This window comes from Papaver somniferum, unplaced genomic scaffold (assembly GCF_003573695.1).
Source record: "Papaver somniferum cultivar HN1 unplaced genomic scaffold, ASM357369v1 unplaced-scaffold_154, whole genome shotgun sequence".
Taxonomy (NCBI): domain Eukaryota; kingdom Viridiplantae; phylum Streptophyta; class Magnoliopsida; order Ranunculales; family Papaveraceae; genus Papaver; species Papaver somniferum.
Window position 1 is genome coordinate 12,562 of NW_020624820.1, and position 72,089 is coordinate 84,650.

Sequence of the window (72,089 nt, forward strand, 5' to 3'; positions counted from 1 at the left end):
GGAGACATTGATTTTGTTTAGGTAAAACATGGAATATTTGTGCTCCTTCACAATGTTGTATTTATTTTTGTGGGTCAATGTGTGGTTGATTAATGAGGGTTATCTGCAGGTACGTTACTCTCTGCTATTTAGTCTTAGGTTTTCGCTACTTCTTTTCCCTGATTATACTTCTAACTTGCACTGATGTTGTTTGTTTTGGTATTTATTCGTAGTGTCTTTTGGAAATGAGCTCAGAGCAGACTGTGGAGGTATCCAAGATAGGATGACTATACTGCCACATTAAAGATGAAAATAAATGGCAGCATACAATGAGAGTACCTGCTTGGCGATGGATATGGACTTAAAAAAGCGAAAGAATTTCTCTATGCAATTTCTGTTATCTTTTAAAGCCGTGTGTCTGTAGTAATTGATATAAATATCAACTGTTTGCAATATTTTAACTGATGTCAGACCTTTGGATGTGTGAAAGGAACATGGTTGATTTTCTTTTGTGTTCCTTTTCACTTGGACTAGAAAATTATCAGAAATAAAAAGTTTAAAGTTTTGCTTTTAATGGATTGGAAGGTGCATCGCGCGTGCATGTTATACTAGTAAAACCTACATAAACCAGAGTTCATTTCTGGAATGAACTCCTCATAAAACATATGCAAACCAGAGTTCATTTATGGAATGAACTCCTGATAAAAACCTATATAAACCAGAGTTCATTTATGGAATGAACTCCTAATAAAAGCCTATATAAATGATTATGTTCATCAACAGCATATTTCATTCCAAAAATGAAGTTCATTTCATTAATGAAGTTCATTCCAGGAATGAAGTTCATCTTAAGTAGCAGCAGCAGATTTCTAGGGTTTGACGATTTCATCATCATTTCCAATCGCAGCAACATCAAGAAAACCAAAAAACCTAATTAAATCTTCAACAATAACATATCTATCTTGAGTTCATCTTCATCATCATTACAAATCGCAGCAAACATCAAGAAAAACAATAACCTAATTAAATCTTCAACAACAACAGATCTATCTTTGACAACAACAACAACAGTAGCAGAAGATGAGTTAGTCTTCATCTTCATCGTCTTCATTATCATCACCAACATCAACAACAAAAGCTTCGTCGTTCATCATCTTCTTCATGTGATACATCGTCTTCATCATCATCTCTAATCGCAGCAACATCAACAACAAAACGTCGTCTTTATCATTTAATCAACAACATCAGTTTATTTATTCTTCATCTTCTTTATAGTAAGAGAAAAAAGAAAAAGAAAAAAATGTAGAGAGAAGAGAAACTAGATATGAAATAGAGAGGAGACATAACGTAAATCTGAGAATGAGATATTTTCTATTAAATTTTTGTATATATATGGTCACCGTAGGACCAAACCATTATTTTCTAGGACCAAACAATAATATAAGAGTATTTCTGTCACTACAAGATGACATTTACATCATCCATGATATCATCCTAGGACCAAACTATGATATATTTTTCTAAAAATGACCAAATAGACAGTTGACTGAGTCAATTGGACCGGACTCTCTCTAATATATTATTCCTAGGACTAAAAGGTATTTCCTACATTAAAAAATAGTCAAAATAAATGAATATCGGGGAAAAAGATTAAGGTACTTAAAGTAGTAATCTTCAAAAAGATTCGTAGTTAAAAACGAATGAAACATTGTTAATTTAAGCAATATTATCAACTGACTGATATTTCTTCTAAAGTTTCTGTAAAGTCTGCCAGTCCCTTCTTTCCATATTTTCCACCAAATTTAAGCAATGTTTATATGTACTAGACAACGTATTTGTGCTACTTCGGACTGCCAATGTTTTAATCTATTTAGTTAATTCAAACTTATGATGGTTGCAGGTATGTGTAGGGCAATATGTTGTATGGAATTACTCATTCAGGCCATCTCCTAAAAACGAACTTGGTTTTCAGGTTGGTTTCCCATTTCTCCTGTATGCATTAACTTTTTTATGTGGCATATAATCATTATAAAGGATTTTGTAAAGCTGGCCGCAGAAGTGCACCATGCCTTTACGCATTAGTAACAGTGCGTCAATTTTTAGTCAACTTGCTTAAAATCTCTATATGCACATTGACAATATGTTATTATTGGCTTAATTCTGTAGAGAAACCTCGGAATAGAGCATATTTGAGTTTTGTTCCTTCCATTGTGGTTGTTATGGCATGCATACGTGATTTGATTCTCGAGAATGTGGTAGTGGTCAACTGAAAGAACTTGATTTCGACCCTTCGTATATAAATAAATGATAAAAAAATTCCAAATATTACCCTAAGCAAGTATGTGGTGATGTGAACCGAGGATGCCGAATAGTTTTACTGTTAGCCAAGGGCCAGAAATACATTTGAGAAACAATGGCTTGCATGGATTTCGAACTTTGTTTCATTTTCATGTTTTCTCGACACTGAAGTGTCCTAATCTTGATATATGTTGAATTGCAAATCGGTGAAACTTGATGTAAAGGTTGACTCTATAGTCAATACCGGACCCACGGTGTAAGAACAAATGTTTTGGTGATTAATATCAACATAGATGTGGAGGTTTATGTATGTGCTCCCGCCATGAAAACAAGAGTAAGACAACAAACTGACGTATGTAACGTAGGACATTGTAGTTTTCAGATTAAACTAGGTAGGAAGGTACCTCATTAATGGTTTCCTGTTATCGACTTGAAGTTTTGTGTGCAATTTGGCAGCTTCAATGTCAAATTGAGCTAGCACTGACCAAATAATTTTAATAAACACGGATCATTAATTTCATGACAAATTCTGTAATTGATGAAGTTAAGTTGGTTGTAAATTTTGGAGGTACAGGTTAGGTACTTTACTGTCGGTAAATTCTTTGCCCTAAGCTGTGATGGAAAAATCAAATCCAATTCTTATCTCTTTCTTCTTCTCAAATTAAACTTGACTAGGTATGTATTTAGATTCAATTTTGATTGTTCATCTTCAGTTTTCAATATTATTTTTGTGCCAACTGTTTAAAGAATTAACCAAAAGACTTTTTTTCTTTTTCAGTTACATGAATTACAACAAATAACATAGGAGTATTGTTACAAAAGCTCAGCTTCTAATACAAATGGAGGTTCGTCATAGTCCTAGAATACAAGCGCGGCTAGAGATAGAAGCTGAGAAGAAACGACAGCAACAAAGAGATATTCGTGTCCCTTACCTCGGCAAAAACTTTACTGCATCCTGAGATCCAAGTTGCTCTAGAAAACTGTTGGGTGAAGAAAGGAGGTGGTTTTACTTCTGTACGGGAGTCCAGGATGCGTGCCAAGTTGAACGTGTAGTCAACTGTCCATATCTGCCTTCACTACAAGGTAGAACTAAAGTTTCAGTTAAGGGAGACATTGATTTTTTTTAGATAAAACATGGAATATTTGTTCTCCTTCGCAATTTTGTATTTATTTTTGTAGGTCAATGTGTGGTTGATTAATAAGGGTTATCTGCAGGTACGTTACTCTCTACTATTTAGTCTTAGGTTTTCACTACTTCTTTTCCCTGATTATACTTCTAACTTGCACTGATGTTGTTTGTTTTGGTATTTATTCGTAGTGTCTTTTGAAAATGAGCTCAGAGCAGACTGTGGAGGTATCCAAGATAGGATTACTATACTGCCACATTCAAGATGAAAATAAATGGCAGCATACAATGAGAGTACCAACTTGGAGATGGATATGGACTTAAAAAAGCGAAAGAATTTCTCTATGCAATTTCTGTTATATTTTAAAGCCGTGTGTCTGTAGTAATTGATATAAATATCAACTGTTTGCAATATTTTAACTGATGTCAGACCTTTGGGTGTGTGAAAGGAACATGGTTGATTTTCTTTTGTGTTCCTTTTCACTTGGACTAGAAAATTATCAGAAATAAAAAGTTTGAAGTTCTGCTTTTATTGGATTGGCAGGTGCATCGCGCGTGCATGTTATACTAGTAAAACCTACATAAACCAGAGTTCATTTCTGGAATGAACTCCTCATAAAACATATGCAAACCAGGGTTCATTTATGGAATGAACTCCTGATAAAAACCTATATAAACCAAAGTTCATTTATGGAATGAACTCCTAATAAAAGCCTATATAAACGATTATGTTCATCAACAGCAGAGTTCATTCCAAAAAATGAAGTTCATTTCAGTAATGAAGTTCATTCCAGGAATGAAGTTCATCTTAAGCAGCAGCAACAACAACAACAAAACGCATAAATCTTCATCTTCAACAGCAGCAACAAATTTCCAGGGTTTGACGAGTTCATCTTCATCATCATTTCCAATCGCAGCAACATCAAGAAAAACAAAAAAACCTAATTAAATCTTAAACAATAGCATATCTATCTTGAGTTCGTCTTCATCTTCATCATCATCACCAATCGCAGCAAACCTCAAGAAAAACAAAAACCTAATTAAATCTTCAACAACAATAGATCTATCTTTGACAGCAACAATAGTAGCAGAAGATGAGTTCATCTTCATCTTCATCGTCTTCATTATCATCACCAACATCAAAAGCTTCGTCATTCATCATCTTCTTCATGTGATTCATCGTCTTCATCATCATCTCTAATCGCAGCAACATCAACATCAAAACGTCGTCTTCATCATTTAATCAACTACATCAGTTTATTTCTTCTTCATCTCTTTACAGTAGCAGAAAAAAGAAAAAGAAAAAAATATAGAGAGAAGAGAAACTAGATCTGAAATAGAGAGGAGAGAGAACATAAATCTGAGAATGCGATATTTTCTATTAAATTTTTGTACATATATGGTCACCATAGGACCAAACCATTATTTTTTAGGACCAAACAATAAGATAAGGGTATTTCTGCCATTTCAAGATGACATTTACATCATCCATGATATCACCCTAGGACCAAACTATAATATATTTTTCTAAAAAGGACCAAACAGACAGTTGACTGGGTCAATTGGACTATACTCTCTCTAATATATTATTCCTGGGGCTAAAAGGTATTTCCTACATTAAAAAAATAGTCAAAATAAATGAATATCAGGGGAAAAGATTAAGGTACTTAAGTAGTGATCTTCAAAAAGATCCATAGTTAAAAACGAATGAAACAATGTTAATTTAATTAATATTATCAACTGACTGATATTTCTACTAAAGTTTTTGTAAAGTCTGCCAATCCGTTCCTACCTTATTTTCCACCAAATTGTGAAAAGAAGAAGTCTCCAAATCCTCTTCACCATGCGACTAATATTCTTATTGTACCACTCTTAAATGCTAGCTTTAATGTTTACTTCGAAAACCCATGTCACACCAAAGTTGTCCAACCAGTCACGTCAGATCTTCCTAGTTTCCGAGCAATGAAGAAAAGACGGATGTTTGATTCTTGTTCAGTCGTACACAACAGACATTGGCTTGAGTTCACCTTCCCTTCTTTGAATAAACAATCTAGAGTTAGAGGTTAGGAGCATCATTGAGACACAAAGTCTAAACCAAAAGACACCTTGAGTGGTGTTATCGGGTTCCAAACTCGTTTGTAAGGAAAATAAGAAATCCATCTAAATCCAGGAAGGAGTAGAACACAAGAACATAAAAATTTGAACCAACGTTTCATTTCTTTGCATCATCCAATGTTGAATTAATAATTGAATTAGTGAAATCCCTAGTTGCAGAAAAAAGTCAACAACTTCCTCGACTTCATTCTTATTTAATCTTTTCTTAAAGTTAAAATTCCAGGCTCCTTCATTTGAAATCATGTCCCTAACAGTAGTTTTTTTGGTTCAAGAGATTCTATAAAAGAGCACGATATCTCTTTTTAAACTAACATCTCCAATCCATGAATACTCATCCCATTATGCAGAATGAGTGTAATGTTTACAATGACATAATGTTTGGATTTAAGGACGCCTTACCAAAAGGCTATGACCAATAATTTTTGACTAAGAATTAGTAAAAGAGAGAGTTTTGAGTACCTTCAAATTTCAAATTGAGGATGAAAAATTATAAAGACTAAATACCTACCTAAAGATCGGAGACAGACCTAATTTGTGAAGAGGGAGATACAGATCGAAGAGGAAAGAGAAAAGTGGGTTTATCTGAGATATTTTGTTACGTCGCAAAAATAAAACGAGGGGAAGTGAAAGGGAAATTTCGGTCGTTTTGGCGGGAAGGTGGAGAAGCTCTCATTCTTTTCTTGGGTGAATTTTGGAAAATTTGAATTCAAAATTTGGTTAAACTTATTCGTATATCTTTGAAAGATATTTAAGTCCATTCTAAAGTTTTGAAAATACAAAAATAAAATAAAAATATAACCATTATTTTATTTTATTTGTTTTGAAGGAAAAAAGGCAAATCAAATTATAATTTAGTCATAATTAAAAAAGATGAACACCAAGGAAAAAATTAAGGTACTTAAGCAGTAATCTTTAAAGAGATTCATAGTTAAAAATCAATGAAAACAATATAAATTTATGCAATATTATCAACTGACTGATATTTCTTCTAAAGCTTTTGTAAAGTCTGCCAATACGTTCCTTCCATATGTTCCACCAAATTGCGAAATGAGGAATTTTCCAAATTGTCTTCACCATGCCACTATTATTCTTATTATACTCCTAAACGCTAGATTTAATACCGCGAAATCCGTCTCAAACTAAAGTTATCCAAGAAGTCATATAATATCTTCCTAGTTTCCGAGCAACGCAAAAAAGACGGATGTTTGATTCTTGTGCAGTCATACACAACAGACATTGTCTTGAGTTCACCTTCTCTTCTCTGAATAAATAGTCTAGAGACGGAGGCTCAAAGAACCATTGTAACACATAGTCTAAACCAAAAAGATATCTTGAATGGTGTTATCGGGTTCCAAACTTGTTTGTAAGGAAAATGAGAAATCAATCCAAATCCATAGAGGAGTAGCAACAAGAAACATAAAAAATAGAACCAAAGTTCCATTTCTTTGTATCATCCATTGTTGAATCTAGAAATGAATTTGAGAAATCTCCTAGTTGCAGGAGCAAGTCAACAACTTCCCCGACTTCATTTTCATTTAATCTTCTCTTAAAAATAAAATCTCCAGGCTCCTTCATTTGATATCATGTCCCTAATAGTAGGTTTTTTTTCTTCTAGAGATTCTATAAAAGAGTATGATCTCTCTTTTTTAAACTAACGTCTCCAAAAGAAAAGAAAAAATCGGTGTCGTTGTAGTACAGCGGTAAAGTTACTGGGTGATGATACCAGTGACCTGAGTTCGAAACTCGGCAACACAAAATTCTTTACAGATCAAAAAAAAAAACATCTCCAATCCATTTATCGTTAATACTCATCCCCATTTTTCATAATGAGTTTAATGTTTACAATGACATAATGTTTGGATTTGAGGAGGCATGCCCAAAGGCTATGACCAACAGTTTTTGAGTAAAAATCAGGAAAAGAGAGAGTTTTGAGTACCTCCAAATTTCTCACGAATAATACGCCTCCAAAATGCCACTTTTTCACTGCCATATCTCCAAACCCATTTTCAATGTCGCGCCTTGTTAACTTGTTCATCCTTTTGATTGTAATGCCTTCTTCTATTTTGGTAAGAATCGATCTTGACCATGACACCCAACTTATTTTCTTATTTGCATCAAAAGAGACCCACAAAAATTTCCTCGTAATCTTTTCAATTGGATTTACTACATAAACTGACATCTTGAACATTTAAAGGTAGTAAATTATCAAACTTGCAATGAAATTATTGATGAGAATAGACATTTGTCCCTTGTATAACTATTTTATTTTCCAAGTGCTCCGCTTTTGTTGACACTTCTGATTTATAAAATCCAAAATGTCCCTGTTTTTTAACTTGCTCCAAAGTGGAATACCCTGGGAATATTTTTGATTGGCATCCAAATGCAGCTGCACACCTATCTCCATTATGATTATCTCCCATCCCTGCAATTGCACTCTTCCTAAATTTCACCTTCAAGACGACCGTCAACTCAAAAGTGAACATGATACTCTTAAGTTTTTAAATGTGTTCTTCAGAATTATCTAGGAAAATAATCAAGTCATGTGCAAATACCAAGTGATTTATAATAGTATCATAATGAGCAAAAGAAAATCTAGAAATAAGGTCATTACCAACAAATTTTTTAATCATCATAGAGAGAATTTCAATCACCATTATTGTTAGAGTATTGCTCGGTCGAACTCAAAAGCATTGCTATCTCAAGCTTGTTTGTCAAGTTTAGTTGATCAAAACTGTATACTTGATTTCTAGTATACTTATAGTTATTTATCGGATTAGGATAAAATGTGTAGTTGATCTTTAGCCTTCATGGCGTTCACCGATTGAAGAAGAAGATCTACTGAAGAACTTGGAGGAACATCAACAAAAGCTATGTGGGGACTAAAACTTATCTATCATTCAAAAGTATTTTATAGGTATATTTCATTTGTGTGTATACACGTTTAGGTACGGTTCACCTATATCTAAATATAGGTATATTTCATTTGACTTTGGGTCGTATAAACTCTTAGTTGTGGGTGAGACCAGCTAAGGGAATCAAGTGTGCAGAGTCCTGCTGGGATTTAAGAAGCATAAGGACACGACTGTACTTTAATCGCTGTCATACTTGGTTAGGGCTCAAGTACATTCCAGTCTGAAGTTAACTTGTAGTAGGCTAGAGTCTACAGCGGCTTAATAGAATGTGGAGTTCAAGTCTGGACTAGGTTCCGGGGTTTTTCTGCATTTGCGGTTTCCTCGTTAACAAAATTTCTGGTATCTGTGTTATTACTTTTCCGCATTATATTTTGTTTATATAATTGAAATATCACAGGTTGTGCGTAGTTCAATAAAAGTTGATAAATCCAACCTTTGTTTGTTGGATATGACTTGATTGACACTCGGATATTATTCTTTGGTACCATCGAATTATTCTCATAACAATTAGGTTCACATATTTCTATTTGTTTGATTTACTGATTGTGTTGAGAAAGAGATAAATCTCTTTGATATATTTCCTGATTGAGCTCAGTAACTTGGTACTCTCAGAATTGTATTAGAGTTTAGTCCATACAGATTGCCGAACGAAATAGTTGGGTTTGGTTGTTGTACCCTCGCGTTTTCACTTCTGATTAATTTAATTGTTGTTGTAGGAGTGGAATGGTGATATTTTGTTAGGATTTTTGATGAATTAAAACAAGATGAATAATGAAAATGAAGGAGCTAATCGGACACTGATAAAGTGATAGGTGGGACTTGCGAACTAAATTTTGACATATATCTTTTATGTCTTCAATTGCTCTTATTTCTATCCATCTCTCAATTTTTGAGATTTCGTTAGGGTTTTAAGAAATTAAACAATTTTATAATTCAGCGGTTTCCCCTAATCTTTTCTTCGCATGTTAAATAGTGATGAAACACTTGCTTGTTTGAGGGGTAATTTGAATGTAGTGACGCTAATTTGGCTGCTAAATTAAACAAAAAGTGTTGCAGATTACACAAAAACGATGTCCATTCTTTAACATTGTTTATCTTTCCAGATATATATCTCGCACTCCAACTAGTAGTGAGAGAAAATCAACTTTTCGTTGTTTGATTCAACACATTATTTTTTTATCCGACGACTGAGATGGTTGCACTGTTCCATTCAGCGTAGCCACGGAGAACGATTCAGCGCATCTAGATATTAGATTAGAATTGTTATAAGACTTAGGAGATTATTTTGGCTTCCAATCTAGATGTTATTTTTAGAAGAACATATGATATGAATAAAGGATGTCTCCCTTAGACGTGTCTTGAGTGGGGCCGGTACATTCCCGTGGAACGTGATACCCCCTTTAGCAGTCCTGTTTGAACGCGGTTTAACACTTTCCTTTTTTGTTTTCGGAAACGAGGACGGAACCTATAGAAACCTGTATTGGTTTAGTTCTCGCTTGTTTAACACTTTCCTAACTTCAGTAATTTGGTATAGATCTGAGAAATAGAAATTCGAAAGGATATAAATGGAGGAAGAACTAAGATGAGATGATGGTTGTGAGAGCCAAGCGAGATGATAGCAAAACGCGCTCGAAGTTTGGAAGAGAGTGAAGCAGCAGACGAGTGCAAGAGACAGAGGATGGAGATTACTAGTATTGAACAACAATCAGGAGAACCTAATTTTCCTCCCGAAATGGTGTTGGAGATAATCAACAGAGTTCCAGTCAAGTCAGTGATCAGATTTGGTAGCGCAAGTAAATACTGGTACAACTCAATCCATCAAGATCCAAAATTTATGTCTAATTACTTTCTTCAATCTCTAAAAAACCCTAATTTTATTGTTTGTGTACTCAATGTTAATCTGAAAGATTCAATTTTTATGAATCATATGTTGTATATTGAAGATAATCATAACCATAAGCATGCTGGTGATGGGAAAATTGTTCATAAATCTTTAACATCACGTAGCAATGGTAAAAAACAAGTAGTGGGTTATTGTAATGGTTTTGTTTGTCTATCAAAGATGATTAAACATCCTAGTACTTATGATATCTATAGCTTAAGCATGCCCGAAGTACTTTCCATCTTCACGCCAACAGTTGCAGATGGATATGTTAAGTTTCATGGATTTGGATTTGATTCAATTACAAAGGAATATAAGTTGGTCATTATTCTAAACAGCAGTGCTTCTATTGATCTCTTCAAATGCATCATGGTGTTTACTCTGGGTACCAGTCTTTGGAGAAAAATTGAAATCCCCAACCCTCCTCTTAAATTGTTTGGTAATGATGTTTACAAAGCAGCCATCTCTTGTAGCGATGTTCTATATTGGGGAACTACTGTAGGTTCTCGTGATATGATTTCGTTTGACCTCCACAGCGAGAAATTTATGAAGACTAAATATGTTTGAACCATGAAACACATATGTTCTAAAACTTTCATTACGAAATGAAGATTATCTTATCTCCTCTTGTTTGGTAGAAAACTTTTTTTTTATATACTATTAATATATTCTGTGATTAAGGAGAGTCCTTGAGATATCTACCCCTATCTTAGATTAACAATTCTGACGGATGATCAACAAAAAGAAGTTGATATGATTCACATCATCTCTGGTTCTTTCTTTTGTTATGAAGGATATGACCTTGTTTTGCTCAAAGAGAAGGAGACATAACACAAACACTGAAGAAAGAATGCTAATGTTTCTTTGCTTGCAAAATGGGTGTGAATGTGGAAGGATGGCACAGAAGTTTCTTCCAGGTAAGCCACTCAAAATCTTTTCATTTATGCTTCTTTCCCTTGTTAAGCACTAGTCGGTAACCTTTTTCCTTGTAGTTAGACACTCAATCACCTCATTTGTCCACTAATTTCCGGACGGTACCATTTCTCACCCATAAATCTCTCCTGCTTCACTCGTTCACCAAATTGCAAAGTGGACCACACCTCACACCTTATCTGATGATCAAGAAGAAATTGGCGTGGATCAATGAGGATTTTTAGTGCTATTTTAAAAAACATTTCTGTGTTTATAATTTTATTTCCTCGGAGTACTTACTGACAATTAGGTACTGTTTGCAAAAGTGTGAGAGGGTTAGAAAGCTAACCAGAAATTACTTTGCTGTAGAGATTTGGGTCGAGGAGCTTCTGAGAAAGCTGATGAGACCGTTTTGGTTTGAGTTCGAATAGCCAGTATTTGGGATGCTATTGAAGATAGGCCAACAAGCTCGAAGTTTTGTGCTGGTAATTATTCTTATCATTCATGAAGTTCTCTTCAGTTTTGCGTAGGTGCACTTTCTGGAGGGAATTTTAAGGTATGGAGGGTTCTTTTCTACTTTGTCGATGCTTACCTGAATCTGATTCATTCCGTGGAACCGTCACTTCCATTTGTTGAATGAGATTCTAACAGTAACAGGTTAGTGTTCAGCTCTCTGCCAATATCTGGTGCAGAGTTCCTGATTCCTTTGATCCAAATCCGAAGCTCGACTGCAGTTCATGATGTGACCTTTACAAACTTGATGTTATGAGAGATGATTGTTCTTTTTTCTAGGTATGTACTTACAGGTGGATGGGCCATAGATGTTACTAATGCAGTTACCAAGAAAATAATGGAAACTTGGAAATTAAAATTTCCTCCTCAATAGGAACGATTGGTGACTACTTTCACAAACAATCTCGTGAGTGGGAATTCAATCTATTGAAAATTCTGCAGGAGTAGAAGATGGTTTTTAGCAGTGATTAAGAGTTGCCCTGTATTCAGTATTGTTATGATGTACACAGTTCTTCATGAAAGTCGCATTTTGAGGCTTGTTATGGTTTTGTTCCAAACTAGCCTTTTGACATTGTGCTTTCAGGAAGTGCAGTAGGTAATAATTTGAAGTTCAAAGAAGTTACTGCAGAGAAGTTTGTTCATCGTATACAACAGATTCACGAGACGGTTCATGAGAATTTGAAAAAATCCCATGCCAAGTACAAGGAGCGACATGACATTTCAGGTTGGAGATTCGGTGAGGTTTGATCTGCCTGAATGGGTTCCCATATAACACCCAAGTTCAGTCATATTTGGTTAGATAGTTAACCACCCTTCTTATCTTTAATTTGTTCCTGGCAGTTGGGAAGAAAAGGGAGAATAAAAGGAAACAAATCTATCAGAAATAGGATTGTATTATTATGAGTGAATGTAACTCAAGTAAGAAGAATGGAGTTTTTCTCCCGTCTAATTAATACAATAAGATTGAGACACCGTTTTCAGTACTTATGTACAATAAGATTGTCATTGTTGTGTTGGTGTTATGCTTTTCATTAAGTGAATTTTCGGTGTAACTGCAAGGGCCGACTGTAAAGAGTGAATTGCTTGTCTGTGGATTAGACTCGGCACAACCAAAAATAAGTTGTTGTACTGGAAATTAGAGACTGGAACACTGCATAGGGTGCAGCACAGTGACACTATTCCCCAGGGGTCTTTAGGATCTATGGCTATCCATAGGCCACCAGTTTTCATGGACTAATAAAAATGTAATTCGAAATCCTAATATTACTTCCATGCTACTCTTGCTTCAATGGTCAATATTGGCACAGTATTGTAATTTGGAACTTGGCCTGTGCATCCTGTATAAGCCTGGGTGATAAATTTTCCACACCTTATTGCCACATTTGTATTTTACGATTAATCAAATGTTGTACAGCTATAAGATCCTATTCCAGCTAGTCTTTCTACTGCTTTGTTTCGTGTTTTCGATTTTTCAGAAGAAATAGGAGTTTCAACTCTTGGCTGCGAATCTAAATCCCTGCAAGAGTTTAGCTTAATTAAGCTATATATAATTTATGTACTTCATTTTGGTTTAAAGAAGGAACTTACTTTTCTGGCTCTAACAGAATTATGATTCAGATAATTAGTTGACAGAAAACAAACAACCCCACCTGATTGCTGTAGGATTTAAAACCACTGTGATGTAAAAAAACACAGGTATATAAATCAACTGCAGAAATAACAACCTCAGTTACTCTTTAAGGAACTACCACATGTAGAATAATGGATCTGTATCATAGTGACTATCGAATTCGTATTATAAAAGAGGGAAAATTCTTATAATAACAGGCAATGTATAACTAGGCTTGTCACTGTATATGTCCGTATATGTCATAAGCTGTACTATCCTCATTACTTAGTTCAGTATTTCTTATAAACGTGAATATCACCTTCCTTGCGCGTGTTCCAGCACTGCATCAACCTTGCAAGAGTAACTTGTTACCGCATCATTTAACATGGCCATAATATCCAAGACACGCTGCCGATCCATAAGCATCTCCACCATTTTAGATTGCATTGCGGGATCTACACTGGTATTATCCATGGTGTTGCTAAAGCTACTGGAGACTGCACCACTGCCGCCTCGCTTGATACACTGAAGTAGATACGTCTTGCCCCTCAAAAAGAATTTATTGGTGATCAACCATTCATCAGGGCTCAAAGTTCTATTGAATCCCTGCAAACAGAACATGAAGTTAGGTTGGAATATTAGAGACACTACAGGCAGCAGAAACACAAAACAAAAAGTAGCAAACAGACAACTTACATAATTTCGAAGCTTAGTCCAAAAACCTTTAAATTTTCCTTTATAACAATCCCCAAACTCTACATGTTCATCTCTAGAAAACCGTGATGTGTGGAAAATTACGCCGTCTCCCTCTTGATTCCACATCATTGTATTGCCGGTACTCTCAACAAACTGGTACAGCTTTCCAGGAAATCGCTTCGATTGTTGAAGCGACATTAGCTCCCCTGGAAAGAAAATTATATTATAAATCAAGTCACCACATAAGTTGACCTTTCACAAATCATAAACGAGTACAGTGATCATTGTGTTTGAATATCAAAGATACAAGACTTACACGAACCGTAAATATAAAGAAGAGGCCAAATGAAATCTACAAACACAAACAAATTTGTATATAGTGATGCAACTACACTTACACATATTGCATTTGAAATGCACTCATTATAACATGCTTAATTCTTCATTTCAGGAATCAGAGGCTGAGTTAAGGGGGAGAAGTCGCCCTTCTTACATGGTGGTTTTCAAATATGGATCACCAGTAATGTTTAATATGCTTGATCACCAACTTAATGCCCATCTGAAGATTATTAAGAAAGATTCTTCAGGAATGCTACCTGAAACTACCAGGACAGAGAGACTCTCCACAGAAATGCATCCCGTTCTTTAGTGTCGATCATTTTACGACTCATTCTAGTCATCTCGGGATAGGGGTAGAATATGTTAAGATTGGGAGATGTCGATCAATTTAAGTCGATCAATGTAAGATTGACTCATAACCATGTCCAGAATTACAAAATACAAACTAAACTATCTGAGACCGAGAGAGGATTTCGAATCAGACCCATGTATGCAAAACAGAAACTGACACTTTAGCCACTTAATATTACATTTTTCTCCGCTTCATTCTTTACCTAAATTCTGCTGGCTATTTTTCAGTATGACTTCTCTCTTAGCTAGTAATTGTACTATGTGCTCAGTGATGGGCTTTAGAATTGTGTTTCTAACTTTCCAAATTCACGTTTAGAGAAGGGAACCGGCTCATAGTTTTTTCCATAACGTCTTCACTTTCTCCTTGCCCTCTCATGACTTAAAAAACTAATGTGGTTTGTCTAGCACAGATAGATGTCCTCGGCACTTCCACTTAAAAGCTCATGTAACAAGGACTGGTTGGAAGGGAAATCAAACCTTTACAACGATTGTGCAACCAGTCCTCATTGACTTGATCCTTTATTCAAAATGCCTAAATACCTCCTTCATATTTGTTGTAAAATGGCTTAAAACTCTTGTTTCTTTTGTTTTTTTATCCTCATCAGTTATGTGTTAATAGCCTCAAATAGACAACAGATGAAAACCTAAACATGAAACATGTACCCTAAGTGTTATATATCAATATCACCACGACACTAAGCAGAGAAATAAGGTCATCCCCAACTCACAGGTGATATTAGCCACAGATCAGATGAATGAGTAAAAAATATGGATAGTGCTATTTTGAGGTGTTTATCATAGTATGTAGATTAGTTTGATTGAGAAACTCACCAGTAGGAAGAGACTCCTCGGCTTCTTCATTTCCGTTCATGTGGTTGGCACCCAATTGAGAAGGTTGACCTCCGACAAAATCAGATGAGGGGTCAGGAGAGTCTTCCAAAGGTGTTGGTATCTCGTTGTGTCCTGCCATTCCTGCATCCAAAAACGGATGCCTATTCTCAGAATAGTTAAAGTTAATACTGAAAGAGTTTGGTTTGCCTTTACCCCTATTGGACAAATGGAGAGACAATACTGCTTTTAAACAAGCACATCCAAGAGCTTATAAAAGAGGAAGTTACAATGAGATTGGATGGCTCAGGTACTTAATCCTGCCAAATGCAACGACTTCGAGAATATAAAGATAACAGGAAAACTGAAAGCTCACACAACCATGGTTTCCTTTTTCATAATCAGAACGTAGCATCGTTACGAGACAACTCAAGCTTCGTGATAGATTGTTGTCTTTAAAAGGTATTTGCTGATAAATACCTAGACATGAAACATGTACCCTGAACGTTCTATATCACCAGTAACTATGCAGAGAAATAAGGCCATCCTCAAGTCGCAAGCTATATTAAGTAAAGGTCGGATGAACTGAAAAACATGGATAAGACAATTTCGAGATGTCTATCGGTTAGTATGTAGATCAGCTTGATTGAAAAAACTCACCAGTGAGAACAGATTCACCAACAACTTCGACACCCGGAGCACCATTTGGGTTGGTCTGGTGGTCACTTGTACTGGTGTCCTGAACGGGGACTTCCTCATTCACTGGAGCGGGTTGACCTCCAACATCTGTTACCTCCCTAGGCACCTCGGTATGGAATAATTCATCTGGCAATGAACCAACATTGTCAATGTTTTCTTGCATGCGGCCAAAATCCAGGTTATCCTCCTCATTAAACAATACTGAAAAGTCGTATGACAGGTCAAAGTTGTTCTCAGAAGGTGTTAGTATGTCGCTGTATCCTGCCATTCCTGCATCCAAAAACGTATGCCTCTGTTATAAGCTCTCAGAATAGTTAAAGCTAATACTGAAAGAGTTTGGTTTGTCTTTACCCCCATTGGAAAAATGGAGAGACAATACTGCTTTTAAACAAGCATATCCAAGAGCTTATAAAAGAGGAAGTTACAATGAGAATGGATGGCTCAGGTACTTAATCCTGCCAAATACAACGACTTCGAGAATATAAAAAGAAAACAGGAAAACTGAAAGGTCCCACAACCATGGTTTCCTTTTTCATAATCAGAACGTAGAGTCGTTACGAGACAACTCAAGCTTCATGATAGATTGTTGTCTTTAAAAGGTAACTACTGATAAATACCTAGACATGAAACATATACCGTGAACGTTCTATATCATGACACTAACTATGCAGAGAAATAAGGCCATCCTCAAGTCACAAGCTATATTAAGTAAAGATCAAATGAACTAAAAAACATGGATAATACAATTTCGAGATGTTTAATCGGTTAGTACGTAGATTAGCTTGATTGAGAAAACTCACCAGTGAGAACAGATTCACCGACAACTTCGACACCCGGAATGCCATTTGGGTTGGTCTGGTTGTCACATGTACTGGTGTCCTGAGAGGGTTGACCTCCAACATTTGTCCCCTCTCGCACCTCCAGGTTGCTGTCCTCATTAAACAAAGATGAAAAGTCGTAAGATAGGTCAAGAGTGTCTTCTGAAGGTGTTGACACAGCATTGCACTGTGGAACGCCACCAAAATCCAAGGTGTCCTCATAGCTAATAAAGGTGGAGAAGTCGAAAGACTGGTCGGGAATGTCTGAAAGGTCTCCCAAAGGAAGAGGGACCTCATCATTGTCCGCCATTCCTATTTCCTGCATCAAAAAATGTACCTCTTTATTATGAACTCTCAGAATAAACAAAAGTTACAACTGGAATAGTTGGGTAATGGTACTGGGTTAGGGTGGGGGTCAGATATAACAATATGTGGAATTGCGCACATACTTAATTCTGATATTGAGAAGTTACCACTGCAGTATTTGTGTATGGTCAACTCAGGTGTCGGACAAGGGGTTTCCGGAAAGGATCCAGAAGGCAAAACATGTTATTCAAGCCACTTCCACTGTAAAAATTGGGGCCGGCCCTGCTCAACCAGGTTCTGGTTGGACAAATGGAGAGGCAATACTGCTTTTAAACAGGCATATCCAAGACAAGAGCTTACAAAAGAGGAAGTTGTAATTAATGAGATTGGATGGCTCAAGTTCTTAATCCTTCCAAATACTACCACTTCGTGAACAGAAAGATAATAGGAAAACGGAAAGTTCCTACAATCATGGATTCCTTTTTCATAATCAGGAGCAACATTGTTTCAACGTGATAGATTGTTATCTTGGAAAGGCAACTACAGATAAATAGCTAAACATGAAACGTGTACCCTAAAAGTTCTATATCAGCATCACAGTCACTAAGAAGAGAAATAAGGTCATCCCCAACACAGAAGCTATGTTAACTAAAGGTTAAATGAATGGCGATAACACAATTTTGAGATGTATTAGATAGTATGTGTAGATTAATTTGACTGAGAAAACTCACCGATAGTATCTTAGCGTAAACAGCTCTGCGGAAAAGCTTTCCCTGAAATAAATATAAAACAAACCAATTAAGTTAAATCATCCATCTATTTTAGGATCCAAGATCAAGTAACTCATCGACTGTTTACTACAAATCAGAATACAGATCTAAAAACTCGTGAACCTATAAATCAAGAATCCCTACTTCAAATTGAGGATGAAGAAATAACAAAGACTAAATACCTACTTAAAGATTGGAGACGGACCTAATTTGTGAAGAAATACAGACCGAAGAGGAAAGGGAAAAGTGGGTTTATCTGAGGATATCTGTCGGAAAATAGAAAAATAGGGCAACTAAAAAGAGGGGAAGTGAGAGAGGAAATTTCGGTCGTTTTGGCGCGAAGGAGGAGAAGCTCTCGTTCTTTTCTTCGGTCAATTTTGTGAAAAACTGAACTTAAATTTTGGTTAAGCTTAAACAAATGTGAAAACTACGGGGACGCACCCAAATTCTGGAAGAAAATTATTCTCAAACCCAAAATATATAAAATTCTGTTTCTGTCTTTTTTTTTTCTTCTTCTTCTTCTTCTTCGTCTTTTTTTCTTCTTCTTCTTCTCCGCTATACCTAGATCTCAGAAAAAGGGAGAGATTCGATTGATTTCGAGAACAAATTCATGCCTAAATTCGATTGATCTCAACAGCAACACCAAATCGTCTTCTTCTTCGAATTAACGACGAACACTCTTACTACCGATTCTCTTCATTACAATTTAAATTCACTACTGTTATTAATGGTAGCAGCAAAAATCCCTAAATGGGTTTGTAGAACACGGTTTGGTCATCATAGATTTATGATCAAAACTTGTTTTCAATGAAGATTTCGAAATGAATTTCAGATTTTTATGAAACTCTCAGCCGTGAATTGAGTTGGAGTAAGCAATACTGGATGAGTTGTGAAGAAGGTTTAATTGCAGATGATGGTGTAAATACATGAAAGAAGATGATGGTGTAAATACATGATTTTGACCAAGAGCCCCCGAATAACTGAAAGATAATGGTTTGCGTGGGAGTTAATGAAACATGAAAGAAGATGATGATGTGGTTATGACTGCATAACATGTCATTCAGTCGAGAAACTGTCTGCATAACATGTTATGCATTCGTGAAAATGGATGCATAACCTGTTATGCATCTACAAAATTTGTTGCATAACTTGTTATGCAGTCCAGAAAACCTGCATAACCTGTTATGCGTCCGAAAATATGGCTACATAATGCATTATGCATCGAGAAAATAGATGCATAACCTGATATGCATCCGTAAATATGGATGCATACTGCATTATGCATCAATTTTTTATATGTACGACTAAAATCAACCAAAACAATGGTTACATAACTTGTTATAGATGCATAACTTTGTTATGCAGATACATAACTTGTTATGCAGTCGAAAAATGGTTGCATAATTCGTTATGCGTCTGCAGAATGTGTTATGCATCGTTTTTGGTGACTGCATAATGGTTAAGTATCAAGTTTTCAAAAAAATTCCCTAAAATGAGGATCACCTCCGATTTTTTCTTTAAAAACAAAAATTTAATATTCTTGTTTGTACTCGTTGCATAGATATTTTAAAAATATTTCCAACGATATAAAATTTGTAAAATTCTAAGGCGCGGATTTTTAGATATGTTATGTCCAAGTTGCGCTGCCAATTATACCCCTGAAAAAGATAGTATGCATAACGAGTTATGCCTGAAAGGATAGTATGCATAACCAGTTATGTATTGATTCATATAATAATTTCATATAATTATGGGTGTCACGGTATACAAAATTAATTGTGGGCCTAAGAACGAGAATATTATTTTTTTTGGTCTCCCCCTAAATTCCCCTTCACTTTCGGGAAAATTAGGCGCAGGCCCAAAAAAATAATATTCTTATTGTCAGGCCCACAATTAATTTTAGATACCGTGACATCCAAAATTATCTGAAATTATTAAGAATCAATACATAACTCGTTACGCATACTATTTTTTTAGGTATAACTCGTTATGCAGCATAATTTTTCAGGGGTATAATTGGCAACAAAACTTGGATATAACATATTTAAAAATACGCGCCTTCAAATTTTACAAATTTTATATCATTGGAAATCTTTTTAAAAGAGCTGCACAATGTGTACAAACCACAATATCAAATTTTTGTTTTTCACGAAAAAGTCGGAGGTGATCATCGTTTTAGGGGAAAGTTTTGAAAACTGACTACATATTCATTATGCAGCATCCAAAACAGATGCATAACACATTATGCAGACGCATAACGAATTATGCAATCATTTTCTCGACTGCATAACAAAGTTATGCATCTATAAATTGTTTTGGTTGATTTTAGTCCGTACATAAAAAAATTGATGCATAATTGGTTATGCAGCCATATTTAAGGATGCATATCAGGTTATGCATCAATTTTCTCGATGCATAAAAGATTATGCAACAATTTTCTCGATGCATAATGCATTATGCATCCATTTTCTCGATTGCATGATGCATTATGCATCAATTTTCAATTTCACACAAAATAACAAAGATGCCGGATAATGTGTTATGCATCCATTTTTTGACTGCATGACATGTTATGCACTCATAACAACATCATCATCTTCTTCTTCTTCCTCGTTGTTCATCATCCAAGCTCAAATAAGCTTTATTATTATTCCCTGTATTTTCTAAATCTCTAATTAACTTTTCTTGTTGTTCTACTTGATTGAAACAATTACAAAACCCTGTCTCCATCTCAGAACACATCTCAGATCCATCTTCTTAATCATAAAAAAAAATCCATTCAAACATCTTTCGGAAATAACAAACAGCAAGATCTCGATTCATCTCATAACATCACCTCAAATCCTAATTTTCGATTTCATTCATCTATTGTTTCCAATCTTCATGTGATTATATTGTCTATCAATATTATTGATCATAAGTCACAGTTGGGAGGAAGAAAAGAAAAATAATTGAAGAAGAAATTCTCGTGAAGAAGAAGAAGATAAGATACGAAGAAACCAAATTTTATAAATTGTGGGTTTGAGAGAAATTTTCTCACGAAAATTGGGTGCGCGCGTGAACTTTTCCGCACGTGGGTTTCACGGTGTAGAAAATCTGTAGAATGGGTCTCCCTATAGTTTTCACTTTCCGAATCGGCTCTTAACCGAATTAGATCCATCTTGGGGCACTTCGGTACTGAACACTGCCGAAGATAGTCTTTACTCTTTAGCTTGTAAACTTGTTACGGTAGAACCTCCGTATACTATATACTCTCTCGGTTCTTTTTTATCAGTCCTTATTTCTAATTTGGTCTGTCCATTTTTATGTGTCCGCTCTGTTTATAGACATACTTTTCTCTTAAACTATCAAATATACCCTTTATTTTTAATAATCATAAAATCATTTATAATATAAACTTAATTCAAAATCATCATATATAAGGAAAAAAACTTACTCCATATCTTTGTATTAATTGTCATTCCTTTTTTAAATAAAAACATTTATGACAAAAAATGGTTGAATAATCTTTTATGCAGCTACGAAAATGGTTGCATAATGGTTATGCATCTAAAAAACTTGTTATACAGTCTCGAAAATGGTCGCATAACACGTTATGCAACAACTATTCAGTCGAGAAACTGTCTGCATAACATGTTATGCATTCGTGAAAATGGATGCATAACCTGTTATGCATCTACAAAATTTGTTGCATAACTTGTTATGCAGTCCAGAAAACCTGCATAACCTGTTATGCAGGTTTAATTGCAGATGATGGTGTAAATACATGAAAGAAGATGATGGTGTAAATACATGATTTTGACCAAGAGCCCCCGAATAACTGAAAGATAATGGTTTGCGTGGGAGTTAATGAAACATGAAAGAAGATGATGATGTGGTTATGACTGCATAACATGTCATTCAGTCGAGAAACTGTCTGCATAACATGTTATGCATTCGTGAAAATGGATGCATAACCTGTTATGCATCTACAAAATTTGTTGCATAACTTGTTATGCAGTCCAGAAAACCTGCATAACCTGTTATGCAGGTTTAATTGCAGATGATGGTGTAAATACATGAAAGAAGATGATGGTGTAAATACATGATTTTGACAAAGAGCCCCCGAATAACGGAATGTTAATGGTTTGCGTGGGAGTTAATGAAACATGAAAGAAGATGATGACGTGGTTATGACTGCATAACATGTCATTCAGTCGAGAAACTGTCTGCATAACATGTTATGCATTCGTGAAAATGGATGCATAACCTGTTATGCATCTGCAAAATTTGTTGCATAACTTGTTATGCAGTCCAAAAAACCTGCATAACCTGTTATGCGTCCGAAAATATGGCTGCATAATGCATTATGCATCGAGAAAATAGATGCATAACCTGATATGCATCCGTAAATATGGATGCATACTGCATTATGCATCAATTTTTTATATGTACGGCTAAAATCAACCAAAACAATGGTTACATAACTTTGTTATGCAGTCGAAAAAATGGTTGCATAATTCGTTATGCGTCTGCAGAATGTGTTATGCAACGTTTTTGGTGTTTGCATGATGGTTAAGTATCAAGTTTTCAAAAAAATTCCCTAAAATGAGGATCACCTCCGATTTTTTCGTTAAAAACAAAAATTTGATATTCTTGTTTGTACTCATTGCATAGCTCTTTTAAAAAGATTTTCAACGATATAAAATTTGTAAAATTCTAAGGCGCGTATTTTTAGATATGTTATGTCCAAGTTGCACTGCCAATTATACCCCTGAAAAAGATAGTATGCATAACGAGTTATGCCTGAAAAGATAGTATGCATAACCAGTTATGTATTGATTCATATAATAATTTCATATAATTATGGGTGTCACGGTATACAAAATTAATTGTGGGCCTGAGAACGAGAATATTATTTTTTTTTGGGTCTCCCCCTAATTTCCCCACAACACATATCTCGGGACTCGGAAGGACATTTAAGCCCATTCTAAAGGTTTGAAAATATAAAAAAGAAAAAAGAAAAAACGTACTCCCTCCGTTCTTTTTTAATAGGCTAGTTTTTATAAATAAAAGTTTCAAAAAAATAGGTCAGTTTCGGAAAGTCAAATGTTACTTTAATTTTTTGGGACCACTTTTCTCTTAACTTTTTTTGATGACAAGTGTCATGTGGACCACTTCACTTTACTTATTTTGCTGACAAGTGTCATGGGGACCATTTCACTTCACTTCTTTTATTGACAAGTGTCATGAGGACCACTTTCAACGATTAATTCTCTTAATTTCCTTAAATTTCTCTAAAAACAAAACTGGCCTATTAAAAAGAAACAGAGGGAGTATAACAATTATTTTAAAAATGTAAAACACAAAAAATACCCTTCTTTGTTAATTTTTACTTATTTTCTTGTAGCAATTCATTCTGTGTTATGAACCATCAAATTTCATTCTTACAAATGAAAACCTAATAAAAACCAAATTAAATTACATATAAACGAAATTCATTATTTCATTAAAATTCTACAAAAATTCCATTATTAAGAACAAAAACCTATATAAACCAGAGTTCATTTCTATAATGAACTCCTCATAAAACCTACATAAAACAAAATTTATTTCTGGAATGAACTCCTCATAAAACCTACATAAACCAGAGTTTATTGCTGGAATGAACTCCTCATAAAATCTACATAAACCAGAGTTCATTTCTGGAATGAACTCCTGATAAAAACCTATATAAACCAGAGTTCATTTCTAGAATGAACTCCTGATAAAAACCTATATAAACGATTATGTTCATCAACAACAGAGTTCGTTTCAGTAATGAAGTTCATTTCAGGAATGAAGTTCATCTTAAGCAGCAGCATCAACAACAACAAAACGCATAAATCTTCATCTTCAACAAAACGCATAGAATATTTGTGCTCCTTCGCAATGTTGTATTTATTTTTATAGCTCATTGTGTGGTTGATTAATGAGGATTATCTGCAGGTACGTTACTCTCTGCTATTTAGTCTTAGTTTTTCGCTACTTATTTTCCCTGATTATACTTCTAACTTGCACTGATGTTATTTGTTTTGGTATTTATTCGTAGTGTCTTTTGGAAATGAGCTCAGAGCAGACCGTGGAGGTATCCAAGATAGGATGACTATACTGCCACATTCAAGATGAAAATAAATGGCAGCATACAATGAGAGTACCAGCTTGGCGATGGATATGGACTTAAAAAAGCGAAAGAATTTCTTTGTGCAATTTCTGTTATCTTTTAAACCCGTGTGTCCGTAGTAATTGATATGAATATCAACTGTTTGCACTATTTTAACTGATGTCAGACCTTTGGGTGTGTGAAAGGAACATGGTAGAACATGGTTGATTTTCTTTTTTGTTCCTTTTCACTTGACTAGAAAATTATCAGAAATAAAAATTTTGAAGTTTTGCTTTTAATGGATTGGCAGGTGCATCGTGCGTGCGTGTTATACTAGTAAAACCTACATAAACCAGAGTTCATTTCTGGAATGAACTCCTCATAAAACCTATATAAACCAGAGTTCATTTCAGGAATGAACTCCTGATAAAAACCTATATAAACTAGGGTTGTCAATGGGTACCCGTTACCCGTAACCGGAACCGGACCCGAGCGAATAGGGTCCGGTTCCGGGTCCCAAAACTGGACCCATTAACAAGTTAGGACGACGGGTAATTACCCGATTGGACCCAAATCTAAACGGGTCCGAACGGGTAATACCCGATGGGTACCCGCGGGTAACGGGTACCCGGTTATTCATTCTTTTATCCCTCTTTTTAGCAAAATTACAAGTATTTTGATAGTTTGGTTTTAAATTTTTTTCTCATTTTTCATTTCTTCTTACATTTAATCTTTATTTAGTACATTAATAAAGAAATAATACCAAATTTTTATATAAATAAGTTTGATTCAAGCAAAAAAAAGGGAAAGACATCAAAATTTTGAACTTTTATGTGTGTTTTCTTAATACCCAACGGGTACCCGGAATCGTTGGGTACCCGCGGTTTTAAACGAGTCCGGTTCTGGGTCCACTAATTTAGGAATCGGACCCGGAACCGCTAGTAACCGGACCCGACTTTTATAAATAGGGTCCGGGTCCGGATCCATTGATACCCGGGAGGACCCGGACCCGTTGACAGCCCTAATATAAACCAGAGTTCATTTCTGGAATGAACTCCCGATAAAAACCGATTTAAACGATTATGTTCATCAACAACAGATTTCATTCCAAAAATGAAGTTCATTTCAGTAATGAAGTTCATTCCAGGAATGAAGTTCATATTAAGCAGCAACAACAGATTTCTAGGGTTTGACGAGTTCATCATCATTTCCAATCGCAACAACATCAAGAAAACCAAAAAAACTAATTAAATATTCAACAATAACATATCTATCTTGAGTTCATCTTCATCATCATTACAAATCGCAACAAATATCAAGAAAAACAAAAACCTAATTAAATCTTCAACAACAACGGATCTGTCTTTGACAACAACAACAGTAGCAGAAGATGAGTTAGTCTTCATCTTCATCGTCTGCATTATCATCACCAACATCAATAACAAAAGCTTCGTCGTTCATCATCTTCTTCATGTGATTCATCGTCTTCATCATCATCTCTAATAGCAGCATCAACATCAACATCAACAACAAAACGTCGTCTTTATCATTTAATCAACAACACCAGTTTATTTATTCTTCATCTTCTTTATAGTAAGAGAAAAAAGAAAAAGAAAAAAATGTAGAGAGAAGAGAAACTAGATCTGAAATAGAGAGGACACATAACGTAAATCTGAGAATGAGATATTTGCTATTAAATTTTTGTATATATATGGTCACCTTAGGACCAAACCATTATTTTCTAGGACCAAACAATAACATAAGAGTATTTCTGCCACTACAAGATGACATTTACATCATCCATGAGTTCACCCTAGGACCAAACTATGATATATTTTTCTAAAAATGACCAAACAGACAGTTGACTGAGTCAATTGGACTGGACTCTCTCTAATATATTATTCCTAGGACTAAAAGGTATTTCCTAAATTAAAAAAATAGTCAAAATAAATGAATATCGGGGAAAAAGATTAAGGTACTTAAGTAGTAATCTTCAAAAAGATTTGTAGTTAAAAATGAATGAAACAATGTTAATTTAAGCAATATTATCAATTGACTGATATTTCTTCTAAAGTTTCTGTAAAGTCTGCCAGTCCGTTCTTTCCATATTTTCCACCAAATTTAAGCAATGTTTATATGTACTAGACAACGTATTTGTGCTACTTCGGACTACTAATGTTCTAATCTGTTTAGTTAATTCAAACTTATGATGGTTGCAGGTATGTGCAGGGCAATATGTTGTATGGAATTACTCATTCAGGCCATCTCCTAAAAACAAACTTGGTTTTCAGGTAGGTTTCCCATTTCTCCTGTATGTATTAACTTTTTTCTGTGGCATATAATCATTATAAAGGATTTTGTAAAGATGGTCGCAGAAGTGCACCATGCCTTTACGCATTAGTAACAGTACGTCAATTGTTAGTCAACTTGCTTAAAATCTCTATATGCACATTGACAGTATGTTATTATTGGCTTAATTCTGTAGAGAAACCTCGGAATAAAGCATATTTGAGTTTTGTGCCTCCCATTGTGGTTGTTATGGCATGCATACGTGATTTGATTCTCGGGAATGTGGTAGTGGTCAACTGAAAGAACTTAATTTCGACCCTTCATATATAAATAAATGATAAACAAATTCCAAAGATTACCCTAAGCAAGTATGTGGTGATGTGAACCGAGGATGCCGAATAGTTTGACTGTTAGCCAAGGGCCAGAAATACATTTGAGAAACCATGGCTTGCATGGCTTTCGAACTTTGTTTCATTTTCATGTTTTCTCGACACTGAAGTGTCCTAATCTTGATATATGTTGAATTGCAAATCGGTGAAACTTGATGTAAAGGTTGACTCTATAGTCAATACCGGACCCACGGTGTAAGAACAAATGTTTTGGTGATTAATATCAACATAGATGTGGAGGTTTATGTATGTGCTCCCGCCATGAAAACAAGAGTAAGACAACAAACTGACGTATGTAACGTAGGACATTGTAGTTTTCAAATTAAACTAGGTAGGAAGGTACCTCATTAATGGTTTCCTGTTATCGACTTGAAGTTTTGTGTGCAATTTGGCAGCTTCAATGTCAAATTGAGCTAGCACTGACCAAATAATTTTAATAAACACGAATCATTAATTTCATGACAAATTCTGTAATTGATGAAGTTAAGTTGGTTGTAAATTTTGGAGGTACAGGTTAGGTACTTTACTGTCGGTAAATTCTTTGCCCTAAGCTGTGATGGAAAAATCAAATCCAATTCTTATCTCTTTCTTCTTCTCAAATTAAACTTGACTAGGTATGTATTTAGATTCAATTTTGATTGTTCATCTTCAGTTTTCAATATTATTTTTGTGCCAACTGTTTAAAGAATTAACCAAAAGACTTTTTTTCTTTTTCAGTTACATGAATTACAACAAATAACATAGGAGTATTGTTACAAAAGCTAAGCTTCTAACACAAATGGAGGTTCATCATAGTCCTAGAATACAAGCGAGGCTAGAGATAGAAGCTGAGAAGAAACGATAGGAACCAAGAGATATTTGTGTCCCTTACCTCGGAAAAAACTTTACTGCGTCCTGAGATCCAAGTTGCTCTAGAAAACTGCTAGGTGAAGAAAGGAGGTGGTTTTACTTCTATACGGGAGTCCAGGATGCGTGCCAAGTTGAACGTGTAGTCAACTGTCCATATCTGCCTTCACTACAAGGTAGAACTAAAGTTTCAGTTAATAGAGACATTGATTTTGTTTAGGTAAAACATGGAATATTTGTGCTCCTTCACAATGTTGTCTTTATTTTTGTAGGTCAATGTGTGGTTGATTAATGAGGGTTATCTGCAGGTACGTTACTCTCTGCTATTTAGTCTTAGGTTTTCTCTACTTCTTTTCCCTGATTATACTACTAACTTGCACTGATGTTGTTTGTTTTGGTATTTATTCGTAGTGTCTTTTGGAAATGAGCTCAGAGCAGACTGTGGAGGTATCCAAGATAGGATGACTATACTGCCACATTCAAGATGAAAATAAATGGCAGCATACAATGAGAGTACCATCTTGGCGATGGATATGGACTTAAAAAAGCGAAAGAATTTCTTTGTGCAATTTCTGTTATCTTTTAAACCCGTGTGTCCGTAGTAATTGATATGAATATCAACTGTTTGCACTATTTTAACTGATGTCAGACCTTTGGGTGTGTGAAAGGAACATGGTAGAACACGGTTGATTTTCTTTTTTGTTCCTTTTCACTTGACTAGAAAATTATCAGAAATAAAAATTTTGAAGTTTTGCTTTTAATGGATTGGGAGGTGCATCGTGCGTGCGTGTTATACTAGTAAAACCTACATAAACCAGAGTTCATTTCTGGAATGAACTCCTCATAAAACCTATATAAACCAGAATTCATTTCAGGAATGAACTCCTGATAAAAACCTATATAAACTAGGGTTGTCAATGGGTACCCGTTACCCGGAACCGGAACCGGACCCGAACGAATAGGGTCCGGTTCCGGGTCCCAAAATTGGACCCATTAACAAGTTAGGACGACGGGTAATTACCCGATTGGACCCAAATCTAAACGGGTCCGAACGGGTAATACCCGATGGGTACCCGCGGGTAACGGGTACCCGGTTATTCATTCTTTTATCCCTCTTTTTAGCAAAATTACAAGTATTTTGATAGTTTGGTTTTGAATTTTTTTCTCATTTTTCATTTCTTCTTACATTTAATCTTTATTTAGTACATTAATAAAGAAATAATACCTAATTTTTATAGAAATAAGTTTGATTCAAGCAAAAAAAAGGGAAAGACATCAAAATTTTGAACTTTTATGTGTGTTTTCTTAATACCCAACGGGTACCCGGAACCGTTGGGTACCCGGGGTTTTAAACGAGTCCGGTTCTGGGTCCACTAATGTAGGAACCGGACCCGGAACCTCTAGTAACCGGACTCGACTTTTATAAATAGGGTCCGGGTCCGGATCCATTGATACCCGGGAGGACCCGGACCCGTTGACAGCCCTAATATAAACCAGAGTTCATTTCTGGAATGAACTCCCGATAAAAACCGATATAAACGATTATATTCATCAACAGGAGATTTCATTCCAAAAATGAAGTTCATTTCAGTAATGAAGTTCATTCCAGGAATGAAGTTCATCTTAAGCAGCAGCAACAGATTTCTAGGGTTTGACGAGTTCATCATCATTTCCAATCGCAACAACATCAAGAAAACCAAAAAACCTAATTAAATCTTCAACAATAACATATCTATCTTGAGTTCATCTTCATCATCATTACAAATCGCAGCAAATATCAAGAAAAACAAAAACCTAATTAAATCTTCAACAACAACAGATATGTCTTTGACAACAACAACAGTAGCAGAAGATGAGTTAGTCTTCATCTTCATCGTCTTCATTATCATCACCAACATCAATAACAAAAGCTTCGTCGTTCATCATCTTCTTCATGTGATTCATCGTCTTCATCATCATCTCTAATCGCAGCATCAACATCAACAACAAAACGTCGTCTTTATCATTTAATCAACAACATCAGTTTATTTATTCTTCACCTTCTTTATAGTAAGAGAAAAAAGAAAAAGAAAAAAATGTAGAGAGAAGAGAAACTAGATCTGAAATAGAGAGGACACATAACGTAAATCTGAGAATGAGATATTTTCTATTAAATTTTTGTATATATATGGTCACCTTAGGACCAAACCATTATTTTCTAGGACCAAACAATAACATGAGAGTATTTCTGCCACTACAAGATGACATTTACATCATCCATGAGATCACCCTAGGACCAAACTATGATATATTTTTCTAAAAATGACCAAACAGACAGTTGACTGAGTCAATTGGACTGGACTCTCTACAATATATTATTCCTAGGACTAAAAGGTATTTCCTAAATTAAAAAAATAGTCAAAATAAATGAATATCGGGGAAAAAGATTAAGGTACTTAAGTAGTAATCTTCAAAAAGATTTGTAGTTAAAAACGAATGAAACAATGTTAATTTAAGCAATATTATCAATTGACTGATATTTCTTCTAATGTTTCTGTAAAGTCTGCCAGTCCGTTCTTTCCATATTTTCCACTAAATTTAAGCAATGTTTATATGTACTAGACAATGTATTTGTGCTACTTCGGACTACTAATGTTTTAATCTGTTTAGTTAATTCAAACTTATGATGGTTGCAGGTATGTGCAGGGCAATATGTTGTATGGAATTACTCATTCAGGCCATCTCCTAAAAACAAACTTGGTTTTCAGGTAGGTTTCCCATTTCTCCTGTATGCATTAACTTTTTTCTGTGGCATATAATCATTATAAAGGATTTTGTAAAGCTGGCCGCAGAAGTGCACCATGCCATTATGCATTAGTAACAGTGCGTCAATTGTTAGTCAACTTGCTTAAAATCTCTATATGCACATTGACAGTATGTTATTATTGGCTTAATTCTGTAGAGAAACCTCGGAATAAAGCATATTTGAGTTTTGTGCCTCCCATTGTGGTTGTTATGGCATGCATACATGATTTGATTCTCGGGAATGTGGTAGTGGTCAACTGAAAGAACTTGATTTCGACCCTTCATATATAAATAAATGATAAACAAATTCCAAAGATTACCCTAAGCAAGTATGTGGTGATGTGAACCGAGGATGCCGAATAGTTTGACTGTTAGCCAAGGGCCAGAAATACATTTGAGAAACCATGGCTTGCATGGCTTTCGAACTTTGTTTCATTTTCATGTTTTCTCGACACTGAAGTGTCCTAATCTTGATATATGTGGAATTGCAAATCGGTGAAACTTGATGTAAACGTTGACTCTATAGTCAATACCGGACCCACGGTGTAAGAACAGATGTTTTGGTGATTAATATCAACGTAGATGTGGAGGTTTATGTATGTGCTCCCGCCATGAAAACAAGAGTAAGACAACAAACTGACGTATGTAACGTAGGACATTGTAGTTTTCAGATTAAACTAGGTAGGAAGGTACCTCATTAATGGTTTCCTGTTATCGACTTGAAGTTTTGTGTGCAATTTGGAAGCTTCAATGTCAAATTGAGATAGCACTGACCAAATAATTTTAATAAACACGGATCATTAATTTCATGACAAATTCTGTAATTGATGAAGTTAAGTTGGTTGTAAATTTTGGAGGTACAGGTTAGGTACTTTACTGTCGGTAAATTCTTTGCCCTAAGCTGTGATGGAAAAATCAAATCCAATTCTTATCTCTTTCTTCTTCTCAAATTAAACTTGACTAGGTATGTATTTAGATTCAATTTTGATTGTTCATCTTCAGTTTTCAATATTATTTTTGTGCCAACTGTTTAAAGAATTAACCAAAAAACTTTTTTTCTTTTTCAGTTACATGAATTACAACAAATAACATAAGAGTATTGTTACAAAAGCTAAGCTTCTAATACAAATGGAGGTTCATCATAGTCCTAGAATACAAGCGAGTCTAGAGATAGAAGCTGAGAAGAAACGATAGGAGCCAAGAGATATTCGTGTCCCTTACCTCGGCAAAAACTTTACTGCGTCCTGAGATCCAAGTTGCTCTAGAAAACTGCTAGGTGAAGAAAGGAGGTGGTTTTACTTCTATATGGGAGTCCAGGATGCGTGCCAAGTTGAACGTGTAGTCAACTGTCCATATCTGCCTTCACTACAAGGTAGAACTAAAGTTTCAGTTAACGGAGACATTGATTTTGTTTAGGTAAAACATGGAATATTTGTGCTCCTTCACAATGTTGTATTTATTTTTGTGGGTCAATGTGTGGTTGATTAATGAGGGTTATCTGCAGGTACGTTACTCTCTGCTATTTAGTCTTAGGTTTTCGCTACTTCTTTTCCCTGATTATACTTCTAACTTGCACTGATGTTGTTTGTTTTGGTATTTATTCGTAGTGTCTTTTGGAAATGAGCTCAGAGCAGACTGTGGAGGTATCCAAGATAGGATGACTATACTGCCACATTAAAGATGAAAATAAATGGCAGCATACAATGAGAGTACCTGCTTGGCGATGGATATGGACTTAAAAAAGCGAAAGAATTTCTCTATGCAATTTCTGTTATCTTTTAAAGCCGTGTGTCTGTAGTAATTGATATAAATATCAACTGTTTGCAATATTTTAACTGATGTCAGACCTTTGGATGTGTGAAAGGAACATGGTTGATTTTCTTTTGTGTTCCTTTTCACTTGGACTAGAAAATTATCAGAAATAAAAAGTTTAAAGTTTTGCTTTTAATGGATTGGCAGGTGCATCGCGCGTGCATGTTATACTAGTAAAACCTACATAAACCAGAGTTCATTTCTGGAATGAACTCCTCATAAAACATATGCAAACCAGAGTTCATTTATGGAATGAACTCCTGATAAAAACCTATATAAACCAGAGTTTATTTATGGAATGAACTCCTAATAAAAGCCTATATAAATGATTATGTTCATCAACAACAGATTTCATTCCAAAAATGAAGTTCATTTCAGTAATGAAGTACATTCCAGGAATGAAGTTCATCTTAAGCAGCAGCAGCAGATTTCTAGGGTTTGACGATTTCATCATCATTTCCAATCAAAGCAACATCAAGAAAACCAAAAAACCTAATTAAATCTTCAACAATAACATATCTATCTTGAGTTCATCTTCATCATCATTACAAATCGCAGCAAACATCAAGAAAAACAAAAACCTAATTAAATCTTCAACAACAACAGATCTATCTTTGACAACAACAATAGTAGCAGAAGATGAGTTAGTCTTCATCTTCATCGTCTTCAGTATCATCACCAACATCAACAACAAAAGCTTCGTCGTTCATCATCTTCTTCATGTGATACATCGTCTTCATCATCATCTCTAATCGCAGCAACATCAACATCAACAACAAAACGTCGTCTTTATCATTTAATCAACAACATTAGTTTATTTATTATTCATCTTCTTTATGGTAAGAGAAAAAAGAAAAATAAAAAAATGTAGAGAGAAGAGAAACTATATCTGAAATAGAGAGGAGACCTAACGTAAATCTGAGAATGAGATATTTTCTATTAAATTTTTGTATATATATGGTCACCTTAGGACCAAACCATTATTTTCTAGGACCAAACAATAATATAAGAGTATTTCTGTCACTACAAGATGACATTTACATCATCCATGATATCATCCTAGGACCAAACTATGATATATTTTTCTAAAAATGACAAAATAGACAGTTGACTGAGTCAATTGGACCGGACTCTCTCTAATATATTATTCCTAGGACTAAAAGGTATTTCCTACATTAAAAAATAGTCAAAATAAATGAATATCGGGGAAAAAGATTAAGGTACTTAAAGTAGTAATCTTCAAAAAGATTCGTAGTTAAAAACGAATGAAACATTGTTAATTTAAGCAATATTATCAACTGACTGATATTTCTTCTAAAGTTTCTGTAAAGTCTGCCAGTCCCTTCTTTCCATATTTTCCACCAAATTTAAGCAATGTTTATATGTACTAGACAAAGTATTTGTGCTACTTCGGACTGCCAATGTTTTAATCTATTTAGTTAATTCAAACTTATGATGGTTTCAGGTATGTGCAGGGCAATATGTTGTATGGAATTACTCATTCAGGCAATCTCCTAAAAACGAACTTGGTTTTCAGGTAGGTTTCCCATTTCTCCTGTATGCATTAACTTTTTTATGTGGCATATAATCATTATAAAGGATTTTGTAAAGATGGCCGCAGAAGTGCATTATGCCTTTACGCATTAGTAACAGTGCGTCAATTTTTAGTCAACTTGCTTAAAATCTCTATATGCACATTGACAATATGTTATTATTGGCTTAATTCTGTAGAGAAACCTCGGAATAGAGCATATTTGAGTTTTGTGCCTTCCATTGTGGTTGTTATGGAATGCATACGTGATTTGATTCTCGAGAATGTGGTAGTGGTCAACTGAAAGAACTTGATTTCGACCCTTCATGTATAAATAAATGATAAACAAATTCCAAAGATTACCCTAAGCAAGTATGTCGTGATGTGAACCGAGGATGCCGAATAGTTTGACTGTTAGCCAAGGGCCAGAAATACATTTGAGAAGCAATGGCTTGCATGGATTTCGAACTTTGTTTCATTTTCATGTTTTCTCGACACTGAAGTGTCCTAATCTTGATATATGTTGAATTGCAAATCGGTGAAACTTGATGTAAAGGTTGACTCTATAGTCAATACTGGACCCACGGTGTAAGACCAGATGTTTTGGTGATTAAGATCAACGTAGATGTGGAGTTTTATGTATGTGCTCTCGTCATGAAAACAAGATTAAGACAAAAAATTGACATATGTAACGTAGGACATTGTAGTTTTCAGATTAAACCAGGTAGGAAGGTACCTCATTAATGGTTTCCTGTTATCGACTTGAAGTTTTGAGTGCAATTTGGCAGTTTCAATGTCAAATTGAGCTCCCGTCATATTTTAGCTAGCACTGACCAAATAATTTTAATAAACACGGATCATTAATTTCATGACAAATTCTCTAATTGATGAAGTTAAGTTGGTTGTAAATTTTGGAGGTACAGGTTAGGTACTTTACTGTCGGTAAATTTTTTGCCCTAAGCTGTGATGGCAAAACCAAATCTAGTTCTTATCTCTTTATTCTTCTCAAATTAAACTTGACTAGGTATGTATTTAGATTCAATTTTGATTGTTCATCTTCAGTTTTCAATATTATTTTTGTGCCAACTGTTTAAAGAATTAACCAAAAGACTTTTTTTCTTTTTCAGTTACATGAATTACAACAAATAACATAGGAGTATTGTTACAAAAGCTCAGCTTCTAATACAAATGGAGGTTCGTCATAGTCCTAGAATACAAGCGCGGCTAGAGATAGAAGCTGAGAATAAACGACATCAACAAAGAGATATTCGTGTCCCTTTACCTCGGCAAAAACTTTACTGCGTCCTGAGATCCAAGTTGCTCTAGAAAACTGTTGGGTGAAGAAAGGAGGTGGTTTTACTTCTGTACGGGAGTCCAGGATGCGTGCCAAGTTGAACGTGTAGTCAACTGTCCATATCTGCCTTCACTACAAGGTAGAACTAAAGTTCCAGTTAATAGAGACTTTGATTTTGTTTCGACAAAACGTAGAATATTTGTGCTCCTCCGCAATGTTATATTTATTTTTGTAGGTCAATGTGTGGGTGATTAATGAGAGTTATCTGCAGGTACGTTACTCTCTACTATTTAGTCTTAGGTTTTCACTACTTCTTTTCCCTGATTATACTTCTAACTTGCACTGATGTTGTTTGTTTTGGTATTTATTCGTAGTGTCTTTTGAAAATGAGCTCAGAGCAGACTGTGGAGGTATCCAAGATAGGATTACTATACTGCCACATTCAAGATGAAAATAAATGGCAGCATACAATGAGAGTACCAACTTGGAGATGGATATGGACTTAAAAAAGCGAAAGAATTTCTCTATGCAATTTCTGTTATCTTTTAAAGCCGTGTGTCTGTAGTAATTGATATAAATATCAACTGTTTGCAATATTTTAACTGATGTCAGACCTTTGGGTGTGTGAAAGGAACATGGTTGATTTTCTTTTGTGTTCCTTTTCACTTGGACTAGAAAATTATCAGAAATAAAAAGTTTGAAGTTCTACTTTTAATGGATTGGCAGGTGCATCGCGCGTGCATGTTATACTAGTAAAACCTACATAAACCAGAGTTCATTTCTGGAATGAACTCCTCATAAAACATATGCAAACCAGGGTTCATTTATGGAATGAACTCCTGATAAAAACCTATATAAACCAGAGTTCATTTATGGAATGAACTCCTAATAAAAGCCTATATAAACGATTATGTTCATCAACAGCAGAGTTCATTCCAAAAAATGAAGTTCATTTCAGTAATGAAGTTCATTCCAGGAATGAAGTTCATCTTAAGCAGCAGCAACAACAACAACAAAACGCATAAATCTTCATCTTCAACAGCAGCAACAAATTTCTAGGGTTTGACGAGTTCATCTTCATCATCATTTCCAATCGCAGCAACATCAAGAAAAACAAAAAACCTAATTAAATCTTCAACAATAGCATATATATCTTGAGTTCGTCTTCATCTTCATCATCATCACCAATCGCAGCAAACCTCAAGAAAAACAAAAACCTAATTAAATCTTCAACAACAATAGATCTATCTTTGACAGCAACAATAGTAGCAGAAGATGAGTTCATCTTCATCTTCATCGTCTTCATTATCATCACCAACATCAAAAGCTTCGTCATTCATCATCTTCTTCATGTGATTCATCGTCTTCATCATCATCTCTAATCGCAGCAACATCAACATCAAAACGTCGTCTTCATCATTTAATCAACTACATCAGTTTATTTCTTCTTCATCTCTTTACAGTAGCAGAAAAAAGAAAAAGAAAAAAATATAGAGAGAAGAGAAACTAGATCTGAAATAGAGAGGAGAGAGAACATAAATCTGAGAATGCGATATTTTCTATTAAATTTTTGTACATATATGGTCACCATAGGACCAAACCATTATTTTCTAGGACCAAACAATAAGATAAGGGTATTTCTGCCATTTAAAGATGACATTTACATCATCCATGATATCACCCTAGGACCAAACTATAATATATTTTTCTAAAAAGGACCAAACAGACAGTTGACTGGGTCAATTGGACTAGACTCTCTCTAATATATTATTCATGGGGCTAAAAGGTATTTCCTACATTAAAAAAATAGTCAAAATAAATGAATATCAGGGGAAAAGATTAAGGTACTTAAGTAGTGATCTTCAAAAAGATCCATAGTTAAAAACGAATGAAACAATGTTAATTTAATTAATATTATCAACTGACTGATATTTCTACTAAAGTTTTTGTAAAGTCTGCCAATCCGTTCCTACCTTATTTTCCACCAAATTGTGAAAAGAAGAAGTCTCCAAATCCTCTTCACCATGCGACTAATATTCTTATTGTACCACTCTTAAATGCTAGCTTTAATGTTTACTTCGAAAACCCATGTCACACCAAAGTTGTCCAACCAGTCACGTCAGATCTTCCTAGTTTCCGAGCAATGAAGAAAAGACGGATGTTTGATTCTTGTTCAGTCGTACACAACAGACATTGGCTTGAGTTCACCTTCCCTTCTTTGAATAAACAATCTAGAGTTAGAGGTTAGGAGCATCATTGAGACACAAAGTCTAAACCAAAAGAAACCTTGAGTGGTGTTATCGGGTTCCAAACTCGTTTGTAAGGAAAATAAGAAATCCATCTAAATCCAGGAAGGAGTAGAAACAAGAACATAAAAATTTGAACCAACGTTTCATTTCTTTGCATCATCCAATGTTGAATCAATAATTGAATTAGTGAAATCCCTAGTTGCGGAAAAAAGTCAACAACTTCCTCGACTTCATTCTTATTTAATCTTTTCTTAAAGTTAAAATTCCAGGCTCCTTCATTTGAAATCATGTCCCTAACAGTAGTTTTTTTGGTTCAAGAGATTCTATAAAAGAGCACGATATCTCTTTTTAAACTAACATCTCCAATCCATGAATACTCATCCCATTATGCAGAATGAGTGTAATGTTTACAATGACATAATGTTTGGATTTAAGGACGCCTTACCAAAAGGCTATGACCAACAATTTTTGACTAAGAATTAGTAAAAGAGAGAGTTTTGAGTACCTTCAAATTTCAAATTGAGGATGAAAAATTATAAAGACTAAATACCTACCTAAAGATTGGAGACAGACCTAATTTGTGAAGAGGGAGATGCAGATCGAAGAGGAAAGAGAAAAGTGGGTTTATCTGAGATATTTTGTTACGTCGCAAAAATAAAACGAGGGGAAGTGAAAGGGAAATTTCGGTCGTTTTGGCGGGAAGGTGGAGAAGCTCTCATTCTTTTCTTGGGTGAATTTTGGAAAAATTGAATTCAAAATTTGGTTAAACTTATTCGTATATCTTCGAAAGATATTTAAGTCATTCTAAAGTTTTGAAAATACAAAAATAAAATAAAAATATAACCATTATTTTATTTTATTTGTTTTGAAGGAAAAAAGGCAAATCAAATTATAATTTAGTCATAATTAAAAAAGATGAACACCAAGGAAAAAATTAAGGTACTTAAGCAGTAATCTTTAAAGAGATTCATAGTTAAAAATCAATGAAAACAATATAAATTTATGCAATATTATCAACTGACTGATATTTCTTCTAAAGCTTTTGTAAAGTCTGCCAATACGTTCCTTCCATATGTTCCACCAAATTGCGAAATGAGGAATTTTCCAAATTGTCTTCACCATGCCACTATTCTTCTTATTATACTCCTAAACGCTAGATTTAATACCGCGAAATCCGTCTCAAACTAAAATTATCCAAGAAGTCATATAATATCTTCCTAGTTTCCGAGCAACGCAAAAAAGACGGATGTTTAATTCTTGTGCAGTCATACACAACAGACATTGTCTTGAGTTCACCTTCTCTTCTCTGAATAAATAGTCTAGAGACGGAGGCTCAAAGAACCATTGTAACACATAGTCTAAACCAAAAAGATATCTTGAATGGTGTTATCGGGTTCCAAACTTGTTTGTAAGGAAAATGAGAAATCAATCCAAATCCATAGAGGAGTAGCAACAAGAAACATAAAAAATAGAACCAAAGTTCCATTTCTTTGTATCTTCCATTGTTGAATCTAGAAATGAATTTGAGAAATCTCCTAGTTGCAGGAGCAAGTCAACAACTTCCCCGACTTCATTTTCATTTAATCTTCTCTTAAAAATAAAATCTCCAGGCTCCTTCATTTGATATCATGTCCTTAATAGTAGTTTTTTTTTTGTTCTAGAGATTCTATAAAAGAGTATGATCTCTCTTTTTTAAACTAACGTCTCCAAAAGAAAAGAAAAAATCGGTGTCATTGTAGTACAGCAGTAAAGTTACTGGGTGATGATACCAGTGACCTGAGTTCGAAACTCGGCAACACAAAATTCTTTACAGATCAAAAAAAAAACATCTCCAATCCATTTATCGTTAATACTCATCCCCATTTTTCATAATGAGTTTAATGTTTACAATGACATAATGTTTGGATTTGAGGAGGCATGCCCAAAGGCTATGACCAACAATTTTTGAGTAAAAATCAGGAAAAGAGAGAGTTTTGAGTACCTCCAAATTTCTCACGAATAATACGCCTCCAAAATGCCACTTTTTCACTGCCATATCTCCAAACCCATTTTCAATGTCGCGCCTTGTTAACTTGTTCATCCTTTTGATTGTAATGCCTTCTTCTATTTTGGTAAGAATCGATCTTGACCATGACACCCAACTTATTTTCTTATTTGCATCAAAAGAGACCCACAAAAATTTCCTCGTAATCTTTTCAATTGGATTTACTACATAAACTGACATCTTGAACATTTAAAGGTAGTAAATTAGCAAACTTGCAATGAAATTATTGATGAGAATAGAAATTTGTCCCTTGTATAACTATTTTATTTTCCAAGTGCTCAGCTTTTGTTGACACTTCTGATTTATAAAATCCAAAATGTCCCTGTTTTTTAACTTGCTCCAAGGTGGAATACCCTGGGAATATTTTTGATTGGCATCCAAATGCAGCTGCACACCTATCTCCATTATGATTATCTCCCATCCATGCAATTGCACTCTTCCTAAATTTCACCTTCAAGACGACCGTCAACTCAAAAGTGAACATGATACTCTTAAGTTTTTAAATGTGTTCTTCAGAATTATCTAGGAAAATAATCAAGTCATGTGCAAATACCAAGTGATTTATAATAGTATCATAATGAGCAAAAGAAAATCTAGAAATAAGGTCATTACCAACAAATTTTTTAATCATCATAGAGAGAATTTCAATCACCATTATTGTTAGAGTATTGCTCGGTCGAACTCAAAAGCATTGCTATCTCAAGCTTGTTTGTCAAGTTTAGTAGATCAAAACTGTATACTTGATTTCTAGTATACTTATAGTTATTTATCGGATTAGGATAAAATGTGTAGTTGATCTTTAGCCTTCATGGCGTTCACCGATTGAAGAAGAAGATCTACTGAAGAACTTGGAGGAACATCAACAAAAGCTATGTGGGGACTAAAACTTATCTATCATTCAAAAGTATTTTATAGGTATATTTCATTTGTGTGTATACACGTTTAGGTACGGTTCACCTATATCTAAATATAGGTATATTTCATTTGACTTTGGGTCGTATAAACTCTTAGTTGTGGGTGAGAGCAGCTAAGGGAATCAAGTGTGCAGAGTCCTGCTGGGATTTAAGAAGCATAAGGACACGACTGTACTTTAATCGCTGTCATACTTGGTTAGGGCTCAAGTACATTCCAGTCTGAAGTTAACTTGTAGTAGGCTAGAGTCTACAGCGGCTTAATAGAATGTGGAGTTCAAGTCTGAACAAGGTTCCGGGGTTTTTCTGCATTTGCGGTTTCCTCGTTAACAAAATTTCTGGTATCTGTGTTATTACTTTTCCGCATTATATTTTGTTTATATAATTGAAATATCACAGGTTGTGCGTAGTTCAATAAAAGTTGATAAATCCAACCTTTGTTTGTTGGATATGACTTGATTGACACTCGGATATTATTCTTTGGTAACATCGAATTATTCTCATAACAATTAGGTTCACATATTTCTATTTGTTTGATTTACTGATTGTGTTGAGAAATAGATAAATCTCTTTGATATATTTCCTGATTGAGCTCAGTAACTTGGTACTCTCAGAATTGTATTAGAGTTTAGTCCATACAGATTGCCGAACGAAATAGTTGGGTTTGGTTGTTGTACCCTCGCGTTTTCACTTCTGATTAATTTAATTGTTGTTGTAGGAGTGGAATGGTGATATTTTGTTAGGATTTTTGATGAATTAAAACAAGATGAATAATGAAAATGAAGGAGCTAATCGGACACTGATAAAGTGATAGGTGGGACTTGCGAACTAAATTTTGACATATATCTTTTATGTCTTCAATTGCTCTTATTTCTATCCATCTCTCAATTTTTGAGATCTCGTTAGGGTTTTAAGAAATTAAACAATTTTATAATTCAGCGGTTTCCCCTAATCTTTTCTTCGCATGTTAAATAGTGATGAAACACTTGCTTGTTTGAGGGGTAATTTGAATGTAGTGACGCTAATTTGGCTGCTAAATTAAACAAAAAGTGTTGCAGATTACACAAAAACGATGTCCATTCTTTAACATTGTTTATCTTTCCAGATATATATCTCGCACTCCAACTAGTAGTGAGAGAAAATCAACTTTTCGTTGTTTGATTCAACACATTATTTTTTTATCCGACGACTGAGATGGTTGCACTGTTCCATTCAGCGTAGCCACGGAGAACGATTCAGCGCATCTAGATATTAGATTAGAATTGTTATAAGACTTAGGAGATTATTTTGGCTTCCAATCTAGATGTTATTTTTAGAAGAACATATGATATGAATAAAGGATGTCTCCCTTAGACGTGTCTTGAGTGGGGCCGGTACATTCCCGTGGAACGTGATACCCCCTTTAGCAGTCCTGTTTGAACGCGGTTTAACACTTTCCTTTTTTGTTTTCGGAAACGAGGACGGAACCTATAGAAACCTGTATTGGTTTAGTTCTCGCTTGTTTAACACTTTCCTAACTTCAGTAATTTGGTATAGATCTGAGAAATAGAAATTCGAAAGGATATAAATGGAGGAAGAACTAAGATGAGATGATGGTTGTGAGAGCCAAGCGAGATGATAGCAAAACGCGCTCGAAGTTTGGAAGAGAGTGAAGCAGCAGACGAGTGCAAGAGACAGAGGATGGAGATTACTAGTATTGAACAACAATCAGGAGAACCTAATTTTCCTCCCGAAATGGTGTTGGAGATAATCAACAGAATTCCAGTCAAGTCAGTGATCAGATTTGGTAGCGCAAGTAAATACTGGTACAACTCAATCCATCAAGATCCAAAATTTATGTCTAATTACTTTCTTCAATCTCTAAAAAACCCTAATTTTATTGTTTGTGTACTCAATGTTAATCTGAAAGATTCAATTTTTATGAATCATATGTTGTATATTGAAGATAATCATAACCATAAGCATGCTGGTGATGGGAAAATTGTTCATAAATCTTTAACATCACGTAGCAATGGTAAAAAACAAGTAGTGGGTTATTGTAATGGTTTTGTTTGTCTATCAAAGATGATTAAACATCCTAGTACTTATGATATCTATAGCTTAAGCATGCCCGAAGTACTTTCCATCTTCACGCCAACAGTTGCAGATGGATATGTTAAGTTTCATGGATTTGGATTTGATTCAATTACAAAGGAATATAAGTTGGTCATTATTCTAAACAGCAGTGCTTCTATTGATCTCTTCAAATGCATCATGGTGTTTACTCTGGGTACCAGTCTTTGGAGAAAAATTGAAATCCCCAACCCTCCTCTTAAATTGTTTGGTAATGATGTTTACAAAGCAGCCATCTCTTGTAGCGATGTTCTATATTGGGGAACTACTGTAGGTTCTCGTGATATGATTTCGTTTGACCTCCACAGCGAGAAATTTCAAGTCTTTCAAATCCCATCTGAATGCATTCCTTCTTCAACAGAGCAGCAGCAGCAACAAGCACCGATAGTCCGACATCTGGAGTTTAAAGGATCGTTGTGTGTTGCACGTCTAGAAAAGACATCAGGGACAAGTCAGAACAATTGTAAGGTTCACTTATATGCATTGAGTGATAGAAGTAAGAGTATGTGGACCAAGAAGACTTTACTTCTTTCTCTTTGCCCACTTCCCTGCAGCGTTGATGGTGTTCGAGTTATGGGCTTCAGTGATAAGGTTTTACTTTACTGGTTCGACGGGGAACACTTTCATTTCTACGATCTTCACAGGGGACAGGATTTCAAGGATTTCAAGACCAAGTATCACAATGGTGGTCTTTTTGATTTTCAGCTATGCACCCATGTAGAGAACCCTCTCTCCCTGAAAACATTCGTGCCGCAACGGGCTCATCGATTCCATGCTGATGCTCTAAAAGCCATTATAGAGGAGAGACCTAGAAGACCTGGAGGAATCTTGCGTCTATCTACCCCGAATAAAGAACCAGTAGCTTTATGCTTTCTTTTTTGATTATTTTCCTTGACTCTTTCTTAATTTGTCTATCTTGGTTGTTGTTGTAGTCATTTCTTTTATTTTGCTTCACATGAGACAATTTCGTATGAAAAAAGTCCTTTTATTTTCCATGAGTCAGTGTTTTAGTTTGGAAAGCTATCAATCTGTGTTCTGCTTTGACTCTATACTTTGTATGCTTATTGTTTTTATTTATGAAGACTAAATATGTTTGAACCATGAAACACATATGTTCTAAAACTTTCATTACGAAATGAAGATTATCTTATCTCCTCTTGTTTGGTAGAAAACTTTTTTTTTTATATACTATTAATATATTCTGTGATTAAGGAGAGTCCTTGAGATATCTACCCCTATCTTAGATTAACAATTCTAACGGATGATCAACAAAAAGAAGTTGATATGATTCACATCATCTCTGGTTCTTTCTTTTGTTATGAAGGATATGACCTTGTTTTGCTCAAAGAGAAGGAGACATAACACAAACACTGAAGAAAGAATGCTAATGTTTCTTTGCTTGCAAAATGGGTGTGAATGTGGAAGGATGGCACAGAAGTTTCTTCCAGGTAAGCCACTCAAAATCTTTTCATTTATGCTTCTTTCCCTTGTTAAGCACTAGTCGGTAACCTTTTTCCTTGTAGTTAGACACTCAATCACCTCACTTGTCCACTAATTTCCGGACGGTACCATTTCTCACCCATAAATCTCTCCTGCTTCACTCGTTCACCAAATTGCAAAGTGGACCACACCTCACACCTTATCTGATGATCAAGAAGAAATTGGCCTGGATCAATGAGGATTTTTCGTGCTATTTTAAAAAACATTTCTGTGTTTATAATTTTATTTCCTCGGAGTACTTACTGACAATTAGGTACTGTTTGCAAAAGTGTGAGAGGGTTAGAAAGCTAACCAGAAATTACTTTGCTGTAGAGATTTGGGTCGAGGAGCTTCTGAGAAAGCTGATGAGACCGTTTTGGTTTGGAGTTCGAATAGCCAGTATTTGGGATGCTATTGAAGATAGGCCAACAAGCTCGAAGTTTTGTGCTGGTAATTATTCTTATCATTCATGAAGTTCTCTTCAGTTTTGCGTGGAACATCATTTTCTGGAGGGAATTTTAAGGTATGGAGGGTTCTTTTCTACTTTGTCGATGCTTACCTGAATCTCATTCATTCCATGGAACCGTCACTTCCATTTGTTGAATGAGATTCTAACAGTAACAGGTTAGTGTTCAACTCTCTGCCAATATCTGGTGCAGAGTTCCTGATTCCTTTGATCCAAATCCGAAGCTCGACTGCAGTTCATGATGTGACCTTTACAAACTTGATGTTATGACAGATGATTATTCTTTTTTCTAGGTATGTACTTACAGGTGGATGGGCCATAGATGTTACTAATGCAGTTACCAAGAAAATAATGGAAACTTGGAAATTAAAATTTCCTCCTTATAGGAACGATTGGTGACTACTTTCACAAACAATCTCGTGAGTGGGAATTCAATCTATTGAAAATTCTGCAGGAGTAGAAGATGGTTTTTAGCAGTGATTTAGAGTTACCAGTTGTGATGAAGCTACGAGTAAGAGATATGAGGTACTGACAAGTCACAGTTGGCATCCTTGGAACCTTTTGAGGATTTCTGAAAAGGATCAAATATATGAGAAGTCGGGTGAATCTTTTAATAAGATGCTTCGGAGGTGGAAACTGAAATAATGCGTCAAAAAATATCCCGAGGTACCAAGAAATTAAGTATTAAACAACATTTCAACTTCTCATGATCAGCAAGCTAGAGGGAACTAAAACTGATATTAAAAGACTCACATTTAAGGACCTTCGAAGAAGGTCTTGATAGAAACCAGTTCATGAAGTCAAGTGATTGTAGTGAGATCGAGAGGGAGGATTTTGGAACTTCATCGGAAGAGTCTGTGGAGTTTGGCAGTAACGGACTGGTCATTTATGTGTCAAAAGCTATCATACTGGATCCAGATATACCTGGTTCTTAATGGTAGTTACTTCTGAAGAACCCCAAGGTGATGATATATGCGTATGTTTCGATGTGACGAAAATGAGGATCAGGGTTATGCTGTTGGCTTGTAAGGTTCCAAAGCAGAATGTCATGACTCGTCATCAACTTGGTATTCTGGCCATTTATCAACTTGACCGTCAAGTGTTCATCATTTCTCAACTCTCTAAGACCACCTTAACATTAGCAGGCACGAAATTTCATTATTTTCATGAGATATAAAGAAATTCCAACAATATTTTTGTTAGCATAATACCACAAAGTCTGCACTGAACTAAAAAAGGAAACAATTTTCTGTGAATTGGAGATGCGATATTGCTATCAGGACTGTATGCGGGTACTCAAGCTATAAAAAAGTGGCGACACTATTTGTGGGGGTAGGGAGACGATTGTACATACAGATCATGAACCATTGAAGTATTTGCAGTTCCAAGGTGAACTTCAGCAGACTAGGTGTTTCAAATGGTTGGGCTATCTGCAACAATTCAAGTTGGTGATAAAGTGTAAGCTGATTTTCTGTTTAGACCTCCTCTAAAAATTGCTGCAATAGTGACGCAAGTGAACCAGTTTCCTTTGATATGGACTAGGATTAGTGCATAGAGGAAGATTTCAAGAATGGGTATCACCTGGAAGATGGTTTCCTGTTTAAGGACAGCATTGACTCACTTTAATTCGTGAAGCTCATACTTCTTTAAGTGCAGGGCGTTTTGGGGTCAAGAAGATGTTGGCAAATTTACAGCGCTATGTGTAATGGCCTGGTATGATTCGGGAGATAGAACGGTTTGTGAAGGGTTGTGCAATCTGTTGTACAAGTAAGCGGAGTAACCGGAAGTTGGGGATGTATACACCATTACCAGTTCTGAGTAGACCTTGGGAGAGTATTTCGATGGATTTTCTGGGTGGTTTGATCGTTTCAGCAGAACGGCATTGATGATTCCTTGTAAGAAGATGGTCACAGCAGAAGGAGCAGCGAATTTGTTCTTTCAACATGTCTTTTTTAACTTTGGATTGATAGGGATTTTTGAGTTCATTTTGGAAGAGTTTGTGGTGTATGATGGATACAAAACTTAAAAGATCGACTGCATTCCGCCCGCAAACAGATGGGCAGACGGAGGTCGTAAACTGCACCATAGTTCATTTGTTGCGAGCATATAATCAGCCAAGACCGAGAACTTGGGACGAGAACTTGCCCTGTATTCAGTATTGTTATAATCGAGCTGTACACAGTTCTTCATGAAAGTCGCGTTTTGAGGTCTGTTATGGTTTTGTTCCAAACTAGCCTTTTGACATTGTGCTTTCAGGAAGTGCAGTAGGTAATAATTTTAAGTTCAAAGAAGTTACTGCAGAGAAGTTTGTTCATCGCATACAACAGATTCATGAGAATTTGAAAAAATCCCATGCCAAGTACAAGGAGCGACATGACATTTCAGGTTGGAGATTCGGTGAGGTTTGATCTGCCTGAATGGGTTCCCATATAACACCCAAGTTCAGTCATATTTGGTTAGATAGTTAACCACCCTTCTTATCTTTAATTTGTTCCTGGCAGTTGGGAAGAAAAGAGAGAATAAAAGGAAACAAATCTATCAGAAATAGGATTGTATTATTATGAGTGAATGTAACTCAAGTAAGAAGAATGGAGTTTTTCTCCCGTCTAATTAATACAATAAGATTGAGACACCGTTTTCAGTACTTATGTACAATAAGATTGTCATTGTTGTGTTGGTGTTATGCTTTTCATTAAGTGAATTTTCGGTGTAACTGCAAGGGCCAACTGTAAAGAGTGAATTGCTTGTCTGTGGATTAGACTCGGCACAACCAAAAATAAGTTGTTGTACTGGAAATTAGAGACTGGAACACTGCATAGGGTGCAGCACAGTGACACTATTCCCCAGGGGTCTTTAGGATCTATGGCTATCCTTAGGCCACCAGTTTTCATGGACTAATAAAAATGTAATTCGAAATCCTGATACTACTTCCATGCTACTCTTGCTTCAATGGTCAATATTGGCACCAGTTTGACTGTTAGCCAGGGGCCAGAAATACATTTGAGAAACCATGGCTTGCATGGCTTTCGAACTTTGTTTCATTTTCATATTTTCTCGACACTGAAAACATGATGTGGAACTTGGTGAATTGCAAATCGATGAAACTTGGTGTAAAAGGTTGACTCTATAGTCAATACCTGACCCAGGGTATAAGATCAGATGTTTTGGTGGTTAAGATCAACGTAGATGTGGAGGTTTCTGTATGTGCTCCCGTCATGAAAGCAAGAGTAAGACAACAAACTGACGTATGTAATGTACGACATTGTAGTTTTCAGCTTAAACCAGGTAGGCATGTACCTCATTAATGGTTTCCTGTTATCGACTTGAAGTTTTGTATGCAATTTTGCAGTTTCAATGTCAAATTGAGCTCCTGTCATATTTGAGCTAGCACGGATCAAATAATTTTAATAAACACGGATCATTAATTTCATGACAAATTCTCTAATTGATGAAGTTAAGTTGGTTGTAAATTTTGGAGGTACAGGTTAGGTACTTTACTGTCGGTAAATTCTTTGCCCGAAACTGTGATGGCAAAACCAAATCCAATTCTTATCTCTTTCTTTTTCTCAAATTACACTTGACTAGGAATGTATTTAGATTCAATTTTGATTGTTCATCTTTAGTTTTCAATATTATTTTTGTCCCAACTGTTTAAAGAATTAACCAAAAGACTTCTTTTCTTTTTCAGTTACGTGAATTACAACAAATAACATAGGAGTATTATTACAAAAGCTCAGCTTCTAATACAAATGGAGATTCGTCATAGTCCTAGAATACAAGCGCGGCTAGAGATAGAAGCTGAGAAGAACGACAACAACAAAGAGATATTCGTGTCCCTTACCTCGGCAAAAACTTCACTGCGTTCTGAGATCCAAGTTGCTCCAGAAAACTGCTGGGGTGAAGAAAGGAGGTGGTTTCACTTCTGTTCGAGAGTCCAGGATGCGTGCCAAGTTGAACGTGTAGTCAACTGTCCATATCTGCCTTCACTACAAGGTAGAACTAAAGTTCCAGTTAATAGAGACTTTGATTTTGTTTCGACAAAACGTAGAATATTTGTGCTCCTCCGCAATGTTATATTTATTTTTGTAGGTCAATGTGTGGGTGATTAATGAGAGTTATCTGCAGGTACGTTACTCTCTGCTATTTAGTCTTAGTTTTTCGCTACTTCTTTTCCCTGATTATACTTCTAACTTGCACTGATGTTGTTTGTTTTGGTATTTATTCGTAGTGTCTTTTGAAATGAGCTCAGAGCATACCGTGGAGGTATCCAAGATAGTTTGACTATACTGCCACATTCAAGATGAAAATAAACGGCAGCATACAATGAGAGTACCAGCTTGGCAATGGATATGAATTTAAAATGGCGAAAGAATTTCTCTGTGCAATTTCTGTTATCTTTTAAAGCCGCGTGTTTGTAGTAATTGATATAATTATCAACTGTTTGCACTATTTTAACTGATGTCAGACCTTTGGGTGTGTGAAAGGAACATGGTAGAACATGGTTGATTTTCTTTTGTGTTCCTTTTCACTTGGACTATAAAATTATCAGAAATAAAAAGTTTGAAGTTTTGCTTTTAATGGATTGGCAGGCGCATCGCGCGTGCGTGTTATACTAGTAAAATCTACATAAAACAGAGTTCATTTCTGGAATGAACTCCTCATAAAACCTAGATAAACCAGAGTTCATTTCTGGAATGAATTCCTGATAAAAGGCTATATAAACGATTATGTTCATCAAAAACAGAGTTTATTCCAAAAATGAAGTTCATTTCAGTAATGAAGTCCATCTTAAGCAACAACAGATTTCTAGGGTTTGACGAGTTCATCTTCATCATCATTTCCAATCGCAACATCAAGAAAACCAAAAAACCTAATTAAATCTTCAACAATAGCATATCTATCTTGAGTCCGTCTTCATCTTCATCATCATCACCAATCGCAGCAAACATCGAGAAAAAAAACCTAATTAAATCTTCAACAACAACAGATCTATCTTTGACAGCAACAACAGTAGTAGAAAATGAGTTCGTCTTCATCTTCATCGTCTTCATTATCATCACCAACATCAAAAGCTTCGTCGTTCATTATCTTCTTCATGTGTTTCATCGTCTTCATCATCATCTCTAATTGCAGCAACATCAACATCAAAACGTCATCTTCATCATTTAATCAACAACATCAGTTTATTTCTTCTTCATCTTCTTTACAGTAGCAGAAAAAAGAAAAAGAAAAAAATGTAGAGAGAAGAGAAACTAGATCTGAAATAGAGAGGAGAGAGAACGTAAATATGAGAATGCGATATTTTCTATTAAATTTTCGTACATATATGGTCACCATAGGACCAAACCATTATTTTCTAGGACCAAACAATAATATAAGGGTATTTCTGCCACTACAAGATGACATATACATCATCCATGATATCACCCTAGGACCAAACTATAATTTATTTTTCTAAAAAGGACCAAACAGACAGTTGACTGAGTCAATTGGACTAGACTCTCTCTAATATATTATTCCTAGGACTAAAAGGTATTTCCTACATTAAAAAAATAGTCAAAATAAATGAATATCAGGGAAAAGATTAAGGTACTTAAGTAGTGATCTTCAAAAAGATTCATAGTTAAAAATGAACTGATATTTCTTTTAAAGCTTTTGTAAAGTCTGCCAATACGTTCCTTCCATATGTTCCACCAAATTGCGAAATGAGGAATTTTCCAAATTGTCTTCACCATGCCACTATTCTTCTTATTATACTCCTAAACGCTAGATTTAATACCGCGAAATCCGTCTCACACTAAAGTTATCCAAGAAGTCATATCAGATCTTCTTAGTTTCCGAGCAATGCAAAAAAGACGGATGTTTGATTCTTGTGCAGTCATACACAACATACATTGGCTTGAGTTCACCTTCCCTTATCTGAATGAATAGTCTAGAGCCGTAGGCTTAGAGAACCATTGTGACACATAGTCTAAACCAAAAAGATATCTTGAATGGTGTTATCGGGTTCCAAACTTGTTTGTAAGGAAAATGCGAAATCAATCCAAATCCAGGGAGGAGTAGCACCAAGAAACATAAAAATTAGAACCAAAGTTCCATTTCTTTGTGTCTTCCATTGTTGAATCTAGACATGAATTTGAGAAATCTCCTAGTTGCAGGAGCAAGTCAACAACTTCCTCGACTTCATTTTCATTTAATCTTCTCTTAAAATAAAATCTCCAGGCTCCTTCATTTTATATCATGTCCCTAATAGTAGTTCTTTTGGTTCTAGAGATTCTATAAAAGAGTATGATCTCTCTTTTTTAAACTAACATCTCCCAGAAAAAAAAATCGGTGTCGTTGTAGTACAACGATAAAGTTACTGGGTGATGATACCAGTGACCTGAGTTCGAAACTCGGCAACACAAAATTCTTTACATATCAAAAAAAAAAACATCTTCAATCCATTTATCGTTCCAAAATTGAATACTCATCCCCATTTTTCATAATGAGTTTAATATTTACAATGACATAATGTTTGGATTTAAGGAGGCATGCCCAAATGCTATGACCAACAGTTTTTGAGTAAAAATCAGGAAAAGAGAGAGTTTTGAGTACCTCCAAATTTCTCACGAATAATACGCCTCCAAAATGCCACTTTTTCACTGCCATATATCCAAACTCATTTTCAATGTCGCGCCTTGTTAACTAGTTCATCTTTTTGATTCTAATGCCTTCTTCTAGTTTGGTAAGAATCGATCTTGACCATGACACCCAACTTCTTTTCTTATTTGCATCAAAAGAGACCCATAAAAAGTTCGTCGTAATCTTTTTAATTGGATTTACTACATAAACCGACATCTTGAACATTTATAGGTAGTAAATTAGCAAACTTGCAATGACATTATTGATGAGAATAAACATTTATCCCTTGTATAAATACTTCATTTTCCAAGTGCTTAGCTTTTGTTGACACTTCTGATTTATAAAATCCAAAATGTCCCTGGTTTTTAACTTGTTCCCAAGTGGAATACCTTGGGAATATTTTTGATTGGCATCCAAATGCAGCTGCACACCTATCTCCATTACGATTATCTCCCATTACACTCTTCCTAAATTTCACCTTCAAGACGACCACCAACTCAAAAGTGAACATGATACTCTTAAGTTTTTAAATGTGTTCTTCAGAATTATCTAGGAAAATAATCAAGTCATATGCAAATAGCAAGTGATTTATAATTGTACCATAATGAGCAAAAGAAAATCCAGAAATAAGGTCATTACCAACAAATTTTTTAATCATCATGGAGAGAATTTCAATCACCATTATTGTTAGAGTATTGCTCGGTCGAACTCAAAAGGATTGCTATCTCAAGCTTGTTTGTCAAGTTTAGTTGATCAAAACTGTATACTTGATTTCTAGTATACTTATAGTTATTTATCATATTAGGATAAAATGTGTAGTTGAGCTTTAGCCTTCATGGCGTTCACCGATTGAAGAAGAAGATCTACTGAAGAACTTGGAGGAACATCAACAAAAGCTATGTGGGGACTAAAACTTATCTATCACTCAGAAGTATTTTATATTTTATTTTCTAGTGAGACTAAGTCGCATGGCTATATATACTTTGTGTTATACACAATTGAATTTTGAGCTTACTATATCTTGAATGTTTATTTTTCGAAATACAGGTTGGAAGCTTTCTAGATTTATCTTAAGTTCATCATCTGCTTGACAAGTTTAGTTGGAAACAATTTATTTGTTGGAAACTAAATATTAAGTCAAGATGATCATGTTAAAATTACCTTGAACATCCTACATGATTTGTGTGAGACAATCATTTGATGTTAGCTTGGGAAATTTCTTAATGATAGATTAATCATTTGAAAATTACTTGAAGCTAGTGGTGTGTGTAAGATTAAAATTGTTGTTTTCCAAGTATGTTTCAATGATTAAATGAGAGTTTTAGAACTACTACAAATATCTGGAAACAACACAGTATGCGTACCTAATATAGAAAACGTGAAAGTACTAGTTTAGGTATGGAACTCTTGTATTCGTACCTAGTATGCGAACGAGTTGTCTATGACCAGATCTGGAACTCTTGCATGCATACCCAGTATGCCAACGAGTTTACCTGTTAAAGGTACGGAACTCTTGTATGCGTACCCAGTATGCGAACGAGTTCACCTATTAAGGGTCCGGAACTATTGTTTGTGAACCGAATTTGCGAACGGCTAGACTATGCCAAATTACGGAACTGTTGTCCGTGTACCTAATTGGCGAACACAATGTGTAGGTTCTAAAATCGGTAAGTATGAAAACTCATACTCATGAACTCAGGTCGTTTTCAAACTCCGTTTGCAAACTAAAATCCATGGAATGATTAATGATTTAAGGAATGCAAATTAAATTTGAAAACCGTGGGATTATGTTTACGAATTGGTTCTTGTATAAGTACTATGTACAATTGTAAACCAAGCCGATTTTCCTTCAAATTGTTCTTTAACATTTCTATGAAATAGTGAACATTTGAAAAACTCTCTTTAAATACATTTTGATTCATTTGATTATCTATCATGATTAATTGATTATCATATTTGGTCTAGAAGTGTTAGATAAATATATATGTCTAATCCAAAAGTGTTCATATGGCTAACTTTGGCTAACTGTTATTGAGCCAACTCAATATGCACATTTAGGTACGGTTACCCATATTTAAATATAAGTATATTTCATTTGTGTGTACCAAGCTAATTAATACCATCTAACGGTGGAGATGAATTGCTTGAGTTTTTAAGCAGACTTAACTTGAATCTTAAATCAGGAGTTCATCTAACGGTGAATATCAATTTCTTTGTTACTAAGCTATCTTAGCTTTGATTGTAAGCAACCCTGATTTGAAAGACTATACAAAGGAAAAATTTAGCATATGGGAAACTTAATACCGACATCTCTGTGTGTCCTGGTTGTGAACTAGAGTCGATTCTCATTTAACCCAGGTTTTCATCTTCTTTGATAAACCATTCTAGGGTTAACGACTTGAAGACTTCATTTGGGATTCGTGAAGCCAGGTCCAACTATTTTACTATGTAGTTGAGTATCCCGATCTTATAGTTTTTATCATATTGAGTTTAATCTTCTCTTAGATTTTCTCGAGATTTATCTATGATAGGTAAGATACCAGAAACCACAAAGTTTTTCGCCTCAGATTTTGTGGTTCCGCAATAACTTCTTATACCAACATAAAAATAAGTTATTGTAAGGTGAATGATATTTCTAAGCTGATCTTCGGGAGTATAAGACCGGATATTAGTTGGTTATTGTTCACCTTGATTTTTGTATTAGAATACGGAACAAACTTTATATATATGTGGGAGACAGATTCATTTATCAGAATAGACTTATCTGTGGGAGACATATTTGTCTATAGGTCTTCTACTTTTTATCGTAACAACTCTTAGTTATGGGTGAGATCAGCTAAGGGAATCAAGTGCGCAAGATCTTGGGAGATTCAAGAGGCGTAAGGAACGCGACTACACCTTAATGGCTGTGAGACTTGGTTAGGGAACATCTACATTCCAGTTCCAAGTTATATTGTAGTTGGCTAGTGTTTGTAGCGGCTTAATACAGTGTGGTGTTCAAGTATAGGATAGGTCCTGGGATTTTTCTGCATTTGCAGTTTCCTCGTTAGAAAATTTTCTGGTGTATGTGTTATTTCTTTTCCGCGTTATATTTTCTAATATAATTGAAATATCACAGGTTGTGCATAGTTGAATCACTGTTGATAAGTACGACCTTGTTTGTTGGATACTGACGTGACCCTCGGATATTATTTTTTGGTACCATCGAAATTATTCTCATAACAATCAGGTTTGCAGACTTATATCTGTTTTAGTTACTGACTGTATTGAGAAAGAGATAAAGCTCTTTGATATATTTCCTGATTGAGATCAGTAACTTGGCGCGCTCAAGAATTATATTAGACTTTAGTCTATACATATTTCCGAAACGAAATAGTTAGGTGTGGTTGTTGTACCCCGCGTTTCAATTAAGAAAAGAAATAGAGGTATTGGGTCCCCGCCCAACTCCTTTTTGATTTTTTCACATCTTCGTGGCCTCACAATTAATAATAATAGAGAATATGGCGTGAGACAAAACCAAATTTCACAAGGCAAAAATCCAAACAATTCGAACGCCTTCTCGAAATTCTACCTTACAGACAATCACAGACTTGTTTTCTTTAATTATTGAGTCTATTAACTCAGTGGTTATCAAAATGCCATCATTTATCTGTCTACCGTGTGTTGATGATGGTTTTTAGCTTAAGGCGAAAAATGTAAAAGTTTGTCTACCTGACGCGACATTAGAAGTAGTAGGCCTTGATATGTCTATTCCATAAGGAATTTAAAGAATATATCAAAATCTGATGAGTGTCTATGACTATCTTTATATTATATAAAAACTCAAGCTCCTACATGAATTATTCACTAGTATAGAGCCTAATGAGTATTTGAGCTCCAGTTGCATTATCCATTAACGTCGGAGCCTGCTAAGTATCTTCATACGCTGTTTCCCAGCTTAACTCTTAATTTTGACATGATATGACAATTAATGTTCATTCTCATCTGAGTAGCATGAATTTCCCGAAGTGTCAGAATTAAGATGTGCATGAAGGAACTCAATCGAAGGCGTGCAAGTTGCACCAACGAGACCAAAGATGCATTGCTCTTCAAGATAAAAATTAGTGATTTTGTATCAACTTGAAAAATTCACCAAAATTGATTAATTTTTTGTGAACTCACAAAATTCAAAATTTGACCTATTGTACAGATTTTTTCGATACACAATAAAAACCTATAGTATCGGCCTATACAACCGATATAACTACTGTTTATAGGGTAAAAGTGGGAAGGAGGAACTAGCCATAATCACAGAAAGTACTCCCAAGGTGTAGAGAGGTTTAGGAGATATAATGGTGGATTACTTGTGTCCATTAAGTAAGTTTTCTTCCCTATTTATAATGATTCCCCTTTCCCTTCTTATGGATAAGTACCCATAAGATTAACATATTACTAAACTGCCATTTCCTTCTTCTACAAGTTATTAACAAACTACAAGAGGATTTTTGTTCTTTGTTGAGCCAAGGCCCAACCAGATTGGTACTATCTTAAGGGTCTTAGTACCCTAGTTCCTTTATCCTAGGGAGAACCCCCAATAGGCTAATGGGTAGTCTGTCTTACGATTAATCGTTTTCATGTATCAACATTAGGCCCCTGACTGTTTGACCGGTCACAGACCGTGTCAACAGTCACCTGTTAACATGCCCACTTTATGACTAGTGTTAGTGGGTTCGAACGGTTTCATTCCACGCCACTTAGGATGCTGCAGTGACTGACCTATCCAGTAACCGTCCCTTATTTTACCTCCCTATAAATAGAGAAGACCTCTCTTCTCCTCTTCATCTTTTCTACTACACATTTCTCTCTCCTCTCCTTTCCCCATACTCATCATGGCCGATGGATCGCCTAGTCTTAATTTACCCCCCAGATCGGAACCTTATACCATCCAAGAGATAGTAAGTAATTCCCGGCTCAAGGATCTCTTACGACCACCCGCGGTAGAAGATGGTTCAGCTTTATTTCCGACCGAAGACAACTGGGTGTCACGCATGCTAAATCCTCATCCGAGGAGTGGCTTATTCGTCCCCAAGCGGATGTTTCCCCCATAGCTGCTTCAGAGGAAATACCCTGCCTGGACGTTCATGGAGGGGATTATACCATTCTTTCGATTGTTCTTCGCTCATCTGCCGAGTCCCATGTTGTTTGGGACCCATGGGTAGATTACATCCTATCTAATCTGGATCATATACGGACTATCCAATCACTGAGCATATAAGCCGCTCTGCAAGATTAAAAGTTTAGGTTCGCCGAGAACATGATGGTTTGGTCTGCTTGTGTGCACGCTGGGGAATTGATCCTCACACCTTTTTGTTCTCTCGGGGTGAAGCCACTCCGATCTTAGAGGACGTGGTTGCATTTACCGGTTTACCCGTCCATAGAGATACAAGTTTCTCCGAGTTTTGCACTTTTAAAGCATTAAAGCAAAGTGATAGAACCTCTGCAGCCTCTTGATTTTGGCCAAAGCGAATTCGATAACGTTCCAACCGCCTGGTGAGGTCAAAACTGAAGCTCCGGATGAAAAAGATGATTTGGGAGGTAAAAGAAAGGGTATTTAACGACGCCAGATTCCGCGCACTTGATTCACTTAGTTGATATCACCCACAACCAAGAGTTGCTATGACCCAAAGTCGGAGACTTTAATAAACAAATATGTCTCACACTGAAAAGTCTATTGATATGAATAAATATGTCTCCCACATAAATACTCAAAAATTTTTGTTCTTTCTTTTGATAAATCAAGGTGAACAATAACCAATTGATATACCAGACTTATATTCCCGAAGAACATCCTAATATATCAATCACCTCACAATAATCTTAATTGTATGGTAGCGAAACAAGATATTGTGGAATCACAAATGATGAGACGAAGATGCTTGTGACTACTTTTTATCTTGCCTATCGGAGATCAATCTCGAGCAAATCTTAGAGAAGATAGTACTCAATACGATAGAACATCGCAAGATCGGAACACACAACTACAGAGAAATAGTTGGGTCTGGATTCACAATCTTAATGAAGTCTTTAAGTCGTTAACCTTCTCAAAACCCTAGGTTAAAGGAGAATCGACTCTAGTCGCAACTAATATCACACAAGAGGTGTGGGGATTAGGTTTCCTAGTATATAGAGTTCTCATTTATATAGTTTTCAAATCATAGTTTGAAATCTAAGTTACCTTGGTAACAAAGCATTCAATATTCACCGTTAGATGAAAATTTGATTAGATTCAGTCTAATATCTTTCAACAGTTAAATCGAACTTAGCTTGTTATACACAAATAAAATGTGCTATCATTTAGATAAGGGTAACCGTATATAAACATATGTACACGGTTGGCTCAACAGTAGTTAATCGAAGTTAGCTATATATGAATACTTTCTCTTCAACCTTATTCATCCTAATCACAACTAGTTCAAATGACTCATATGAAACTATTTATGGATTTTTTCAATTGTTCATATTCTAGTATAAGTATACAAGACACAATCGAAGCAAAATTGATTTTGATTCACTTGAGTAAATTCATGAACATTATAGCCACGGTTTGCAAAAGATTTCATTCCTTAATATATATATATAAATGTATAGTTCATGAACAACCGATTTTAGAACATTAACCAACTTAAGTATGCATAGCGGTTCGCATACCAAAGTGGCCGGACTGAATTCAGGTTCTCCGGTATGCATACCACAACATCACTAGAATTCCGGAACTGATCTATTACGCCAGTACGCATACCGATATGTATATTTAAGTTCTCGTACTTCTCAAAACCAAACAGTACGTACACATGTATACATACTATGGTTCCCGGACATTAACCAAACCAAACAGTACGCATACGGGTATGCATACCATGGTTCTCGGATATGGAAAACATATATGCAAGTACGCACACTATGCTATATCCAATCATGATTAGTCATTCTAAACTCCACTTTAAATCATTGAAACTTTCTTAGAGGATGACAACAATTGTTTTCACTAACTATTAGCATCAAAGCGATTTTCAAGTTATTGAAATAATCAATATGAAATATTCCCAGTCTATATCAAATGATTGTATCACACAAATCATGTAAGATGTTACTTATAAATTTTCACATGATCATGTTTTGGCTTGCGTCAGGAATATAAGATGAACTCGGTTAAAGAAAAAGTATACCAACACATATTTCGAGAAATATATAAGCGAGTTAAACTCATCTCGAAATCTCAAAAGTGCATAATCTAAAAACTATACCATTATACGAATTTTGTCTCAAGATGGAGATAGAGTAGAAACAGACGTCTGGGTGATAGATGAGTTCAAGTCTTCACATAACTTTTGTTGATGAAGTTCCACAAGCTCGCCTTAGTATTTATTCGTCTTCAATCGATGAACGTCGTGAAGTCTAAAGCTCAACGACACAATCTATACTTGTCCAAGACTTAATCGTATGTAGACTAGAAATCAAGACTTATAGTTTTGAAAACTAAATTTTACAAACAAGCTTGACATACCAATGCTTGTGAGTTCGATCGAGCAATGATCTAACACATTTCTCATTACTAGTCCAATTCCAATAGGTTGTAATTTATTAACAAAACTGACATTAAAATTTATAAATTTATGTCATAATCAATTGGAGGGTTCCAAGTTGCAAAAACTGTTTCAGTGTCAATCATCGCAGATCTTTTAGATATAACTGCATTTGCTACTTCCGTTATATAGTTTTTAATAGAAACAATAAATTCAGCTAGCCTGAACTGAATTTTATCAAACACAATACAACATCTAATCTTCAAAATGTACCAAATAGTACAACTAATTGCTCTCATTTTTTCCTGCACAATCTCATCATAAAAATTGTTACAGCTAATAAAGTTTGTTAACCAGTCAGTGAGAGTATTATTACCCAACATACCTATAATAGAATGGTTGAGTGCAAACCAAATTCTGTGAACAACAGAACAATCAAAAAATAAATGTTGCATACATTCGTTTTTTATACCACAAAGAGGACAAATTGCATCAATATCTTGGACATATTTAACAATCTCATCTCTAGTAGGTAAGCAGTCTTGAATACATCTCCATAAAAATGTAAAACTTTAGGAGGTAATTAGACATTCCAAAACCTTTTCCATGGGAAACTAACAACCGAAGAAATCACATTCTGCTGAGATTCACCAAGTAATATATTATAAGCAGACTTAATAGAGAACATTCCATTCCTAATTCATGTCCATCTAAGTTGATCTCTTCCTACAACAAGGATTCTAATTTTGCTATGTGTTCTACAATATCACAAGGAAACAAACTATGAAGCATCGTTAAGTTCCAGATTTTAGTATCTCTGTCAATTAGTTGACTAACCTTCCGGACAGATGAGGAATACATACTACTAGGAACATGTTTACCTAAACTAGGGATCCAAACATCCTTCCATATGTGATCTCCTCATCAGTGGCTAATTCCCAACAATAGTTTCCCTTAATTATGGCTAATCCTTTACAAACACCTCTCCATATCCAACTAACATTGCTACGAACCTCATCAGAGAGGGGATTACACGTTGGAAAATACTTGAATTTTAAGATTTGGTACCAAAGAGCATCTTCATCCTGCAAAAGTCTCTAAGATAATTTTGTTAAAAGAGAAAGATTGAAAATAGCAGTCTGCCTAATATTTAACCCACCTCTATGTTTTGAGTCAGCCAAATGGTCCATTTTTTAAAATAAATACCTTTAATGTTGTTATCTTTATGTCAGCAAAATTTTCTCTGAATAAAATCCATTCTATCAGTGACTTTTTTTGGCATGGGGAAATCAGACATCTGGTGAGTGGAGAGGGACCCTAGAACAGTCTGACAAAGTATAGTTCTAGCTGGTTGGTTGAAGTGTTTATATTTCCATACAGACAATCTATCATCATATCTTTCAAGCATGCCAGTAAAAGATTCAGTCTTACTGGTTTGCAATAGAAGAGGGATTCCGAGATATTTATCTCGAGGTCCCATTTTCTTAATATTCAGGATATTTTTTATAGCAGTAATATCATTATGATAAGTTTTGGGGTTTAAATCTAGCCCTGAATCAAAATTGATAGCTTGTACATAAGCTTTACTAAAACTTTCCAAAATAGAGTTAAGATGTTTTATCTCCTTAGGATTAGCTTTGGTGAAAATCAGGATATCATCTACAAAAAACAGATGAGAAACAGGAGGACACGAAGGATTGTTTTTAGCAACCTTAATACCTTTAACAAGATTATTATTTTCATCTTGGGTAATATATCTATTGAGAACATCCACACAAATAATAAATAGGTATGGAGACAAGGGATCACCTTGTCTCAAACCTATGCTAAGATGGAAAACACTACCTGGAGAACCATTAAGCATGACTGAAGTTGTTATTGTGGAAACACACTGCATTATCAAATGAGAAAAAACATCATTGAAACCAAGACAATTTAAGAAGTCATTCAAAATTGATCATTCAATCCTCAAAATTTTTGCTCATGTCCAATTTAATAGCCATTAGACCCTTTTCAGATTTATGTTTTTTCATAGAGTCAACTATTTCACGTGAAATCACAATATTATCTGTCATGAACCTATTTTGGACAAAAGCAGCTTGATAGGGACTAATGATTTTGCTTAACAGAGGTTTAACCTATTTGCTAAGATTTTGAAATCACTTTACAAGAAGTGTTACACATACTGATAGACTTAAAATCACTAGCTGTTTTAGGACAATTAATCTTAGGAATCAAAGATAGGGAATTATGATTGTTTTCTTTTAAAAAAAAGTTACTACTGAAAAAAGACTGCATCATTTTCACAGTATCTTCACCAGAAATGTCCCTCATTTGTTGGTAGAAATCCGGAGGAAACCATATGGACCAGGAGATGTCCATGGTTTCATTTTGAAGACAACATTCTTTATTTCATCATAAGTAGGAATTTTGATCAGCAAATGATTATATTGATCAGAATACAAGGTTGAATGTTTTCAAAAATAAGTCTATCTCTAGTAGGGTTACTAGTCATAGACATAACAACAAAATGATGGAAGAGAGTATCAATAATAACAGTTCTATCCGTGATCCATGTACCTGCGGGAGCTTGTAAGGCTTCAATCTGAATTCTTCTTTTCTTGTAATTAGCCCAGAAACCCAGAAGACTCAGAAAAGAAAGCGTGCAATGAAATTGTGCTAAAGCTACGAAGGCTATTTTTAGACATACCTAAATCTTTCTAGGCATATTGAATAAAGACAAAAAAGGATGTCAAATAAAAACTCAGAAACCCCCTTAACCAAAACTTTTTATAATGGCAAATCTTCCCTTTATGTATCAGTGTTAGTATATCTGGATTAGTGATTAAAAATTTTGTTTAGTGATTAAGATAATTTTTCAGAATTATAAATTTTTGGGTAGATGAAAAAACTTGGGGAAAAAAAATCAAGTTTTTATTGAGAAGGAGAGAAAGAAAAGGAGAAAGTGAAAAAAATAATTCTTGATTCAATGGAGGATGAGGAGGGTCATTCTTCATCTAAAAAACCTAGGAAAATACATATCAACTACAACAATGATCCAGAAATGGCTGATTTCTTAGATTATGAGAATGATTTTACACAAACTCAAACTCAAACTCAAGATGATGATTTTTATGAGCCAAATCCAGATGACGAATACATAGATGAGGAACCCAATGCTTCTAACACACATGTACACTTCTAATTTATGTTTAATCTCACTCTTATAGCTTGAAATCATCAAAAAATTGTATTTTTCATCATGGTTCGGCGAACCACGACTATGTTCGGCTTAAAACTATAAGCCGAACCCACTAAATTGATGAACAGTTCAGCTAGCTGAATTTGTTAACGTTATACGCCGAACCTTCATTTTCCAACTTCGAACCTATTTGCAAGATCCTAGTTCGGCTGATATTAAAGTCTAATAACAAGCCGAACCTATTCCTGAGAGTTTTGGAAGAAAATATGTTACTAGTTCGGCTTATTTAACGAATATCGTATGAGCCGAACCTGTTTGAAATATTTGGTTCGTCTTGTTACCTAAGTAGTATACATGCCAAGCATACCATTAATAATTTTTGGATTCATAATTTGTTAATGATTCGGCCCATATTGTGATTATCGTAGTAGCCGAACCTTATAAATGCACTAGGTTCGGCACATATTATGATTATCGTACAACCGGAGCCTAACCATTAATTTTTCTTTATAGTATCTAATCTTGTAATATTTTTTGTAGATCGTGCTTGATGGACCTGTACCGATGTTGTCGGAACATTTCAAATTTTTTCTTACTAATTATTTGTGTTTGAATGATTGAATTTAAGAAATAAGATATCAAAATATACATTTGGGACTTAAGATTTTGCATAAAAACATTTGGATTTACGGAATCAATAAGTGGTATCTTTATTTTTGAAACTAGATGTTAGAGAGACACAAAGAGGGATCCTCTATTCAAAATGGGACGTGTGTAGTTTCCGCAATTAAGCATTATGATGTAGGGAAAAAACCCACTCATAATTTGCAAGTCCAAGTGCTCATGTTGACTCTATTAAGAAGTTTTTGTGTTCCATCTTCCACGTACAAACATCATAACCATCTCAAATTAATTAATTGAAGCAAGGTGCAACATAGATACACACGTCAACAGTACACAAACCAAATATAAAAATGTCCGGCTGTCCCGAAATACAAAATATGTGCCGAACTAAGGTAACTTTCATTGTGTTGATGAAACATAGAGTAGTTCGGCTGATAGGTGAAAAATTAATATGAGCCAAACTTCATCACTTCAAATACACAAGTAATGTTCGGCTGAAATTTCATACTATCGAATAAGCCGAACTTTTACTTCGCTATTTATGTAATCGTTCTCGGCAGATAATTGATATTGACTTATAAACCGAACTGTTCATAAGCACTTTCAGGGTGAAAAATAATGAACAGTTCGCCTAATAACGGAAACAAATTATCAGCCGAACATAAATATGTGATCGTTAAAAACCAACGTTGTTCCGAATTAAACCTATTTAATCAATCATAAACAATAAAATAAGAGATGGGTTTGTGATAAATACCTTCTAATTCCATTTTAGGAGTTGTTTTTTCAATCAGTTGAATTTTTTGTTCAATTTCAGATTCTGCACATTCAACTTCTATTTGTTCTTCGATTGATGGATTAGAAAAAGATTCAGAACGCCTACTTCCAACTTTTTGCATTGTGCAAGTCATTATATAATTGAATTTAATCCATGATCAATTTTTACCAATCGATAATTAATTATAGTGATGGAAAAAAAAATTGTCGACGGTACACGACGGTTGAGCAAAAGGAAGAAGGAAGAAGAAGAGATGTATATGATAGGAAACTGATTTTGATTTTTTTTTAAGGGTAAGGATATGTTAGTAATTTAAATTGTTTGAGGGTATATAAGTAATTGCACTACCATTAGTTGTCCCTTATAAAGTCATCCTAGATGGGAAAATAATTTTGTATGCCCAGAATTTTTTGTGTATGCCTACAGGTGAAAATTAGGCGCAGGTCCCAAAAAAAAAATTCTCATTGTCAGGCCCACAATTAATTTTAGGTACCGTGACACCCATAATTATTTTCGTGACACCCATAATTATGTGAAATTATTAAAAATGTCTGCATGACGAATTATGCATCCGCATGACGGGTTATGCATACTATTTTTCAGGGATAACACATTATGCATTCTAATTTTTCAGGGGTATAATTGGCAACACAACTTGATATAACATATCTAAAAAACTGCGCCTTGGAATTTAACAAATTTTATATTGTTGGAAATCTTTTTAAGAGAGCTACACAACGAGTACAAACAACAATATCAAATTTTTGTTTTTAACAAAAAAATCTGAGGTGATCATTGTTTTAAGGAAAATTTTCAAAAACTTGATACATAACCATTATGCAGCCACCAAAAAAGATGCATAACACATTCTGCAGACGCATAGCGAATTATGCAACCATTTTCTCGACTGCATAACAAAGTTATACATCTGTAACAAGTTGTGTAACAATTGTTTTGGTTGATTTTAGTGCCTACATAAAAAAATTGATGCATAATGCAGTATGCATCCATATTTACGTATGCATATCAGGTTATGCATCTATTTTCTCGATGCATAAAAGATTGTGCGACAATTTTCTCGATGCATAATGCATTATGCATTCATATTTTCGGATGCATAATAGATTATGCGTCAATTTTCACGACTGGATAACATGTTATGTAGATATTATTGTAGGTGCATGATAAGTTATGCAACCTTATTTTTTGTTGGTTTCAATACTAAGAAAAAAGTAGCTGCATAACGTGTTATGCAACCGTTTTCTGGACTGCATAACAAATTATGCAAAAAAAAAAAAAAAAAAACTACAGAAAGTGTTATGCAACCAATTTCGAGAATGCATAACAGGTTATGCAACAAATTTTGTAGATGCATAACCTGTTATGCATCACTATTCACACCTCCATTTACCATTTTCTTTTAAATGCACGTCACACGCACACTAAACCCATCTACACTTCCATCTCCCTTGCCTTACCACTATAACATCCTTTTAACTCTAATCAGCTGTTGTATAACATACGGGCGAGAGAATCCAATTTTGTACCGAAGAGAGAACGGGAATTATATAGGAGTCAGATGGTTGGAATTTTATTGAAGCTTAATTCATGCAACCAAGCCTCTCAGTTATTTCCTGTCCAAATAGTGGAGGCCACAAGATCCCTAGCTAAAGGATAAAGAACTTGCGAACAAGTGATTTGTTGCTATTGATACAATACATGATTTTGGTTTTAAATGTCTTATATATAACTTCAGAAGGCTAAAAAACCTAAGACGATGGAACTCTACGTCTTGTAGTTGATGCCTTCTTAACCACCTGGAGCTATTGAATCAAAGCAGTCAATTTTTCATAAGATGACCCACCTTCTTCCACAGCTACCTTGGCCTTCTCTTCGAGCTTCTCCATCACCCATCAGCCGACTGACCACATTCGCTATCTTCTCTTTCTTCACTTGTACATCTTCTGCATCTAGTAGTGAGATCTTCAGCTGTTCTGCGACTCCAACCACCGAATTTAAGCCATCGGCTAGAGAACTTAAATCGACACTAAGATTGGGTGAGAACCCATTACAGACACCACTAGTTTCAACCACCGGAATCACTTAATGCCCCTGTTATTGCTGTTAAACCATCACCAGAAATGCCAATACTTCATCACCAAATACTACCACCTGAAATCCTTGTCTCGTGCAGTAAAATCAAACCCTCAATCTGCTGTTGCTCTTTGTATTCCTTGATGATATTCAAACCTCAATTCGACCTCCAAAATTGATCCATATGATTGTATAATTTCAACTGATGTTGTTAATAGTAAGAGAAGATTCAACCTCAGTTGAGATTGAGAAGAGTTGTTGCTCATAAACTCCAACAGCACCAGCAGATTCAGTTTAATTCCATCTCCTCTACAAATTCAAGTACAACCAACCACAATTCGACTACATAATCAGAACCCATATTAGACTAAAACCACCATGTTTCGGTTTTTCAGAAAGAAAATCCTTAAATGGGTTTGTAAAACAAGGTTTGATAATCATAGATCTATAGCTAAAACTTGATTTCAATGAAGAAATTTTGGATTTTTATGGAATCAGATCGGATTCGGAGGAGATGGAGGAGAAAGAGAGAAGAAGAAGAAAGAAGAAGAAGAGTACGATGAACATATAAATTATCACGATAAAATTTAATTTCAATAATTTTGGGTCGGAGAACAATTTTTTCCTAAAATATGGATGAGCGTCTTCAGATTTCTTGGCGTGGGTTTCAGAGTGGAAGAAATTGGAAAAATGGGTCTCCTGTAATTTTCAAATGCCTAAAAACAGCCTTCAAAGCTACAGCTTAAGCTACTTGAGTAAGCTAAGGGCCCAAATAGCAGCTCAATTTGATGACGCCTAACTTCCTACGACCGTTTATGTTTGAGTTCTCGGTGCTATTTTTCTTTTCTGAAAGGTGATACGGTCAGGTGGCCAGGTAGGCTTGGGTTGAGGCGCTTGAGCAACTCAAGTGCATTAATTTATCAAGACATTTCACATTGAAGGTTTGTTCTTTAATCCATGGATGGAAGAAGCCTAGAGCATAATCGAGCTAATACAAAACTAACGCGGCCACTGCTTTACTGTTAGGAGCCTATCAAAGTTCCAAACAATATTGGAAAAATTGCAAAACAGTCATAATCATAATATTACAAACTATTAACAAAATGGTCATATTTCCGTTAAATAGAGAGTTAAGTGGTGACTCATAGTTAAATATGATAATGAAATTACCTACATATTCTTCCTATTTATCTTTCCATACATAACTTCAAATTATACCTTCATTATAGTTTTTTTGACGGTAATGCTATTTGTAAGTGGTGGTGTCGCCGCTTACATATCGTTACATCGCATTCAGGTTATTTAGAACGCATTCAGGATCGTTACACCACATTTATTCAAATGGTTCATCGCTTCCCCTATGGGGTTTAGTGAAGATTTTTAAGCTTCCACCACCACCACCACTAAGGGTGCACGGGAACCGAGCCGAAAAACCGGACCGTCCCGAAACCGTACCTGTTTTTGTACCGAACCGAGGAAGAGGGTACAGGTACCGGTCCAAAACCTGAGAACCGGCCTCTAGGGAATACAGGTACACGGTCCTAATCTTTATACCGTCCCGTCCCGTCCCGTTTATACCGAATAATAATAACCATTAGATTTATGGAGTTTGAGTTTGAGTTTTATTTTCCTTTCTTTTCTAATGGGTCCTTAAATTGTTGGCGTATAAATTTTTAGCATAAAAGTTATATATTTCAGCGTAATTAGATGGAAAACCCGTGTAATTACTTTCAGAGTGATACCATTATTGAGACATTTCAAAGTGCAAGGATTTGCGCCTTTTATTATGTGGTTGGTTGAGTATGATTTTGTGTATTTTAATTATTGAAAAGATTGATAAAATTGCAGTGAGCATTGCTTGCAAGAGTTATATTTGAAGGGAAAAGAGTTCTAGAAACCAGTGAAATTGGTAACGTTGTGGGATTCATCAGCCTAAAATCTGTTTGAAATTCTGACAGAAAGTACCGGCTGGGTCCGGAACCGAGCCTGATATCATACTTGTCCCGAATGGTACCGGAACCGAGGACAGGGATATAGGTACCGGTCTAAAATCTGAGAACCGAGATTAGGGAGGTACAAGTACTCGGCCTCGACAAAAACCGAGCCAAACCGTACCGTGTGCACCCTTAACCACCACCGCTTCATCACCACCATATCAACCAGTTTATTAAATGAAAAAAATATTTTGGAGGAGGGTACTATAGAAAAAATTAACACCGTTTTATTCAAAAATGTTAAATCGGATGGAAGTGTGACCATTTTGTAAACGAATTACAAAAAGTATGACCATTCTTTAATTGACCCAACAATATTTTTTCTCCTTGGCACATAAAAAAGTACTACATAGCTTTTTGATAAGTGGCATGTATATACAAGTCTTTCATCTTTATCAGTCCAGTCCATTGTTTAGTCGTATTTTGAAATTTGAAGACAACTAATGAAAAATCCTTTTTCCCCACACAAGTCTTTTAAGTGTGAGAGTTTTTGAGTTGTCCAACTCAATGTCTTTGAGTGGATACAGCCTCAACTAAGAAGCCTATACCCCTTATAGGTTAATTAACAACATCATAACCTAATTAGAGTGACCATGTACTGATGCATACATGTACAAAACCTATACGTTTTTCTTTTCGAGAAAATGCAAAAAAATGGAATAAAGATAGGGTTTGTGTGAGTATTGCATGTGCTTCCCTAAAGAAGATCATCCCCACTTATCAACTTTCAATAATAAAACTGCTTGATTTGATTTTATTATCTTCTTGTTATTCTAAGTAAATTGTAAATTAATTATACTAACAAAAAACTAAGGTTTTTGTAGGGTTTTTAGGTCCTCAATTAAAAAAGAAGAAGGTGGTGGTACTCCAAGCTTTCTATTCTAACTGGAAGATTAAGACAATGTATAGGGCCAAATGAATGACTGAAGAATAATAGGGAGACAATCTTGATAACCCTGGAAGCAATTTCCCCGGACATGTTCCTAAAACACGCTATATTGTAACAACAAATGTGCGAAAAGATATAATCACATCCGGTTTGACGGGCTAGTTCGTTGATCTAAAGGAGTATCATAATCTCCCTTTGGAAAAGGAGTTTACTTAAGTCCGGATACACTTGTATGAGAATGAAAACTTATACCAGAGTTGTAGATCGTATGGTAATCCTCACTTATAATAAAAAGGGGCGGCAAAAAAAAGTGCTAAAAAGCCAGCAAAAGAATGGGAAGAGTGCAAGAGTTCCATGATTCTTTTGTGGAACGAACATAAAAAAAAAAAAGATAGGCCCACACACAACTCCATATCATTGTGCTAAAATAAAATAGGCCCACTCACAACTCCATGTCATTGTGCCTTTTTCTTTCTTTCTTACTTTCTTCTCATTTCTTTTTTCACAAAAAATATCCTTTCAGTTAATTTAGTTTCTCTTTTTTTGATTAATTAGTTTATGCACAATTTTTAAAACTAATTAACGTTTGTTAAGAGAATACCCTCTTTTTCTCATCTCTCCCTGAAAGTGCATGAACACATAGAGTTGATTGTTATATATGTATGCACTGAGAAAACTGATGCATGTTATTTATACATTTATTGAATGGTGCCTATGCTTAAAAAATAATCATTTTTTCAGTATTCTTTTAAACATTAAATAAAAAAATTCTGCTTCTAAAGTTTTCCAAAAATATAAAAATTTTGATGTACAATTTATTGGATATAATATTTTAAGTTTACGACAAAATATTATAACGTGGATTCTGTCACCCAACACGGAAATCCTTAAAAGTAAGGTTTGTGAGTAAATTTTTCATTTGGATGGATCTGCTAGTGTATCCCGGATTGAGAATGAGTTTGATAATGAAAAACGTCTTAGTGAAGAGGAGCATGCAACCCACGGGCTACAAATATTGCATTTATTACCTATATTATGGGTTGCAGCATGTATCATTGATATCACGTAAAACTAAGTCGTCAACTATTTATGAGCCATTATTTGGAGGGTTGGGGGAATTTTATGATACCATTCCTTTTTTTGCTGGAAATATATCTCGCACTTTTCGCATGAGCAAGTTCAAAGCTGCGTCATCGAATAAGATAAAACTTCATCTCCTGTTTTTGTTGTGCGTTCAGGGAATATTTTCCTAGAACAGAAATTGTATCATTGTGATACATCACAGTAGTGGGATGCTGGCCAAGAGCGAAATTGCACCATTATGATGCAATTAGTAAGGTGGGTGTTGGTCGAGAACTGAGAATGCACCAATATAGTGCATCATCCGAAACTCGTAGGCAAAAAAATAAGTGGACTCGGTACACATCCATCCTCTTCCCTTTTTCTACTTATAGAAATGTCAACAAAACACATATACGGAAGGAGTGTTGATTGAAGGTAGCGAGATGCATTATTAAGCTATAAAGATTGGGCGACGAAGCATATATGATGTGAAAACATCATTACTCGAGGAAGAGAGCTTCATGATTTGTAGGCATTATCGTTGCTGGGTTGCTAAATCCCGAATGCATCACTACGATATATTCTGAAGGAAAGGCATACACTCCTGCTCATTATTTGCAAAAGACCCTTTCACAAACTAGGATTTGCTTGGATTCGACCTTATAACACAATTGGATTAAGTTGCTAGTCCTGAGAAGATGAACTTTTATATTTGTTTGATATCTTCGAGCCACATAGGAGGGTACGTAGGCAGCCACAATGAGTCGCAAAATTAGTGGTCCAACACTTTGTCGCTCATATCATTTAATTGCACTATTTGTTAATTCATATCATTTAGACTCGGTAATGCGAGGCAAGAGATAATTGTTGCCATACTTGATGTGGTAGTTGCATTTTATTCTCTGGATTCTCATATTTCATATCAAGCTTTGTGATGTAGACATGCACCAATTGCGGATTGGGCATGTGCATGAAAGGAAGCTAACTAGTATGCAAGTTAGGGAAGCTTGCATAATTCACTTGAATGTAAGAAAAGTACGTCATAATCTTGACTGGTGCACCCTTGGAACAAAAGTATTAGTGCATGTTTTCATCTCGATGCCGAAGCAAAGTAAGAAAGATAGAAATATGCTTGCGATGACCTATGTGCAAGTTCAGGCAAGCTCTATGCTTGAACAAGACTTGAAAGTCATTGATACATGCAAAAATACATCAACATTTTCTTTCAAGGCTATGTACCCTTTGCGGAACAGTGTGAAAGCTGCATTTAAGGAATCATGCTTGCAAAGCATGTTTGAAATCTTAAATTAACATCTATTTACCTAGAGAACTTAGAAGCTTTGCGAACCAGTCACTTAATATCAGAGTGTCACATATCAATTTCGGACAATTTTTTTTAATTTCCAGTCGAAATACAAAGTATATGTTGAAAAAATAATCCCAAACTCATGTTAAAATAATGTTTGTCAAGGGATCCCCAAAGTAAGGACATGGTTCAGCAATCCGACAAGTTTACTGTGTTGCCTCTGTCGCTTTCATGTTGAAAAATATTTATAAAGTGTTCAGGATGGCCTTAATATCGTGGAATCTCAACTTTTGGTAACGCTCAAACTCTAGTTAGAGATACCAAAAAAACACTTCTCATGAGTTACATATCAAAAAGACCATTAGTTTGTTAATTTTAGCAAGAAATTTGATCACTGGTTGGAAATCCAAGATGATTTATGTTAGGAAAGAGACAAGGAAGATACCCTCATAATGAAGAAAATAATTTATATTTTTATAGGCATTTTAATTTCCTAATTAATCTTATCACATAACTAAAGCTATGAGATTTTTTTCTTCCTGATTTTCATGCTAAAGCTGTCATAAACCTTCCAGATTGTTTATGTTTTGGGCACCCTTGTGTGTTAAGGGCACCCAAGTAGTTATGTTAGGTAGTGTTAAATGGTGTTAGTTAGCCGTTAGTCGAAGTGTGTCAACCACACTTGCGCTGTGCACGTTATTCCTGTGAAGGAATGTTTATAGTCTGTATTCGTATCTCTTCAGAGACATGAAGAAGAATTAATCTAAATTGCTTTTCTCTCTCCCAATTTCTGTTCTTCCTAGTCTAATCTCTATCCTTAGAGATTCGAGTTGTTTCTGTGCTAATTTGTAGTGTAGATAACTACAATTGGTATCAGCCTCGATCCAAGTGTTCCTGTGTAATCATGGTGGCTCAGAAGGAATTTGATGCCCTAGACAAAAGAGTAAATGAATTATCCAAGGAGCAGAGTGAAGGTTTCAAAGATTTGAGTAAAAAGATAGATGAAGCTCATAGTACAATCTCTCCAGCGCTGCTAGCAGGATTGAGAAATTTGTTTGATACTCGAATGGCTTCACTAGAGGCTAAATTTCTTAACCACCAACAGAAAGGAGCTGGAATACTTGACACATCAAACAAGCTTTCAGCTCAATCAACCTAAAAGGGTCAAGAACCGGAAGGTAACACACATATTCTCGCTAGTCAGATTTCACACTCTCATAAGCCAAAAGCCGAATTTCCTAGGTTTGATGGGAATAACCCTAGATCTTGGATTAGAAAATTTAATAAATTCTTCCAGCTACACTTATTAGATGAAGAGAATAAATTTCAGATTGTAACACATATGTATGGTATCAAGATTACCAAGTGGGTAAAGAGGTGATTTTGTGGGAAGAATTTTGTACTGATATAAATTTCAGATTTCAGGAGTTAGGCCATGATGATGTAGTGGGTGAGTTTAACAAGATGAATCAGG

General features: G+C 35.2%; 2 protein-coding genes across 6 annotated transcripts; one reads left to right on the forward strand and one right to left on the reverse strand.

Annotated features, from left to right (window-relative positions):
- Positions 1-9,861: 9,861 nt before the first annotated feature.
- LOC113336713 (putative F-box protein At4g38870) lies at positions 9,862-43,640 on the forward strand. Its single transcript, XM_026582365.1, has 2 exons — positions 9,862-10,854; positions 42,850-43,640. The coding sequence occupies exons 1-2, from the start codon at positions 10,043-10,045 to the stop codon at positions 43,415-43,417; spliced, it is 1,380 nt and encodes a 459-aa protein (XP_026438150.1). The 5' UTR covers positions 9,862-10,042; the 3' UTR covers positions 43,418-43,640.
- LOC113336714 lies at positions 13,418-18,578 on the reverse strand. 5 transcript variants are annotated; one of them, XM_026582367.1, is made up of 8 exons: positions 18,359-18,578; positions 18,115-18,156; positions 17,060-17,396; positions 16,611-16,664; positions 16,221-16,529; positions 15,564-15,704; positions 14,043-14,248; positions 13,418-13,952 (listed from the first exon to the last, which is right to left on the reverse strand). In XM_026582367.1, the coding sequence occupies exons 3-8, from the start codon at positions 17,385-17,387 to the stop codon at positions 13,662-13,664; spliced, it is 1,329 nt and encodes a 442-aa protein (XP_026438152.1). In that variant the 5' UTR covers positions 17,388-17,396; positions 18,115-18,156; positions 18,359-18,578; the 3' UTR covers positions 13,418-13,661. The 5 variants fall into 5 exon arrangements, with proteins under 5 accessions (XP_026438152.1, XP_026438151.1, XP_026438153.1 ...); XM_026582366.1 differs by having other exon boundaries at positions 18,340-18,578; XM_026582368.1 differs by having other exon boundaries at positions 18,336-18,578.
- Positions 43,641-72,089: the final 28,449 nt, after the last annotated feature.

What these genes read in the sequence shown, in the direction of transcription:
- LOC113336713 (XM_026582365.1), top strand. Translation starts at nt 10,043, where the DNA reads ATGATAGCAAAACGCGCTCGAAGTTTGGAAGAGAGTGAAGCAGCAGAC. An exon ending in TTTGACCTCCACAGCGAGAA is followed by an intron (nt 10,855 to 42,849) that starts ATTTATGAAGAC and finishes CCACAGCGAGAA; the next exon opens with ATTTCAAGTCTTTCAAATCC.
- LOC113336714 (XM_026582367.1), bottom strand. Translation starts at nt 17,387, where the DNA reads ATGGCGGACAATGATGAGGTCCCTCTTCCTTTGGGAGACCTTTCAGAC. An exon ending in TGGTGAATCTGTTCTCACTG is followed by an intron (nt 15,705 to 16,220) that starts GTGAGTTTTTTC and finishes TTTTGGATGCAG; the next exon opens with GAATGGCAGGACACAACGAG. An exon ending in GGACTAAGCTTCGAAATTAT is followed by an intron (nt 13,953 to 14,042) that starts GTAAGTTGTCTG and finishes TTCTGTTTGCAG; the next exon opens with GGATTCAATAGAACTTTGAG.